At 32.1% G+C, this 72,089-nt stretch overlaps 3 protein-coding genes and 1 pseudogene across 3 annotated transcripts; 3 read left to right on the top strand and 1 right to left on the bottom strand.

Annotated features, from left to right (window-relative positions):
* The first annotated feature begins 16,062 nt into the window (after positions 1–16,062).
* On the top strand, positions 16,063–19,103 carry LOC139904301 (probable glycosyltransferase At5g03795; annotated as a pseudogene).
* Positions 19,104–21,304: 2,201 nt separating this feature from the next.
* On the top strand, positions 21,305–24,024 carry LOC139843156 (probable glycosyltransferase At3g07620). The gene is made up of 4 exons (XM_071833225.1): positions 21,305–21,904; positions 22,506–22,636; positions 22,732–23,080; positions 23,335–24,024. The coding sequence occupies exons 1-4, from the start codon at positions 21,305–21,307 to the stop codon at positions 24,001–24,003; spliced, it is 1,749 nt and encodes a 582-aa protein (XP_071689326.1). The 3' UTR covers positions 24,004–24,024.
* Positions 24,025–24,571: 547 nt separating this feature from the next.
* Positions 24,572–26,538, bottom strand: LOC139904302 (probable ribosome biogenesis protein RLP24). The gene is made up of 5 exons (XM_071886238.1): positions 26,478–26,538; positions 25,643–25,748; positions 25,451–25,564; positions 25,230–25,366; positions 24,572–24,943 (listed from the first exon to the last, which is right to left on the bottom strand). Exons 2-5 carry the CDS (start codon positions 25,721–25,723, stop codon positions 24,778–24,780), a joined length of 498 nt encoding a protein of 165 aa, XP_071742339.1. The 5' UTR covers positions 25,724–25,748; positions 26,478–26,538; the 3' UTR covers positions 24,572–24,777.
* Positions 26,539–39,762: 13,224 nt separating this feature from the next.
* Positions 39,763–41,031, top strand: LOC139904303 (ethylene-responsive transcription factor TINY-like). The gene has a single exon (XM_071886239.1). It carries the CDS (start codon positions 40,000–40,002, stop codon positions 40,837–40,839), a length of 840 nt encoding a protein of 279 aa, XP_071742340.1. The 5' UTR covers positions 39,763–39,999; the 3' UTR covers positions 40,840–41,031.
* Positions 41,032–72,089: the final 31,058 nt, after the last annotated feature.

Below are 72,089 nucleotides of genomic sequence, written 5' to 3' on the forward strand. Positions count from 1 at the left end.
GCCCTATAAAGACTAAGTATAAATTTGGTATTAACATAATAAGTAGTAACTATATATATGTATGACCGTACCACTATTTTTATGCAATATTTTGATCATTAACTGGAGATTAATAGCCAAACCTCCAAATATTATATGCATGTTTGACTTACTGAAATAATATCATCACCTTTCCTTAAATTCACCCCATAACAGTTTGATATACTCACAACCCACAAACAAATGATGGTATCACCTGAAAATGAAAAAAGAACAAATAAAGTAACATAGTTAATGGCATAAGAGATAAAACACTGACATCACTAACTACTACTATGATAGACTAAAAAGAAATGTATTTGTAGATATCTGGACCGCCATGTCTTCCAGCTATGAGCTATTGCTTTACTTGAAGTTAGTAGGTTTTCAACCTTGAATACTACATTTTCAAAGTACTGGTCCAAATTTCATTGTTCGTTTTTTACAAATTTATAACCCTGCAAATAACATTAAAAGTAAGTCTATGTATGTTAACAGTTTTATGAGCTCGTCCGTTGAACGAAAGTTTGAACAAAATGTTAAATAAATTAGAAAGTAATTACCCATATTTCAAATTCAAAAATCATAAAAGTTTTTTATATAAAAAAATGGTAGGAAATAATATTAATTTTAATACTACTTACAGTGACTTTCAACTCAGTGTCGTCATACATATTAAAAGAAATAATTAGTTGAACGCGACATTGGTGCCTGAATATTTCAGTTTGTGAAAGTATTAATACATAAAGAGAAAGTACATATCACTTGGTATTGCACTTCATCAATTTGTATTTGTATCATAACTATAGCTGAAATAAGACATTTCAGAGAAAGTCCATTATGGAATAAGCATATGGTCAACTCGTATTTTTCTTTTAACATTCAAGAACATACATTAATAGTCAAATAAGTCAATTAATAGTCAAAAAAGTATTTGTTTTATAGTCCATTTGTTTTATGTATTTTTCTTGTATTTGTATCAAAGAGAAAGTCCATTTGTTTAATAGGACGTTGTAGAAGTTGCTACTTGTACAGATGATAGTCAAATAAGTCAATTAATAGTCAAATAATTCGAGTAATAAGCATATGGTCAACTCGTATTTTTCTTTTTAACATTCAAGAACATACATTCTTATGTCACAACATTCTGGAATGTTTCATATAGATATTTATTCAACTTAGAGCCAAATGTAAATATAAACATTCCATCAAATTCTCTTATGTTCATTAAGCTACTATAACAACGATAATAACAATAACAATAACAATCATCACCATAAAAAATGGAAAATAGGTTATTTGTTTGCGCATAACTTTAGTGGTGACCCATTTGATGATAATTTAATAGTCACTAACCATTTCACAAACTCAATAATTCATAGCCAATTCAAGCAAGCAATGGCACAGTTGATGAGAAATTTAAGGATTGGGTGAATCGTAGCATCGTTACTACTTTGAGAACAAACCACTAACTAACTACCAAATTTTAACATAAAGATATATTATTATTATGATACTAAAAATACATAGTACCATAGTTACCTGTTTCGGTAAGTTCATCACCAACATTATTCAAATTATAACCCCTTCCACTTCTCCTTAAATACTATTAGCAATCAAACTAACCATCACTATCCAAGTTGATCAAGTCATCTTTTTTTATGAATCTACAGTATGAAGACAGTAATAAATGATTTGTTAATAATGACTCATTTTACTTATCAAGGTGCCAATTTCGATCATTAACATGGTCATTAACAAACTATAATTAATTTAATAAAATACTTGATTACACACCTGACTATATAAACAAATATTGGGTCATTAACATGGTTCATATACAAATTGCATACTCTAACATAATAGCATACACAAATTACTTACCTTAAGACATGTAAATTTTACTAATATTACGCTTTGATCATCAACACTTTCAGTTTGAGAATTTGGACACATGTATTAGCCTGCAAAACATTAATTATTATTATTAACACAACGTAATGAAATATTAAACACATACTAAAAAAAATTGAATACTAAATAATCCCTTAGATGAGAGCCCAATCTCACCACTAATAACATCAAAATCCATAACCCAAAAAGTAATATGATGAACCCAAAATCATCTACATTGACTTAACTATTAAATCAAACACCCAAAATAACCACTATACCCCATATAGCCATAACCACGACTTTTGTATATATACAGTTTAAATCAATTATTACTAACCAACAAATCAGACTCCAAAGCTTTTGACAACCGTATTTGCCCATCCAATTTATGACAAGCCTTTTACCATTGTCTTTATAACCATAGCAGGTTTGACCCATATCACACCATTATTGACCCAAATTAATTAAACAGTAGTAATGTTGACCTATAACCCATAAACAGTAGCATGTTTGACCCATATCATGATAAAGTAGCACCAGTAACTTTGACCCATTTCACAGAAACGATAACCCAGGTCACCCAAATCAGCTATACATAAGTGATTAAACACCATATTATCAATGTTATTCATGCAAAGGTAATGTTGACCCAAATTACTAAAGCAATATAAATTTTGAGCCAAATAGATTGACAAAACTATGAAAAATTTAATACAATTACAAAAAATTCATAAAATAAGGAACATGGTTGAATAAGTATGTTTGCATGTGAAATGGTTACATAAATATAATGCATGATCAACGCAAAAAAAAAGATTCCGTTAATGTGCAACACTGCAACTCATTTAGCAAGAAAGTGACACTATATCAACAATTATAATGTTTACATTCCATGACGCACACAAGTATAATCTTTAAATGACTCAAAATACGAAAGGATTCAAACCTTATAATCATAGCTGAAACATAATTCCCTTAATCGGAAATAAGGATCTTCAGTAAGTGTACCGCCTAGGCATAAATAGTTATCAGAGATTAAATTAGGACACTTTTACAATAATCATCACAAAATAAATACAAAGATCTTATAAAAAAATTTCAATTTTACAATCAGTTATATACAAAAATCGATACAAAATTAAATAACACATTGTTTGCTAACCTTAATGAATTACTGATATAGAGGTTGCCAGAAATTAACATAAATATTGTTCGATTCTTAACTCTTGTCCAGTCACTACATACACAACGTAAACAAAATACTACGCATTACATATACATCAAGTGATTGCGAATGCATTGCCGGTAAAAAAGTGGATTCGAGAATCCATAATCAACAAACGATTAACTATAGAATCATTATAACAACAATCCAACATGTTTTGACTGATTCAAAAAACAACCCAACTCATAGTAAGTTTGTAAACAGGTAACTACATGTGTCAAAATGGGTCAAAAACTGAGATAACATTGTCTCAATAATAATGGTTCCTATTCCCACTGGGTCAGTGTAATAGAGGATCAATTAAACTTAGAATTTGAACTGAAACCTGATAGGATAAGAGATGAGTTCAAACATACTTGCAAGTTTTATATTTCATTGAAGCATTTTATTATACACTTGGAGTGCAAAAAAGTTATAAAAAGCAAACATTAGATAATTGAACATCAAATTATCAAATTGCATAAACCATTAATATAATTAAAATATCAACAACGCAGATCCATCAAATTCTTTCTTTACATAATCCAGAGTAACCGGATAACAATCATAAATATATTAAAAATATCAAGTTGTATAAACCATAAATTGAAAAATCAGCTAAAGAAACAAAGTTATGAATAGAACTCGATACCTCTGTGAACTTATATCCAACAGTCCATCCGAAGTACTTATCAGCATTTAACTTAAAACTGGCTAGAAAGAATCCAAAATAAACATTGATTTGCTTACAACCTGTTCCTAGATAAAAACAAATAAAGAAACTGATCAAGAACGAAATTATTTAAAACCTAATTGAGTGATTATTAAATAATTAATTGCAAAAAAAAATTAATCTTGTTAATATTGGCAAAAAACACTGCGTTCCAAAACAAAATCAAGTGAGAACAATCATGAATCGAGATGATAAAATTGTAAAATAATAAGATTTTGGATCTGTGTTAACTTATTCAAACCATAATCGTTAAGAAACCTTAATTGGAAAAAAAAGAAAGTAACGAACCTGTATTGATTTCATCTGAAAACACACGATGATGATGCTGGTTTAACGGAACCCTACGATATACCGACGATTCAACCACACCAGGATGTAATCGCATATGATGGAAGGCGGCGTTGATGGCGATAAAACGGAAGCGCCGGCCGGAGATTGTGCGGCGATCGGCGTTGATGGCGATAAAACGACAAGCGGCTGGCCGGAGATTGTGCGGCGGTTTTTTTTAACAGCGTAATGTGTGTGTGTTTTTTAGCACTTGCGATGTTTTTTTTTGGATTCCATATGCGGACACGTGGAAAGTAGAAGGGATGGGACAGGTGTAATAACGTGACCAATAAAATTATAACATTTGGCTGGTTGGAGACAAAATCATTGGTATTGCTCCATGTGGCAATAAGCCACATGGTTTGTAAAAGGTAGAGATAGAAATAGAGCAGGTACTTGCTAATTAGAATTTAGAACCCGTAATTCTAAGGTTAGTAGCAATTATTAACAATATCAATATTGTTATAATTCAGTAGGCTTATAACTACCTTTAGTAAATAGTATTTAACTAAAGAATAATAGAAAGGAGAGAGAGAGAGAGAGAGAGAGAGAGAGAGAGAGAGAATGTATATGTGAAATATATTCAAGAGAGTGCATATTTTACAAACTACATCATCATGTATTTATAGTAAAAATAAACCACTGTGCAATTTGGTAGGTGAGTTGTAGCCACAAAATTGGCACACATTATTTGACTTTCATAACACTCCCCCTTGGATGACAATTTTTGTTTCATTAAGATCAATTACAAGCAACTAGTATTGCCTCGTTAAAAACCTTGCTAAAGAAAAATCCAGTGGGATAAAAACTTTAGCCAAGGAAAAAAGAGTGCAGCATAGAGTTGACTCCCCCTCAAGTAGACATCATTGAGGCATTAAATCCTTTTAACATGCCTCATGCCAATATTGTGAACATGCGTTCTGAAAATAGCAGTTGAAAGTGCTTTGGTGAAAAGATCGGCAGAATTTTTGCTGGATTGAACATATTTCATTTCAATCTGGTTGTCCTTAATGAGGTTTTGAGTGTATGAGAAGAATCTAGGAGGTATGTGTTTTGTTCGGTCACTTTTGATATACCCTTCTTTCATCTGTGCTATGCAAGCTGCATTATCTTCATAGATAGTTGTTGGACTTTTATCGTGTTCTAGTCCACAAGAATCAGTAATGAGTTGTCTCATTGATCTCAAACAAAAACATTCCCGAGTAGCTTCATGTAATGCAATCACTTCGGCATGATTTGATGATGTTGCAACAAGTGTTTGTTTTTGAGAATGCCATGATATTGCGCTACCTCCATTTAGGAATACATATCCATTTTGAAATTTAGCTTTATGTGGATTAGATAAATAACCTGCATCTGCATAACCAATCAAATCTTATTTTGATTCTTTAGAATAAAATAATCCTAAATCAGTAGCTCCTCGAAGGTATCGAAATATGTGTTTGATCCCATTCCAGTGTCTTTTGGTAGGAGCTGAGCTGAACTTTGCCAACAAATTAACTGCAAAAGAAATGTCAGGTCTTGTACAATTTGTAAGATACATAAGAGCTCCAATTGCGCTAAGATATGGTACTTCTGGTCCCAGGATATCTTCATAATCTTCACAGGGACGAAATGGATCAGTGTCAACATTAAGTGATCTAACAACCATAGAAGTACTTAATGGTTTTGCCTTGTCCATATTGAAACGTTTTAAAATCTTTTCCGTATAAGTTGTTTGATGTACAAGTAAACCATTAGGCATATGCTCAGTCTGCAAACCAAGGCAATACTTGGTTTTTCCGAGATCTTTCATTTCAAATTCTTTCTTTAGAAGTTGAATGGCTTCATGGATCTGTTTATTTGTACCTATGATCTTAAGATCATCGACATAAACAGCTATGATCACATATCCGGATGTTGTTTTCTTAATAAGAACACATGTTCAAATAAGATTATTTGTATACCTTTTTTCTTATTAAGTAATCATTTAATTAGTTATACTATTGTATCAACCCATATAAAAATCTTTGTAATTTAATTGAGTACATTTCTTTGTGTTTTGCATTTGATGCTTCTGATACCTTAAATCCTTTAGGTATCTTCATATATATATATATATATATATATATATATATATATATATATATATATATATATATATATATATATATATATATATATATATATATCACTATCAAGTGATCCATAAAGATCAGCAGTAATAACATCCATGAGATGCATTTCTAGATTTTTAGAAACTGACAAGCTGATTAAGTATCTAAAAGTAATTGTATCCATAACAGGGGAATAAGTTTCATCATAATCAATTCCCGGTCTTTGAGAAAAATCTTGAGTTACAAGTCTAGTTTTATACCTTGTAACTTCATTTTTCTCATTTCATTTTCGCATAAAAATTCATCTATACTCCACATGTTTCACATCTTTAGGTGTGAGAACGAGATCCGAAAACTTTTCTTTTATTGAGCGATTCAAATTCAGCTCGTATTGCTCTTTTCCAATGATCCCAATCATGTCTATTTTTCCATGAGAGATTTTGGTTCTAGATCATCATCATCATTCATGATGTCATATGCAACATTATATGAAAATATCTCATCAAGTTTTTTCATGTCATTTCGGTTTCATAATATTTTTTGAATATGCATAATTGATTGCAATTACGTATTGACATCATCAATCTCCTCTGCAGAAGGAGTAATAATTTGTGGTTCTTCTTGAACACTTTCTTTTACCTCATTATCAGCTGATTTTCTTTTTCGAGAATTTTTATCTTTGGAACTAATTGGTCTCCCACGTTTCTGGGGTGGCAAAGACTCATGAGTGACATTATTGCCAGCTTTTGGAATTTCAATTCTTGCTAGAGCATTTACTGCTGATATATATGATTTAGTCACTCTTTTTGCATATGTAAATGCATCGGTCAATTTATTCGCAAGTTCTTGCATATGCATTTTTTTTTTGAATTTTTGTTTCGCATTTTTTTGTGCGAGTATCAAGATACCTTAATTGATGTTCACATCATGAAACATCATTTTCTTTATTTTTTATTTCTCCCCCTAATCTAGGGAACAATGTTTCATTAAAGTGACAATCAGCAAAACGTGCTGTAAAAACATCACCCGTCATGGGTTCAATATATCTTATGATTGAAGATGTTTCATATCCAAAATATATTCCCATCCTTCTTTGAGGACCCATTTTAGTGCGTTGTGGTGGTACGATAGGAACATAAACCGCACAACCAAATGTTCTAAGGTGGAAAATATTTGACTGATTGCCAAAAGCAAGTTGCAATGGAGAATATGTATGACTTGCACTTGGTCTAATGCGAATTAATGATGCAGCATGTAAAATTGCATGACCCCATATAGATACTGGGAGTTTTGTTCTCATTATCAATGGTCTAGCTATTAACTGCAATCGTTTAATTAGTGATTCGGCTAAACTATTTTGTGTATGCACATGAGCAACATGATGTTCAACAACAATCCCATTAGACATACAAAAATCATTAAATGCTTGAGATGTAAACTCACCAGCATTATCCAATCTCACCCTTTTAATAGTATAATCAGGGAAATATGATCTCAATTTAATAATTTGAGCAAGAAATTTTGCAAATGCCATGTTTCGACTTGATAATAGACAAACATGAGACCATCTACTAGATGCGTCTATTAGGACCATGAAATATCTAAATGGTCCACATGGTGGATGAATTGGTCCACATATATCACCTTGAATTCTTTCAAAAAACATTGGTGATTCTTTCTCAATGTGCTTTTCATTAATCACCATATGTGCTTTTCATTAATCACCATATATGTTTTTTTATTAATCATCATATGCGCTTTTAATCATATGCGCTGCGCTTTTCATCATATGCGTTTTTCATCATATGCGCTTTTTATCATATGCGCTGCGCTTTTCATCATATGCACTTTTAATCATATGCGCTGCGCTTTTCATCATATGCGCTTTTCATCATATGCGCTTTTAATCATATGTGCTGCGCTTTTCATCATATGCACTTTTCATTATATGTGCTTTTAATTATATGTGATGCGCTTTTCATCATATGTGCTTTTCATCGTATGCTCTTTTAATTATATGCGCTGCGCTTTTCATCATATGCACTTTTCATTATATGTGCTTTTAATCAGATGCGCTGAGGTTTTCATCATATACGCTGCGCTTTTCGTCATATGCACTTTTCATTATATGTGCTTTTAATCATATGCGCTGCGCTTTTCATCATATGCGCTTTTTTATCATATGCGCTTTTAATCATATGCGCTGCGCTTTTCATCATATGCGCTTTTCGGTGCTACATAGATATTTCTCATTATCTGTTATCATTTACTGATAATCATATCTATTATGATATATATATCAGAGAAACTTAATCAATTTCTCTTTGATTTTGAGAAAACAAAGCATTGTTTATCAGAAAATTTGTACCATTTGGTAATATGAATTTTTTTTTTTTGCCTTTTCCGTTCCTTATATCAAGTTTGCAAGACCTTATATAGTATTTATAATTTCTTCATTTGATTTAAATCAATGAAATATTTCTTAGATTTGATCATAGTGTGTATGTTACCATTATCTACAATACATAGGTCTTTACCATTTAAATTGATGATGTATTTCAGCAAGATTCATACTAAAACTTCAAATAAGATAAGCAAATAATGAGTAATATTTCAGCCAGATAATCAAATTATATTACATGCAAACAAGTTACAATCCGAAGTACATAAAAGATAACACCTAATAAACATATATATATTATGGTCTAAAATCATTTACTTAGGAGTGATACATAACAAGCTAGACATTTTAGAAAATTCAGGTCATTTAAGTCTGAAGGTAGCTCATGGTTTACTTAATTAAGATTTTTCAACAGATTCACTCTCGTTTTCTTTTCTTTTGGGACTTATTTGTAGAGCTAAACAAGATGTTCATGTATTCAAGAAATACTAGACTGATGACCCACGTTACTAGATCATTAATAAGAATCTCGGGGATTCTTATAAGAGCGTCTACTAACATCTTCAATTTTATTCTTTCATGGATCACCGTTATTTCAAGATAATTAATATCGTATCTATCTTTGAGTATTTTCCATAATACACTTGGATCTTCGATCATATAATATGTAGATTCTAAGGACTCGTCAATATGTTTGCTAAGAAAAATACTTGCTATTGCTTTTTCTTGTTCGGAACAATTGTTATTTTCATTCAGGGTTTCTAAAATACCGATTGATTCGAGATGCTTTTCTACATTCATAACCCATGTTAAGTAGTTGTTCCCATTTGATTCTAAAGGAGCAAATTTAAGCCTTTTCAAATTCGACATTTTCTATTATCAAAAAGATGAACATAAATCATAATCATAATCAACTTCTATTCATAGACAAATAATAAAATGAAATTAAAATCATTTTAAATTCATAAGTAGCAAACAACAGAATAATGGTATGATTACAAATAATAAAATCACAAGGGCATGATAGAATATAGGTACACCCGGTGGTATATTAGCAACAATGATGATAGTTAATATGACCAATACAATAGGAAAAATCATCCTTGTGTGAATCATCTTTACAAAAACTTTTTGAGAATAGTAATCTGAGAAAATGAAGATTGATTTGTGAAAATGTGAAAACGGAGATTTTTATTTTATATTTGAAAAATATAGTCGTTGTAACGTCGTCAGTTGACGTTAATAACCGTTATGTATATATGACCCTTGTAACGTCGTTAGTTGACGTTAACGAATGTTATGTACTCGTTATATTAATAATCATTTTAATAAAAGAATTTTATTAGTATAAATATGATTACTATAAAATACATTTAGTATAAATACGTTTAGTATAAATATGAAGATTAAGAGAATAAACATATTATGCATAAATAATAAATTTAAGAATAAACATTAGTATGCATGAAATAAATAATGATTAATTGCATAAGTAATCATAAATGTTAGATAACATAAATATAAATGTTAGTGAAGTTAATAAGAGTTATATTACAGAAATATAATTCAGGCGGTATAACCGACCATATATAACATAAATATAAATGTTAGTGAAGTTAATAAGAGTTAGATTACAGAAATATAATTCAGGCGGTATAACCGACCACATATAATATAACATAAATATAAATGTTAGTGAAGTTAATAATAGTTAGATTACAGAAATATAATTCAGGCGGTATAACCGACCATATATAACATAAATATAAATGTTAGTGAAGTTAATAATAGTTAGATTACAGAAATATAATTCAGGCGGTATAACCGACCATATATAACTTAAATAACATAAATATAAATGTTAGTTATGATGATGATAATAATATTTACCTTACTAATAAATAATAGAAGATATCGTTAAAGAATTTTTTTTTTTATTATTATTACCTTGATTAGTAACTTGTGCTTGCTTAGATAAACTTTGATTATACGGAGCACTTCGTGCTGATAACGTGTTATAATTCAGTAGGCTTATAACTACCTTTAGTAAATAGTATCTAATTAAAGAATAATAGAAAGGAGAGAGAGAGAATGTATATGTGAAATATATTCAAGAGAGTGCATATTTTACAAACTACATCATCATGTATTTATAGTAAAAATAAACCACTGTGCAATTTGGTAGGTGAGTTGTAGCCACAAAATTGGCACACATTATTTGACTTTCATAACAAATATACATATATATATATATATATATATATATATATATATATATATATATATATACTAGATTTAAGAGCCCGTGCGTTGCACGACAGCTCTATAAAACAGTATTTGAAAACATTAGTATTTGTATGAATTAATTGTATAATACAATTACAATGACCTTATTACTGACAGTATTTGTATCGAAACCAAATTTATTGAAAATTTAGATTGTTAAAAAAGAATTGTTCGCAAGTAACATTTTCAATTTGTCAGCCTACATGATGACACCTATCACAAGGGCTCTGAGTTTTATATGATAATCAATATAACAAATAATAATGAGGTATTCAGCCGGTATAATCAAATAATACAAAACCAAATATCAGTATTATTCAAGGATATGATCGTAGAGAGTGATTTTACCCTGAAAGTTTGTTAAATAGTCAACCTGAAGGCTGGACACGCTCTCATAGGACCGTCATCACAAAAAGCTATTGTTAGTTAATATATACATTAAGATACAACGAAACAATTATCAATTCAACCCAGGTAATGACTTTCTTTTTTTCTTTTTTCTTTTTTTTTTTTTTTTTTTTGAAAAGCAAGCAAATTTTATATATGAACAAAGAGTACAACTGAGTTTAACTCTCCGGTCCGGAGTACCGTGAATAAATGGTATAAATGGTATACGAATAATGAGCCTGTAAGTAATGTAAATGCAATAAATGTAAATGCAATAAATGGTATACGAATTACGAATTATTGCATTTACATTACTTACAGGCTCATAATTCGTATACCATTTGATTAAAAAATGATCAATAGGTTCTTCAGACTCCTTCTACCACGAATCACATTATGTAAGTGTGCAAACTACAGTAGTCGACCAACTTGTGTGTAAGACAATCATAACTAATATGATCATTGGAAGATAGGTAAACAAAATCTAAAATATAAGTATTCACACATAGATACACACCTAATTTTACAGGGAAACGATGACAGTGCAGCACACATTAGAAGCATCAGCACCCTCCAAGACGTACAGAGAGCAATGGTCTCCAACACTGTTAGCAGATCGTAGAGAACACTTAGAAGCTTGCAATGACAACACACAACTAAACAGAAACATTACCATCAACCCAAGAAGCATTCTCAATTGAACAACCAACATAATCAACTGTTATTTATTTATTTATTTATTTTGCCTTTTTTACTTAACACAATGTTAATAAATAACACTATATTATATTATATAGCTAATAATTAAGAACACAAAATCATAAAAATAGAAAGTTCCATAAATGCAATTCATATAAATGCACATGCTATAAACAACCCAGTTAGTCACAATGCATAGAAAAATTAACTTAAAGAGCAAAATAATAAACAACAATTAAGATACCATGGACAGACCAGTGAGTTGTTAAAAAGCAACCCAAACGTACAGCTTAAATCAGCAAACAACAAAAAGAAAATGAATCGATTTACTTGAACATGTATTTTACCTTGCTTGTTTGCTCTAATAAATCCTTTTTTGTGTTGTGTAGAACAACCCCTTTCAGCCCTGCTCAGAAAACATGATAAACTGATGAAGCCCGAATGATTTTAATCTAATCTGATGGATTTTTAGATCCGAAGTTGATTTATTCAGCGATGAAAGAGCCGATCGATGTTGAGATTTGACAGAAGAAAGCTCAGAAAACAAAGGATTTTTTTAACGCTAGATTTTTATCTGCAATTGGTTTTTGTGAAGAGATTGTATAGGAATTGCATTTACAGATTTAGAGAATGAAAGGGTTTTTTTTTTTTTTTTTTAGGAAATGGTTGTGGTTTGTAATATATGAAACCCTGAAAAAATGGGTCGATTGTTTATAACAGGGACACTCTACTTTATAGAGTTTAATTTTAATTTTAATTATAAGTGAGATTAATTATCATAATTACAAGTCAGCAAATATTGAGAGAATTAAGGAGATGTTGACACATTGGATTAACTTTCACGATTATATATATCTATATCTATATATATATATATATATATATATATATATATATATATATATATATATATAGTCAAAAGTTCAAACGAGAACAAAAAAAAAGTGAGAACTGCGAGAACTTTTAATTTTACTTAGATTCTCACATGTGATTAGATTGAATCACCTATAAATGTTGATATAGAGTAAAAATGAACATAAAATAGTTTGAAAAAACCTATATTTTACATATATAATCAGATATATAGTTTCTTGTTCACATGTGCATATTTGTTTTGTAAACATGTGAACATTTCATATAATTAACAATTTAACATGTAATATACTAGGTTTTGAGCCCGTGCGTTGCACGGTTGCTCAAAAACCGTTTCAAATAAGTAAGTTATCTTACGACGCTTGATGTTCATTTTCAGAACCTATAGTTTGAAATGAAGTTGATTTTGGTAATAATATTAAATTAATAAATATTATTTAGCTCTTTAATTTTTGAATAATTATGAAAGATACATGTGGATTTTACACATGTCACAATTAGCTACAATTAAGGTGCTACTGACATGTCATATTTTTTAAACTCTCTTTTATATAAATATATAGATAGTAATGAACATATATTTGTTAATGATATGAACACTAATTAACATTTGCATGTAATTTGTTGCATATAAATGCATAAAAACTATGAAATTAAAGAGTTCTCGCAGTTCTCGCCTTTTTTGTGGTTCTCGTTTGAACCTACCCATATATATATATATATATATATATATATATATATATATATGGGGTAGGATCAATGTGAAAGTAACCAATTGGGGGAAACAAAAAAAAAATTCGTTTTTTTGAAGAAAAAAAAATTCAGGCATCAAGATCACACGAAACTATGAACATTTAAAAAACACACTTCGTGATGAATGTTATTATTTAGGCGGGAAAACGATCGACAAAAATAACATTCAAGATAATATTGATCATGAAGAATGTTAATCTTCGAACGTTTTTTTGCATGTTTTGTGAAATACTTTTTGTCAAAATTTAGCCCGATTTAGAGTTTAGGGTTTAGGGTTTAGTGTTTTGGATTTAGTCCCTAAACTCTAAACACTAAACTCTAAACTCTAAACCGTTCGTGTTAAAAAATCAATCTAAATCCTAAATTTAAACCCTAAATCTAAACCCTAAACCCTCAAAATACGCTCGAAAAACACGATAATTGTTATATATTATATCTTCGAGCGTTTTTCTGCCAAAATAAAAACATTTTTCACAAAGTGTCTTTTTTAAATGTTTATATTTTCATACAATCTATAATGTTCATGAACAAAGTTTTTTCAAAAAACGAAAAAAAAAAATTGCTTCCCCCCTCTTCCCCTAAATTGGTTACTTTCCCATTGATTATACCAATATATAAAAGGATCTAGAGGAAAGTGTCCATGTAGAGGGGAAGGGGACAAGTAATTTTTTTCGTTTTTTTAAATAACATTCATCACGATAAATGTTATTTTTTAGGTTAACATAATAACATTTATCACAAAATGTCTTTTTTAAATGTTCATATATACATATATTTGTTTATATATACATATTTGTATTAATAAAACTAAACAGTCAACATTCGAGGTCTTCCCGAGATCTTTTCGAGATGTCGAGATCTCCCCAAACATGTCCAAGCGAAATCTCTCTGAGACCCGGGTTCTCCAACCTTTATTTAGGGTGATAATGGATATATTCATGGATGATAAATTGTCATCCATATCTGATCCACAAAATATTTATATCATCCACGTCCATATTCATATCCATTATTCCTCCATTTAGATCAACCATATCCGTTATAAATAGATTGGATCGGATTGATATCATTGGATGGAACATCGATTGTCATCCCTAATAATGATCCCTAATAATGATTACAGTAATTCTTACGTATATTACATATTATGGGAAATATTCATTTGTATCATTTATTTTGCTTGAAAACTAGAAGATAAATTTCAGCCCTTAGATCAATATAATCAATGGTTATAATTAAAATGTGGGACAATCACATGTGATTGGATTTTACAATCACACGTGATTGTAATATCTAATCACATGTAATATCCAATCACATGTGATTGTACATATCTCAAGCAAAATCAAGGATTCAAATTAATATTTCTTTACATATTATTGTTAAAAATACTTTGATGGATTTCATAATAGAAATGTTTTTTAAAAACTTCCGTTAACCTGCTTAATTCAATAAATATGAATATAAATTAATGAATTAGATTTAAATGTATATAGATATGAATTTTAAATATTAAACTAGTGAAATGACTCGTGGAATTACGGGTTTGTTTAAACGAAACAGTTTAATGATGTGTTTTAGGTATTAAGTGAATGTAAATGTTAAAGTCATTTAGTTTAATGATCCGTGGAACGACGGATTCCGAGTAAGAAACTTGTCGTCATTTTTACAAACATATTGATGTATTTAACTTGGTTATAATAAATGAACTACATTTATTCTCTCACCATCTTCCAATTTTCATCACAATTACTGTTTTCCTTGTCATAAAAACCTACATTACAACCTTTTATTGTGACATGTAGGTCGAATACATATGTAAAGTAATTAATCCCGTAAAAAGAACCCATATTTGAATAATAATAATAATAATAATAATAATAATAATAATAATAATAATATTAATAGTAATATTAATAGTAATATAATAATAATAATAATAATAATAATAATAATAATAAATAATAAATAATAATAATAATAAAATTTGCTTAAAAATTGAGTATTTATATTTGTAATAATAATTATTAGTAATAACAAATGTTTCTTGAAATTTTTTTAAAACATAAAATACAATATGAAGTCGGTATTACAGTATTATATTTGTTTTTATTTTATATTTTTCTGAATTTTTAATTAAATAGAATTAATAGATAAAATAATAATGACATCTAATAACTAAAAAGTAATTAGTAAAATAATAACATCATCTTATATAAATATAGAAGATCAATATAAATATAAATATAAATATAAATATGAGATCGATCGATCGATGAATATTCGGTCCAAGCATCACTAGTTCACTACTCGCAAGTCACAAAAACAATTGATGGGCTTAACTGTAACTAATAACTAAAAGGTAATTTCCGATTAAACCCTTCCCCCAAACAAACGCACACAATACAGGGAACTGGAAATATTACAAAAACTGTTCTTGATCTGAATAAATTCGTCGATTTCACTGGGTAACTTCGGCTCCTTTTACTCATAGCTCAGCAAGAATTGATTTTTTTTTTCTTTCTTATTTATGCTATCAGTCTATCTGGGTGATCCCTGTTTGGCTGTTTGATGCATTTGTTGCTCCAGCTGCTCTATTTGTTTTGTGTTAATTATCATTTATTAGAACATTTTAGGAATATATTCCAGTTCGCTAGGTAGTTTACATATGTCTTTATGTATATACAGCATATTTTTCTTGTCTACATATATAGCAGTATATGATTTACAGGAAATTGAGTTGGAAATGCTGTATGAATATGTTGACTGTTGACCAAACAGTTGAGATTTGGCTTTAGGGCTAAACTTATATTTATGGCATTTATAGGCATGTTGAGATTTGGTTAAAAAAAAAAAACAGCAAGCTCTGTCTTAACAGCTTATTAGCTTGAAAGTTATGGCTTATTTAAGCCCATAAGCTCAAGTTATCAAGCTCATTAGCTGTTAAACTGTGTTTATAGGGCTTTTTAAGTTCTAATCAGCCTATAAGGTTATAAAGCTTATTCAAACTACCAAACACTTACTTGCATATCTTTGATCTATTCTCAGATGAATATGAATTGCTAAACAATTAACGCTATCGAAAATGACTATTACGGAGTATGATTTTACGCACCACAATACACTTTATTGATGATGATTATTCAACTGTCACATAACCTCTTTCTAGTTATGATGTTTTGTTTTCAACATTTATGTACTATAGGTGAAGCTTTTAAGTCAACATGATGGTATGCATGAGTAGATCCATCAAAACATGCTTATAGTAATTCGTTACATAAAACACTCATGGAAATTGTCCGACCATTGCAAAGATTTTGTCGAGTTCAAATCCAGAGACTGCTGGTATTGGTCATAGGTGTTGCAGTTGTTCTCATAGTTCTAGCTCAGTTAACTTCATTGTCTTACAATAGTTACTTGTTCGTTAAATTACCTGTCACCGAGGGTATTTTGGTTAATCAAGTGGCTATTTTTGACAACACCTCTACTGCAAATGAGGAAGCATTGAACGAGTCAAAAGTAGAAGAAGGGTGCAAAGTCTATGATTGTGAAATTTCTGGTCAAATGGGTCAAACTGATGCAGTGAAACAAAATGATTCTCACAAGACGGGTCAAACTGTTGCAGTGAAACAAAATTATTCTGCTCAAACAGGTCAAACTATTGCAGTGAAAAGCAATGATTCTCCTCCAAGGGCTCAAGCTGTCATAGTGAAACAAAATGATTCTGGTCAAACGGGTCAAACAGGTGTGGTTGCTTTAAAACCAACACGGCTTACTTACATGATTTCGGTTCTTAAAGAAACTCGTGCTGCTAGTTTCAGTGTAGGGACTCACTTGTTGTAATGATTTTCTAATTTTAGGAGAGATGAGTTTTGACTTAAATATCTACTTGTTATTTTAGAAACCTAAGTCAATATCTGCTCATGACCGACAACTTCAACTGGCAAAGGTGAAAATTGAGAACGCACCAATGTTAAGGAATACTGAAGGACTTGATGCTTCTCTTTATCACAATGTTTCCAAGTTCTTAAGGTGAAATTTCAGTTGTTATTCGTGTAAAAGTTGTATACGAATCATATATAAGTAAATCAATATATATATATATATATATATATATATATATATATATATATATATATATATATATATATATATATATATATATTTAACATTTCTATAGGAGTTACAAGTTGATGGAAAATACTCTAAAAGTTTATATCTACAAGGAAGGGAATAAACCAGTATTTCATGATGGAAAATTAAGGGGAATATATGCTTCGGAAGGATGGTTCATGAACCTGATGGAGAAAAATAGAAAGTTTGTCGTTAAAGATCCGAAAAAAGCACACCTGTTCTATCTACCATTTAGTTCTCTGAAGCTAAGAAATACGTCGCAGGAACAAAATCCTCGGACCCACAAGGAGTTAGAACAGCATCTGAAGGATTACATAACTACAATATCTGGAAAATATCCTTTTTGGAACAGAACTAATGGAACCGATCATTTTCTAGTTGCTTGCCACGATTGGGTATGTTTGCTTTTCACCTCATCATATATAGTCATAATCCTACATGAAATATTTGTGCCTAGAGTTGTCAAGATAAACGTGTCAGTCAGCATGGATCATGGGTCAAAATGGGCAAAGCCAGACTGACCCGTAACAATTTTTATCTGAAACAGGCAATGAAGCTGACAAGGAATCATATGGGAATTTGCATTCGATCTCTTTGCAACTCAAATCTTGCAGGCGGGTTCAAGATAGGCAAGGACACAACTCTTCCGGCTACATATATTCGAAGTGGTCAAGACCCGGTCAAAGATATTGGCGGAAACCCAGTTTCTGAAAGACCAATACTTGCATTCTTTTCAGGGGGTTTGCATGGAAATCTAAGACCGATCCTACTTAAACACTGGCTAGATAAAGAACCTGACATGAAAATAGTTGGGCCAATGGCCCGTGATATCGAAAGTAAAGCTAGATACCGAACATATATGAAGAGTAGCAAATATTGCATTTGTGCTCGCGGGTATGAAGTATACAGTCCTAGAATTGTGGAATCAATATACTATGAATGTGTTCCAGTGATCATATCAGACAACTATGTTCCACCATTTTTTGAGGTTTTGGATTGGGGGGCTTTTGCAGTGTTTGTTTTGGAGAAAGATGTGGTGAATTTGGGTGATATTCTGAGGTCGGTTTCGGAAGAAAAATATGTCGAAATGCAGAAGAGAGTGAAAATGGTGCAACAACATTTCATTTGGCATAAAATGCCTATAAAATATGACTTGTTTCACATGATTCTTCATTCAATTTGGAACAATAGACTGTTACAAGTTAGAGCTTAATAAATTGTTTAGGTACTGGTTGTAGTGTTGTACCTCTTCCTGTTTGCAAAAATGAAAAGTTTATGTGTATTGATTTTTGGATTGTATATATCTTGATGCATCTTTTATATTTATATTTGTATATTTGTATTTATAACATTATTCATTATCATTTATCATTAATCATTATCATAGTCGAGTCTATTCGGGTGGACTCGATGTCGTTGCCGGTGTGTGTTGACTTAGTTGACTTCGGAAAATTGATGTTTGTTGAAGTGTTTCTCCCGGGGTCCTTTTTTTCGCTCGAACGGGGATTTGATCTTACTCGACGGTCTTGTGGTTCTCTAGTTTAGGAGTTGTCACGTGGTTTTCGGGTACGAGAGGTTACTTTGATTTGCAAGCCCCGGGTTAGGTGCTACTGGAGTGCCCGGTGTTCTTGGTAGTTGAGCGGCTTTCGAGTTTAAGGCATTTGCAGCGTTAGATACGTGCCCGATTTTATATATTTTTAGATTTAGGTTTGGTGGATAATTAATTGTAATGTCTTTTACACTTTCAATATGCTTGCTCTCTTTCAATGTTATCGTCCAATTTGTAGGACGATCACCTTTCAATTATTATTGTTCGTATGTACCACCGGATCTTTACGATCTTTATATATATATATATATATATATATATATATATATATATATATATATATATATATATATATATATATATATTAATATTTTCGCCGTAAATAAAATTAATCATTATCATCACATATAGATCATGTGAACAAATACTAGGCTCAAGTAAATTTTAACGATTGATAATTTAAATTTAAATTATAAATAAATGATACGGTAATTTTTTTTTATTTTTTTATTTTTTTGACTAAATAACGAATGCATTAACAAAGGCAAGATCATCATAAGATGATCAAACCGAACAAAGATACAACGCTAAAACAGCTTGGCTCGAAACTTGAAATCGAAACAACCTATCCGCTATCTACTTGCGAGCCATACCGGGGTGATAACACAAGCACCAAAAACTAACCAAATTGACCATATTACAAGACCGATACAAGAAGTCAACCCAACTAACTTTTAACGAAAGAAACCCAACTAACTTTTAACGAAAGAAAACCGAAACAATACAAAAGATTAACGAAACAAACACGATCACACGGGAACCGAGACGAAACTTTCTAATCGATCCTTGCCCATCGCTTTTCCCACCTTACCATCAATCTTGTCCCACCGAACCCCTTTACCCGAACAATTCTCGATCCTAAAGTTAAAACGTTAGACGAGCCGGAACCAACCATAATAGCCGATGAAGGAGGAATTACACCCTCATTCACATATCACAACCCCTTCAAAAAAACCGGCACCATTCTTGTCTGGGTCGATCTTCTCCGGTAAATTTTCTTCCCGAACCGCGACACCATCAACAATCTCTTTATTCTTGTTTTTACCCAACTTTTTGTAGTTACCTGCACGACCCAACTTTTTTACCCAACTGTTTGACCCAACTGTTTATTTAATATACACTAAATAAATAAGAAGGAACTTGCGGGCATAGCCCAACGGTTCTTCCCATGTACTTTGTGTCATGTGATAGGGAGAGGTCATGGTTTCGATCCTTAGGGATAACATGATTTTCTTTAAACCAATTGAACACCAATAATGGTGGTATATATTTACCATATAGGTAGGTTTTACCGGATTCGTTCACGGACCCCTACCCGGAACCACTGTCCGAATGGATGTGTTCCCGGGTACCGTCGATCGGGTTCGGGTTTCCGCTCGCATATGTGTTATGTGTAAATAATGAGGGTCGTTGAAAGAAATGATGCCAAAAAAACGCGTTTTAAAAAAAAAGAAAAATAGGAAGAAAGAAAACTCTCTTATTATCTTTTGAAAACTGAAAACTGGTATTAAATTGAGACTAAGGACCCAATAATGATAGTGTTCTGTTCTAGAAAGATGATGGGACCCTTGTGATTAACCATATTTTCGTCTTTCCAAACACCCAACAATCATCATTCATGTCGGTGCTCAACACTTTCTAGGGTTCAACATTCCATTTTAGTTCTTGCTAGGTATACTCATCTTACTATTTATACGCATACATCAAACTATCATCATAATGCAGATGGGTATATGTAATATATCAATATATGTATTTTGATGAATTGTTTGACCCAATTTGAGTAAAAGTTTGTAACTTTAGCTTTCTAAGTTGTTCTTTTTGCTTTATTTGATTGATCAGAACATTCAGGCTCAGATGTTAAATTTCGTTGATGAATTTAGTGAAAATGAAGAAATATCCTATTCAATTTCAAGTTATTCATCAGATAATGAAAAGGAGATGGCTTTTAATAGTGGTTTTAGTGGCTACAATCCATTTGTTTTGTCAAACTTTAATGCTTCCTTATGGAACTGCTCTTCTATCTCTGTTACCTGATCATGATAACACTTTGTATTTCGCTCGGATATCGAAAAATTATACTTTAGATGATGATTTTCAAGAGGAGAGCACTGAATTTGTTGAGGATGTTAATTTAGGTGAAGCTTTTGTAGATGAAAGTAGTGAAATAACACATGAATTACTCTCTGTAGACATAAGTAACAAATTCGAAGATGGGATTTCTATAAATAGTACTATTATTACATCCAAAGCTGAGGTGAAACCAGAAGTTGTGACGGTTGATAATGTGAAGTCATTAACTGAGTCTGATGTTAATAAATCTGGTGATGGTTTACAATCTCAAAATTTTCCGATCAATGAGAAGTATGTCTTGTTCCGAAGTGACGGTAAAAAGCAACTGAGGTGTTTGATGCCACCAAAAAGTGTCATGTACAATGACCAAATGAACCGTTTGTTAGTTCGTCAGCGCACTTCCTCTCGAGCTATGGTATGAGTATCGATTTTTTGAATTTGCTCTAAAATTTTATATCTTTGCCATTGTGTAATATACTAGGAAATAAAACCGTTATCCTTTGTTAAAATGTAAAGAAATATATACCTTTTAGACAAGAAGTTTTAATATAAAAGTTTTGTGTATTCGTAATTCGTCTAATGCTCCAAGATTTCATTTTTTTTTTTTTCGAACTATAGTGCAAAACTGATCAAGTAGGCATGGTTCAAAATAAAAAGTTATATTTGCGTGTACGTATCATTTTGCCAGTGGCGATTCAAGGATTAGAATTCAATGGGGCCCGAAATTTTTTTCCAGTACTAATTATTTTTGAATACTTTCTTAGTGGTTGTTTACCTTAAAAAAAAAAAAAAAAAACTACAAATTCGAAAAATATGTGTGGTCCGAGTAGTTAAATTTAGTGGTGTCCTATACAATTCAAAAGATAAACTATAAATTCGAAAAATATATGGGGTCTTATAGTTAAATTTAGTGGTGTCCGATACAATTTAAAGAGTATTTTCTTCATAAAAGTTTTAAACTAGTGTGTCCCGTGACCCCACGGGCTATAACATAAATTCGCCCCTGCATTTTGCAGAGACCAAGAAGTTCTTCGGTAAGAGATCAAGAGATTGTTGCTTCAAAGGTACAAATAACTAATGCACCCTCTCGAATAGCTGATCAAGAACTTTATGCTCCGTTGTATCGTAACGTATCAATGTTTATAAGGTTAACGCCGATCTCTGTTTCTATTTCCTTAAAGAAGCTAGCTTTAATAATTTGTACTTTATAACCGTATGATGCATTGATGTGTTGTACTACAGGAGCTATGAACTCATGGAACGTACACTTAAAGTATACGTATATAAAGAGGGAGACAAGCCAATTTTTCATCAACCAATACTCAAAGGGTTATATGCATCTGAAGGATGGTTTATGAAGCTAATGGAGGGTAATAAGCGATTTGTTGTAAAGGACCCTAAAAAAGCTCATTTGTATTATATACCATTTAGTGCACGAATGCTGCAACATAAATTATATGTACGTAACTCTCACAATAGGACAAATTTACGAGACTTTTTGAAGGTTTATGCCGAGAAAATTGCTGCCAAGTATCCCTTTTGGAACCGAACTGGTGGAGCAGATCATTTTCTTGTTGCTTGCCATGACTGGGTAAATTTCTTCAACCGTGCATTGTTGAATGTTTGACTGTAGGTGTCAAAATGGGTGGGTCGTATAACGGCTGAAATGCAGTAACTTTTTATGCGGGCCAGGTAGAGTTGAGTTGACCTGCGCCATTTATTGCCAAAAAAATAAAAATGGAACTATTTATAACAGAAGTAGCACTATTAGAGTAATAGTTTTAGCATCACGTATATAATATACATATTGGGGGACTTTTGACCCGTTAACCTGTGCATACACAGGCAGCATACGAGACGAGACACCATATGGAACGTTGCATTAAAGCACTATGCAATGCGGATGTAACTGCCGGGTTCAAGATCGGAAGAGACGTCTCCCTGCCCGAATGCTACGTGCGATCTGCCCGAAACCCACTTCGAGATCTTGGGGGAAAACCCGCTTCAGAACGACATATTTTCGCCTTTTATGCCGGAAACATGCATGGATACTTACGCAAAATCTTGCTTGAATATTGGAACAATAAAGATGTCAATATGAAGATTTTAGGCCCAATGCCAGCTGGAGTAGCTAGCAAAATGAACTACATTGAACATATGAAAAGCAGCAAGTATTGCCTTTGCCCAAAAGGGTATGAGGTGAACAGCCCGCGGGTCGTGGAGGCTATCTTTTACGAGTGCGTGCCAGTGTTAATTTCGGACAATTTTGTCCCTCCGTTTTTTGAAGTGTTGAATTGGGATGCATTTTCAGTAATCGTAGCGGAAAAAGATGTACCTGATTTGAAGAATATACTGTCAGCGATTACAGATGAGAGGTACCGAGAATTAGAGTTTGGAGTGAAGAAAGTTCGAAGACATTTTCTATGGCATGTTAAACCTGTTAAGTATGATTTATTTCACATGACTTTGCACTCTATTTGGTACAACAGGGTATTCCAATTTAAGCCTAGATAATGTACTACTGTGAGATTGTTAATGTTGTAAATATTTCTTCTATAGTTTGAATTTTAAGTTATTCTAGATGAAGAACAATGGCATGCTTACAAACTTTCTTGTGCATTAATAGCATTATCAAGTTGTGAATGTTATATCTTGTTAGAGTGACATTTGTCTAGAATTGGTTCTTTGGCATAATAGCTTCTTATAGAAATTTAAGCATATATTTTTTATAAGCTTAAAGCGTAGTCGTTATATTGGTTAACAAAGAATTTGACAACTTAATGAAAAACAAGCAATTCAAAGAATACAACAAATAGGTTTGGCAAAAAAGGGTGTAAATTGGTCACACACATTAACACTATGTTGTCTGAATCCACCATGAGTACTAACATGTTGATAGCTTTAAATTCCTGACGTATAAGGGATCGAACCTGCATCCTTTTTGCAAAGGCTTCCAAACATGATCCCAACTTGTTGGGTGACAGGTACCACTCAACTTAACTCTTCAAATTTTAAATAAGGTTAAAGTTTGTGAGAGATTGGAATTACAAACACTTCTAACATAACTAGGCTCCTCAACTGAAAAAAAAAAACACTTACTGTTTAGATAGATATAGTTTTACGGTAATCAAATAAAATGACCATAAATAGTAATATATTTTGTCTAGTAGTATATCCATGTCAAATACATCAGGTCAACTTGAAAATAACTTGAAACATTTCAGTTACTAGGAATACAGGTTGTTTATAAGGCAACACGATCCAAGCTCCAAAAGCATTCAGAATGAATCATTCTTCCATTCTATTATCATCAGTAGATTCATGTTGAACCTTGACCTTAACCGCTTTAGCAGACGATTCTTTGGCCAATACACTTGGATCCTTAATCAAGTAGATTTGCTGGTCATGTTCCTTTTTAGCCTCACGCATTTCCTTTGCACGCTTACCTACCATCCTGCATCATCATCATCATCATCATCATCATAAAAACCATGTCAAATAACTAATGAGTGGGTTGGGTTTTCGAACTAAAATTTGTTCAAACTTCCTCCATTTTACATATAACTAGAGTGACACATGTGAATACAAAAAGAATTATTTTAACTAAATTTTCATTTTAAAGATTAACAAAAAGAAGCACAAATTGACCAATTAACACATCTAAATGAGTAAACAAAGAGCATGACATAACAATGTGAAATGAAGGCAATATTTAAAGAAAAGATATATCATATATATACCTGTTCTTGTGATGTTTCTCTTCACGGCGGGATCTGACCTTGTCGATCTTTTTGATTACCTCCAATGTGGTCTGAGTGAGATTTCTGTCATACCTCTCTGGCCTGTTACGCTTCCTCTCAAATTCAAAAGTGGCGTCCTTTGAAGTTCACATCATTTAGCAGTAAGCAATTAACCATCAAACGATAGAAAACATGCAATTAGTGATAGTAAATTTGTGTACCTGAGTCATGTCCTTTCCATGTAATCGCCTATAAGCTTTAGTCCATTTCACCTTACGTGGATTCCTCTTCATTTTGAAGTTCTTGTGGCATTTTGATCTACAAAATCTAAAGATCTGCAATTCAAAGATTTCAAATTTAGAAACAGCGAAAAGCCAAATATTATGAATATGCATAGCATAAAACAAATATACCTTTGCATCATTACGAACAAACTGGATACCGTGTCCGGGATATACCGTAGATGAACAGAACCAACACTTTTCCAACCTCATTGCAGAGTCTTACACCCAATATTTCCTGCAAGAAAGTAAACGCATAATAATGTAACAAAGTCTGAGAAAGTTTAAGCAAAAGCAAGTATGACTAGTTTGACCTAATGTTGACTACTTAACCTTTTTACTTAGTTTTGCCATACTTAAACCAACTCGGATGCAAGACGTTTACACCAATACAAGAATGTACTGAAATAAGGTTTTCAATTCATACGCTTACCATGTACATTGATGAAACAAAAAGAATTCGTATATCGTTTCTACAAATACTTTTACATTCTAAAATTTAACGATAAGAACTTTGGGTCAACCGTCAATGTGTATCTTATATGCATAGCATTGATAACAAAACAAAACAAAACGAGAACTGAAAACATCACATATAAACAAGAATATGCACTAGTGCACAAAGAAATAAGCTCACGAAAAGATAAAAGCATATAAGTTTCATGTATCAAAAAAAGCTGTTACATGAACATGAACAGGCACATAAAAGATTCAATTAATCTTCCAATTAACAAAAGCACAACATTAAGTTACTAACATTTACACGAATATGAAAATCCAACTCAATAATTTTGATTTGATTACTTAATATTATACGGAGTATCAATTTGAAGCTACATACACATTCAGATTCCTACTAGCAATCCTGTGATAATAGATACAATTGATGAATTGAATCAAACATATATTTACGGAAACATATTGAAATGAAAATCAGAAACCATGATGATGTAAAGAAATATTTTACCTTTTGGTTAGGGCTGGCGAAACAACAAAAACGAAGTGAGATTTGGGGGAGGGTTTTTGATATAAACCCTAACATAAACAAATACCTAGACTCGTTTTCTGGATACGGGTTTGGGCCAGAACCCCAACAAACTATAACATGTGCATTTGTAGTAGGTTGGTTGTTGGCCCATCTCTACTAGCCCAAATTTTTTTGTATTCCGTATTTTATTTTTCTGTATTTACTACTCCGTACTATTTAGTATTTAGTATGACATAATTACGCACATAGTCCCATATGGTTTTACTGAATTTGTGGAAATAGTCCCTAGATGTTTTTTTTGCACTGAAAGTTCCTATAGCTTTCATTCTTTTGCAAAAATAGTCCCACCATCAGTGGCCTGTCTAATATTTTCGTTAACTTGCGCCACATGCAAGACACGTGCAAGTATTTTTGTTTGTCATTTAACACATCTTTCCTTACAATAGGAAACTCTAAATCTTTCATATTAATCCTCTTCTTCATTTATCCAAAAATTATAATAAATCTAACAAAACGTAAATCGCTTGCAGACATAGCTTAATGGTTCTCTCATGTCCTTTGAGTCATGACATAGGGAGATGTCATAGGCTCGATCCTTATGGATGACATGATTTTCTTTAAACCAATTGATCACTAATAATTTGTAGTATATATTGACTCTATATGGAGGTTTATCGGATTCGTTCACGAACTTCCTGCCGGAACACTGCCCGAATGGAGTGGTCTCGAGTACCATCGATCGGGTTTGGGTTTTTGCCTGAACTTGTGTGTTACGTGCAAATAATGAGAGTCGTTGAAATAAAAGATCTACTGATGCCACAAAATCGACATTAAAAAAAAAAAAAAAAAAAAAAAAACCGTATATACTAAACAAACAAACCTACCTAAAAATAGTGAGTAAAGCTTATGGAATTTTCTTATCTCGAAAATCTTCACCCACCTACCTAAAATCTGTGAGTAAAGCTTATTTTTAGTTTGATTTGAAGGCCAATTAGTCTAACTCATATGATTTATTCAAGATTGTATATTATTCAGGATTGTCAAATGTCTAAATCTTACCTAGGATCATTATCGCATTTGTGAATAGGAATCGAAATATCTAACACCCACATAAAGCTCAAACTCGATCAAGTATGTTGGAGATAATCGGTTAAGAAAATATACAATAGTCCTACATCGAAAACTAATAAAAAAATATGCATATAAGTTTAGGGAAACCTCCCTATATCACTAATTTGTTTTAAAGTATGTGAAATTCATGAGCTTATATGTTATACATGTTAGTGGACCTGAAACAATCATACATGATAAACATGTAGCAAATAACATCTTGAAAGAAATAGCAAGTAGTAAAAGCAAGGATGATCACCGATGCTTGTCAAGCAGCATGGGTTAACCGATTAAGAGGGTGATTATTGGAGATCTAGCATCTCGAAAGAAATAGCAAGTTATAAAAGTAAGGATGATCACCGATGATTGTCAAGCAGCATGGGTTAACCGATTAAGAGGGTGATTATTGGAGATCTATTGGTCTCTCATGAACTTCACAATTATAGTACGGGGTAATATTAAGGTTGAAATTATAATGTAAATATAAAGGAAAATGCATATGTAATGGTAAATATATAAGCATGTATCTATATTTATGTATTTATATATGTATTTCGGCTGTTAATGAAAGTATCAATGGATGAAACTTTCTATTTATATTCATATCCATACCCATTTAGGTTCATCCATATCGATATTTATATTCATTTAGGTTCATCCATATCTTTCATGAAACGGATGAATCGGGTGATCATTGTCAAGGTATAAATGGTTGTTTACTTTTGTTTTTTTATTATGTATTGTTTCCATATGCTCTATTTGAAAAGTGGTATTTAATTCTAGGTCTCTTACAAATAGATTATTTTAAGGTTAATTGATGAGAAAACAACAATTTTAACTATTGAATTAAGTATTTAAGATTAATAAACGATTGAATAAAAAGTAAACAAACGTTTAGCCAAATTAATCAACGTTTTGTACACATGTAAAATCTTATTGTAGTGATTTTATTGTACACTACATGATTAAATGATGATACATGGCTAAGAATAATAATGTATGGGCCACCTACCTATTATAATTCGGTTATAATTTCTTCACTAAGAACTTAATTAATATCTAAAAAGTTTTATACTTACCAATTCAAATAATATGCAGTTATTTTACTTATATTATTTTAAGTGTTGTTTAAGAATAATTTTAAGAGTTATCCTTAAGAATTCTAGGCATACATTATTAAGATGTAATTTTCATATCCACCTTTCAAATTTTGATAACCACCTCACTCACTACATAGACGTAGCGTCACTTATGCAAGATTTAATTTCTTAAGAGCACTAGGTGTTGTGATGGTTAGCTTTCAGTGTCTTTTAATGTCTTCCTGATAACTAAGCGCTGACAATGAAAAACTGACAATGCTGAGAAACTGTGAAAGTCGTTCGGTGTCAGTATTCAGTGTTTTTGAGAGAGAAATATTTATTATTATTTTATTACTTTGTAATTAATTAAATAAATTATAAAAGAAAAATTAGACAAAATAAATAAAATAAAACTAGATTACTAGAAAAAAGTTACAATTCATAGTTAAAATAAAACTTCAAAGTAATAAAATTAAATATTCAACCAAAATTTAATAACTACTCGTCTACGCGTATAGCTCAAAGATGTTCTACCAAATACGATTGTATACCTTCATGCACCTTTGTATCGCGTAATTCCTTCATTCCTCTCTTATACGTGTCACACCTTTCAATCCAACTAGTCTCAGTGGCGGAAGATAGTGATACCCAAAGGGGGTATCTGCCCCACCTGAATTTAACGGGGGGAAATTTTTTACACTAAAAAATACTACCTCCGTCTCATTCCAATAGTCCAGTATTCCATTTTGGGCTGTCCCAAATTAATAGTCCACTTCCATAAATAGAAAGGAAAGAAGATATTTCATTGGTGGATCTGGAGAGAGAACATATTTCATTGGTGGAGAAATGAAGTTAGTGGAATTTCCTAAAACTGCGTGTTTTTTGTCTGTGGACTATTGGAATGAGACGGAGGTAGTAATTTTTTTACCGAAAAATAAGGTTTTTTAGTGTTGAACTCTGCTGACAATGAAAATTGATTAAAATTTTACACCCACCCCATCTGTATCCAAGTTCAAGTTCCACCACTGACTAGTCTGCATGTTCACAACCGGTTCATAAAGAGAAATGTTGTAGAAATGGTAGACGTACTGAAAGTGAGGATATATGGATGTATGGAAAAGGGGTTGGGTTGGGTTGGGTTGGGTTGAGACCCAAACGAGTTCAAGTCAAAGCAGGTCATGGGTCGAACAGATCTTATTTTTTAAATGGGTCGAATGAGTCAGATTGGCTCGAGACCCATTTTTTTATACAATTTTAGAATGATATATATTTTTTAATTTTATTGTTTTTATAGTCTTTTTTTAGTTTTCATTACTTAAAAAATAAACATGAAACGGAAATACAAAATTGAAACACAAAACGGAAAACTGAAACACGAAACTGGAACTGGAAACTAAAATGAAATGCGAAACTGGAACGCAAAACTAAAAATGAAACGCGAAACTGAAATGCAAAACCGAAAATTGAAACGCGAAACTGAAAAGGTAACGCAAAACTGAAACAAAAACTTGAATCTGAACACTAAAACTGAATCGCAAAACTGAAACGCAAAAGTGAAAACTAAACTGAAACGCGAAACTGAAATTAAAAACTGAAAACTGAAACTAAAACTGAAACGCGAAAGTGAAACTAAAACGCAAAAGGAAAACTGAAACGTGAAACTGAAAACTGAAACGAAAACACAAAAGTGAAAATTGAAACTGAAACGCAAGACCCGTTGGAACCATATATATAAACTTGGTGGACCCATTACCATTTATTAGATTTTGTGAATTTAGACACAATGGGCTCATTCTTTTTCTAAGACCCATATGGGTCTTGAACAAATCAATTAGACCCATTTTGAAAAGTTTGATTTTACTTTGTCGGGTATAATATATGGTTGTATTTATAATAGAAAAAAACAGCAAAAAAGATAAATCTGGTGACTAAAGGCTAGAAATTTAAAATTATGCCCCATCAATTAACGGCTACACCACCGTTGCTTCTCCGACTTTGTTCACCAAAACGATGGACTGACGCCGAGGCAGTGTCGCCCGACTATCGGTCACCGCCGACGCCAGAACTGAAGGACGTTACAACCATGGGTGAATCTAGTAACAAACCTGTAGGGTCGCGGGACACTATTTTTTTGAAATTTTTTAGTATAAAATATCATTTAAATCGTATAGGACAACTCTCAATTTAATTACTTTGATCTCATATATTTTTCGAATTTTAATTTTTTAAAAGTAAACTATCATCAAAATAACATTCAAATATAACTAGTATTAAAAAAAAATCGAAACTTCATTTAGTTATAATTTTAGAATCGCCACTAATTATAGCATGCTCCAAGGAATAAGGATAGCGGTGAGGGCTAGACTTACACACAAATCCCTCCGGTGGCGAAGCCAGAAAAATAAGTTAGTGGTGTCACATAATATATACCTTAATATAATAATATACTAATAATCTATATAAAAATCTATAATACATTTACAAAATGTATAATCATGTACAAATACTAAAAACAAAAGAATTTGCAAGTAATTTAGTAAAAACGTGATTTTTTTAAAAAATTTAAATTTGTTTTATCGATTACATAAGACCAAATGGGGTCACATGCAAAACTAAATGGGGTCATATGCAGAGTATTCCAGTGATTTTGGTGTAATACACATGATTTATAGTGTTAATATAACGTAAGTAGTAATAGTAACATTACTTTCCATTTTAGTGGAGTCACTTACTTTCCATTTTAGTGGGGTCACTTGCACCCACACGAGTTCAAGTGGCTCCGCCACTGAATCCCTCTATTTTATATACTCCGATATACTTGTAAAATACTCCAGTGTCCAATTACCACCAAAGTCAACCTTTTACATCTCCGTTGTTTGACTTACTGACTTAATTTGTTACCACGTCGTGATATTCTCACGAAAAGCGGGGTTTTCAAATACTAAAAAAAAAAAACTGACAAGGTTGCATTTGAAATAAAATATCTCGACCTGTGGACATTAAAATATACAAAATGAGAGGGCTCATTAATGAGAAACCTTGTAATAAATCGTTTTAATTTATGTTGCAATGTGAATATTGTCAGATATATAAATTACCTGAAAAATTCAATTTGTATATATCATATCAACTCCTTAAGTTGCAGATAAGTTTATATAATTCATGTTTGTGATTTAGATTATTAGTTACCAAGTTAAGGATTACATTTTCAAAAACTGATATAGTTAATGCATGTATTATATTTTGATATACTACGTAGATAAATAAATTAATAAAATGGAGTAATATCTACTATAAGGAAAATCATGGAGATTGGAGAGGCTTGTCATGAATATTCAACACAGGAATTGAAACATATAAAATTGTGTAGTCATATACTCATATGCAAGGACATATATATATAAATCGGTCATGTAATAATAATTAAATATGTTTGATGAACATAAGTCATAAATTTGGCACATATGTAGAGCAAAATTATATTATCTTTGGATGGTATTGATGAAGGTTCCATGGTTAGCTATGAAAAAGGGTGAGCCAACACCATTTATAGGACAGGCATGGTCCATATAAACCCTAATTTTTATTTAATGCCCCAAGCACCACCATTCATAATTATGCATTGAGATCCCAAATGATCACCATACTGTGAGGAACACAAAATTTTTGAAATTTTAAGAGGGAAATGAAAATTGTTTTGAATTCAATTAAACATGTTATGATTAAGTACATATATATTAAACCTTAGCTGACAATGCAGGTTTAGTTGTGTTTTACTTGATGAATGTAAACTAATATATCAGTTAACTAAGTGAGTTGGTATATATGATAGAGACTATTTGATACTCCGTATATGTTTTAGGATCATTCTCATTGATAATGTACATTTTTGTAATGAAAAAACAAAATATATCAAAAATCAAATGAAACTTTCATCAAAAGATGAAAATTACACAAAAACATACAAAGCACGGGCAGAGCAAAACGCAACAAAACGCAAACTAATAATGTACCTTCTAGTAATAACATTACACACACATACATACATACATACATACATACATACATACATACATACATACATACATACATACATACATACATACAATATATATATATACACACACATTGTATGTATGTATGTATGTATGTATGTATGTATGTATGTATGTATGTATGTATGTATGTATGTATGTATGCATGTATGTATGTGACAGACAAAAATCCGAGCTAGATATAATGTAATGACCCGAAATTTTCAATGATTATATATTATATGAGATTAATATTTACATGAATAAATATTTCCAACATGTTAAGCAATCAAACTTGTTAAGACTTGATTAATTGAAACGGATTTTGTGTTAACGTTTGACCACCCAGTTTGTCCGATGATTCACGAACGTTATAACTTGTATATGACATGATATTATATATATGAACACATATATATGTTTAACATGATGAAATGATAAGTAAGTATCTCATTATGTATATTAACAAATTAACTTTTTACATAAAACAAGACTACTAACTTAAGAAATTCAAAACGGTATCTATATGTAACGATTATCGTTGTAATAACGTCCTAATATTTATATATGGTATTAAGATATATTCATACACCATGTTATCATGTTAACATAACAATTTAACATCTCATTTAAGTATAATAACAATGGATTAATTACATTTAACGAGATCGTTAACTTAAAGGTTTCGAAACAACACTTACATGTAACGACTAACAATGACTTAACGACTCAGTTAAAATGTATATACATGTAATGTATTAAGATGTATTGATACACTTTTGAAAGACTTCATGACACATATCAAAGTACTTCTACTTAACAAAAATACTTACAATTACATTCTCATTCATTTTCCTCAACAATTCTACTCGTATGCACCCGTATTCGTACTCGTACAATACACAGCTCCTAGATGTATATACTATTGGTATATACACTTCAATGATCAGCTCTTAACAGCCCTCATTTAGTCAATAAACATGTGGAACCATCATTTGACAACTAGCATGAATTATTACACTAAAAATCAAACTACAACTTGCTTAAATGGACACCCCCATTCACGTTTTTGATCACCATTCCACACACTTTCATTTTGCAATTTTCTTTCATCCATTTGATCTCTCTCTTGTTCTATGATGATGTTCTAAGTGTTATTCATCATATTCAACAAAATCTACATCAATCTAGCTCATAAATCCAACCTTTGATCAACCTACAAGACAACTACTCAAGAACACTTCAATAACACTTTCAAGTTTACTAGTTTACTTTCAAGCTTTCTAATCCATTCCAAGTAATCATCCAAGATCAAGAAACCTTTGTTATTTACAGTAGGTTATATTTATAAATCAAGGTAATATTCATATTCAAACTTTGATTCGATTTCTATAACTATAACTATCTTAATTCAAGTAGAAATCTTACTTGAACTTGTTTTTGTGTCATGATTCTACTTCAAGAACTTTCAAGCCATCTAAGATCCTTTGAAGCTCTAGATCATTTCTTGTCATTTTCAGTAGGTTTACCTACTATACTTGAGGTAGTGATGATGTTCATAACATCATTCGATTCATATTTACAAAACTATCTTATTCGAAGATTTAAACTTGTAATCACTAGAACATAGTTTAGTTGATTCTAAACTTGTTCCCAAACAAAGTTAATCCTTCTAACTTAACTTTTAAAATCAACTAAACACATGTTTTATATCTATATGATATGCTAACTTAATGATATAAAACTTGGAAACGCGAAAAACATCGTAAAACCGGACATACGCCGTCGTAGTAAAACCGGGGGCTGTTTTGGGTTGGAAAAATAAAAACTATCTTAATCTTTGAATTTGAAGTTTGTTTTATGAAAAAATGATATTTCATATGAACATGTTACTATATCCAAAAATCATGGTTAAACACAAAGTTGAAGTATGTTTTCCAAAATGGTCATCAAAATGTCGTTTTTTCGACGGAAATGACTACCTCTTTCAAAAACGACTTGTAACCTGTATTTTCGACTATAAACTTATACTTTTTCTGTTTAGTTTCATAAATTTCAGTTCATTATGAAACCATAGCAACTTGATTCACTCAAAACGGATTTATAACGAAGAAATAATGGGTCAAACAAAATTGGTTAGATTTACTAGTTTAGCTACGAAAATTTTATAACAAATCTATACTAACCATAACTTAACTAACTTATATTGTATTATACGTGTAGTATAATATATATTATGTAATCTTGATAGACCATAGACACGTATACAATGTTTTGACATATCATATCGACGTCATCTATATATATTATTTGGAATAACCATAGACACTCTATATGCGGTAATGTTCGAGTTAGCTATACAGGGTTGAGGTTGATTCCAAAATAATATATATACTTTGAGTTGTGATCGAGTCTGAGACTTGTATACACTGGGTCGTGAATTGATTCGAGAAAATATATTTATTTATGTACTACTAACTGCGAACTACTAATTGTGGACTACTAACGATGGACTGCTAACTTAACAACTTAAAACGTCATAACGTAATAAAAATATTGTGAATATATTTCGATCATATGTTGATATATATGTATATATTTGTTATAGGTTCGTGAATCGACCCGTAGCCAAGTCTTATTCTCGACAAATTAAAAATATGTGAAAGTGAGTTATAGTCCCACTTTTAAAATCTAATATTTTTGGGATGAGAATACATGCAATTTTATAAATGTTTTACAAAATAGACACAAGTACGCGAAACTACATTCTATGGTTGAATTATTAAACCGAATATCGCCCCTTCAAGTCTGGTAACCTAAGAATTAGGGAAATGACCCCTAATTGACGTGAATCCTAAAGATAGATCTATGGGCCTAACAAACCCCATTCTGGAATTTGGAATGCTTTAGTACTTCGATTAAATGGTAATTGCGATTGCCAGTATATGACATACTTGCGAGTATGCGGGGGATATTCGATATGCATTAAAGTTAATGTCGGTTACCAGGTGTTCATCATACGAATGATTTTTATATGCTTGCGAGTGTATGATTATTTATTAAATGAAATCTTGTGGTCTATTATTACAATTTGATATATATATATATAGGTTAAACCTATAACTCACCAACATTTTTGTTGACGTTTTTAAGCATGTTTATTCTCAGTTGATTATTAAGAGCTTCCGCTGTTGCATGCTAATTAAGGACAAGATTTGGAGTCAGCATGCTTGTATAATATTGTTTGAAAACTGCATTCGGAAAATAAATTGTTGTAAAATATTATTGTGAACCATTATGTAATGGTCGTGTGTAAACGCTATATTTTTGATTATCATTACTTGATAATCTACGTAATGCTTTTTAAACCTTTATCGATAAAATAAAGGTTATGGTTTGTTTTAAAAATCGAATGCAGTCTTTGAAAAATGTCTCATATAGAGGTCAAAACCTCGCAACGAAACCAATTAATATGAAACGTTTATAATAAATTTGAACGGGACATTTCATATAAGATGACCTTTTTGCACTTAGGTTTATATATGTTTTTATTTTTAATTAAATGTTTTGTGATATTTGATTAGTGGTTGAGACTAGTTTACGACAATGGTCACAGAACAATTTGTTTGTTTAATTTGAACTCCGTTAGGGATGCCTAATGTGAAGTTTTAATTTACAGATAACTGTTAAATACCCGTATGTGATGGAGTATTGTTTTATTCCTTAGTATAAATGCTTGTGACCAGTTGATGATATTCCTTTTTACCATTTTTTACTCACTCAAAACCACTAACCGTACCTACCTTCAACCTCTTGAAACCGTACCCTGATTTAACTGGGTTTTTAGTGAGATTTTTACAAAAGTGAGTTTGATGTCAAAATTGTTGGAATTTGATGTTGTTTGTACTAAAATCTTGTGGGTTTGTGTCTTGTCATGATTTTATAAACAACATGTGTTGGGTTTTATGGTCAAAATTGAGTTCAAGATCGAGATTTGGTGATTTTGGGGCAAAACCGTAACTTTGTTGCTGGTGCAACTCAAGAACACAGTGGTCCGACTGTCTTTGGACAGTCGGTAGTTTGTCTCTGGACAGTCGGTAGTTTGTCTCGGCAGTCGGCAGTTTGTCTCGACAGTCGGCAGTTTGTCTCGACAGTCGGCAGTTTCTCTCTGGACAGTCGGTAGTTTGTCTAGATATTTGAGTGACTGTCGATGACAGACTACCGAAATGGGCAGTTTGGGGAAAGTTTATGAAAAGTGTCAGTTCTTAGCCGTATGGTGCCCGTGTGTCTAATTTTGATTAAGTCACTATACTAACGTGGTTTATATTGTTCTCAGACGAGAAGAACAATGAAGAAGCTAAGAAGTTAGATAACTGAGATATAGCTTGTAATCGGTGAATGGGTTTATCTTCGGATAGAGTTTAAGTAGCATGTGCATGCTACTGTGGTTTACTCTATTACCATGCTTAATTTTAATATTATTTCCATGTTTAGATAATGGTTGTCATGCTAGTTGGATATTGCATGCTTATTGTTGTTAGATGATCTTATGTGCACACTGTGTTTGACACCGGCCAATCGTGCCTAGAAATTACAAATTTACCAAAATTCCAGCAATCAGTTGACTACTAGTTTAAGCAATATGTAGGGTCAAGTAAACAGTAAAAGAAAAAACAAAAAGAATAATAAAATAAACCTAAAGACAATTGTGCTTGATCAAGTATTCGTCAGTCTCAAAAGGACTGAGTCAAGAGTTGGGAACAATGTAGCCCCCGTCTACAAATCAAACAGTTAGAACAGTTTATATTTGAAAAGAAGAGATAGAAGTAACCAGATCTGCACAACGAAAATAAGAGAAGTAGTTTCAACAACAATGAAACTTGAAGAAAAGATATACGAACCGAGAAGTTAAACCCCATTTTGAGAAATTAGGGTTTTGAAGAAATCACAACAAATTAATGAAAGATTAATGAAATATGTAACACGACATTCCGTCTTCGAACCACAAAAGCAATAATCACCCTTTAACGATGAGTGAAGAATCGGAATACTAAGAGCACAGGGTGTCCCCCGTCCCCATGCTCGCCGTCCAGCCAAGATCGACGGTGAGGTCACCGTCGCCGACACCGAGTCGGCGTCGCCGGGGTTGATTCCCGGCGTCAATCTTCAGTTTCGGGACAAGGACGCTGCAATTTTTGAACGTTTGACATTGGGAATCGAATATACCCGTTAAAATTTGAACGTTGCGTTTTTTCCCCCTATATATTCCTCACATTATTCTTTCATTTTTTCACACCATTTTCTACAAATATTTCATTAATCTTCTCCAACTACACATTCTCAAACTACAAAAATCATGTCTTCCACCAAAGTTTCTCTCGACGTACAAAAATCATTTTCAGTGTCCATTTTGAACACTGAGATGTCGTACGTTGACAATGAAAAAAAATCGTTTGAAGATGTCGAACTTTCTGAGGTTGAAGATTGGACAAAGTTGACCAAGTTTCTTCAAAAAGAAATACCGTATGTGTTTACGCAAATTGTGTTTTTTTCCGAAGAGGCGCAAGAGTTGAAGTTTCTGTTTACGGATGAGCAATGAGATGCGCAAAAAGAAAGAGCCCGGACACGACCGTGTCGAATTGAGTTGTATCTTGTAAACATGGGCGTTTCTTCGGTTAACCCGGAGTACTCTGATTCGAGTAGCCTTGAATCAGGTTACGTGAGTCTGGATTCGATTTATTAGGCCTTTTTATTTAAATGTAATCGTATCGTATCCGTTTTATCTATGTGTAACTGTACTATTATTAATTTTAATTTTCTGTTAGGACTTTTTTATTAATTTTAATTTTTTTATTTAAAAAAAAAAAAAAATTGGACACTGAAATGGACACTGTGAACACCAGCACCCAACAGCCAGTCAGTCAATCTCAGTGTCCAAAATGGACACTGAAAATGAACACTGAAGAGGACCACTGGCATTCGTGCTCTAAGAATCAACAAAAATCATAAATATTTAGGGTATTCTTAATCGAAGGAATTTGAGAGAATCTAATCAAATATCAACCAGTAGCCAAGATTAATCAAGACTGAAATCAAAAGTGTGAACAATCACACAAGAACCAAGATTATAAAACTTTCATAGATTAAAGATAATCACTCACGATAGCTAAACACTTAATAACTAAGAGGGATATATAAAATTGCAGATGAAAAGCTTCGAACTGCACCATAATAAGATGAATCCAAATTGCAGATGAAAAGTTGAGAGAGAAAAATATGCCGGGTGGTATAAACGGCACCATAATAAGATAATGAAAACCCTAAAATTAAGAGGGATATATAAAATTGCATTTGACCATTAAAGGTCCCTCAAGTCTTCATGAAAAGCTTCGAACGCCTACATTCATTGCCTTTGGACCTCAATCTAACCTTGAATATCTTTATAGCTTACATTTAGGTCCTTTATCTTTAATTAAGAGTCAATTAAGTCCCTTAAGCTCCATATTAACTAAAAACACCACAAGTAAAATATAAAATAAAATTAAAATACTCATATGAAATTGCAAGTTAAATTTGTTTAAATCATATACTTTTAAAACTTTGACTTTATTACAATTATATGTAGATGTGTATGCATATGTATGTATAGTTGTAAACTTGCAATGTGCTTTTGACCTACTTGGTCAAAACATTGCGCATAGATGTACCCTTAAATGGTACTCGGTATAGTTTAAGTTTATTGTTACACACCTGTGTATTTAAATGCCTTCTACATACATTATTTTAAGTAGGTAGTATTTCCCTTTTCACATGCCCTCTATTTTTGTGCTACCGCACCTCCTTTATTATTTTATGGGTTCCCTTCCCCTCTCCTCGGTCGGTTTCTGATTACCACAATTATCTCTCTATATCTATTATTCTATATACACACATTATGTTATGCATATACAGTACATAATATATTACATACATCCATCTACCCACCCACTATATATAAACTTCTCTCACAACCACTCTTGTATAACTTAAATTCATAACCACGAACCTCCCTTCTTCATCCCAAAATACACATCTCAATATTACTACACAATCCGGGTCGGGTTGGGTTAAGTATACATCTCACACACCAAACACTTTAAAAACTTGAGTCCGCGTTTATATTTCGCATACATCCAAAGCCTCCCTTTTCCCTAAAAACGTACATCTCCAACTACTAAACATTCCGGGTCGGATCGGATCGGGCCAGACAATCTTAATATTTCTTGATTACTGGTGATAATGGCGGATGCCGGAATGGAAACTGAACCCGCATCCACTACATTATCTGACCCTTTTGTCAAACAAACCGGGTTGATCGAACCAAACCCTAAAAGACTGAAAAGGGTCCATGAAAACCTGGATGATGATGATGATGATGATGATGGAAATGATACCGGCTGTTGTGATAATAATACTAATACTAATACTAATAATAACAATAATAATATTAGTAACAGCAAAACAAACAACAATAATAGTAAGCATCTAGTTTATAGAGGTGTTCGGATGCGGGCATGGGGAAAATGGGTATCCGAGATCCGAGAACCAAAGAAAAAATCTCGGATCTGGTTGGGTACCTTTTCCAACCCGGAAATGGCCGCACGTGCACATGATGTAGCAGCACTTTCTATCAAAGGTAAGTCGGCGATCCTTAATTTCCCCGAACTCGTGGATCTTTTGCCCCGACCCGAATCATGTTCACCACGTGACATCCAAGCTGCCGCTACTAAAGCTGCTTCCATGGACCACCTTATTCCAACGCCGTCAACACCTTCCACGACATCTTCTTCGTCGTCCACGTTGACATCCTCGTCATCTTCCACGTCATTGGTTACATCGGATGAAGTGTCAACGACACCAGCTGAGGAGTTGAGTGAGATAGTTGAGTTGCCAAGTTTAGGAGGGAGTTATGACTCAGCTGAGTCGAGGGATGATTTTGTATTTGTTGACTCGGTTTGGGATCACTACGCATCGCCATCGTGGACAGAGGAGTATGACGTGGCATGTTTTGCTGGAGAGACACCTTTTTATGGATCTTCTAGTGGTTTTTTCTTTGATGCGTTATTATGGCAACATTAAAAAAGTTTAAAATAATAATAAAAAAAACTCACAAGAAATATATTGTTTGTGTGGTTTTTTCATTTTGTTTAGCCCCCTAATTGGGGTTTTGTTTGGCCTTTTATTTTGTTTTGTTTTAGTCTATTACGTGTATTTAATCCCAATGTCTTGATGCTTCAAGATATCTTCTACTACTTTTTTCTTAATTTTGCTACAAATAATAAATGAGTGATGATTGTTGCATAAGATATTTTTGTAACCTTTTTTTTGGTTGCTTATTGTATTAGCGATGAAGCCACTTAATACGTATTCATAATGCATATACTTATTCGGTAGTCCGTACTATTTTATTCCAAGGTAAGATTTTATGCTTCATTGGGATTTTGCCTTTTCTTTTGGTCCATATGAGGCCCCTATTCCTAAAAATTAATCTCTAACCTTTGTTTTATTCTTCTGTTTTTTGATTTATTTTTTTATTATAAGAAACTCGATGTATGTCTTTTTGGAAGCATCTTACATAAAGATAGTATTTTGTTTCCTTTCATAAAAAAGGAAACTATCAAAGCCTTTCTTGGCACATCGCTAAAGACACCAAATGTTTTTCAACCTCATCTGTACTTGGTCAACTAGTTGAAGGTAACCTTTAAAGGTAAAATTTAATATGGTTGATGAGTTTCTTGAAAAGATGTACTGAGTAATTCGTATAGTTTTAGCATTTTACGTCAGGTTTGGTGAGTCAAGCAATCAATAATGACTTTTGGTCTAAACAAATCAACTTTCAAATAGGTTAAATGGGTTGGTGTCGAGACTAGGATCTGAGTCTAACTGGGTCAAGACAAAATTTTCATCCTATTACAGGTAGTGTCGGGTTTGGGTTGAGACCGATTTTCAGTAGTTTCATTTCTTAAACCCGTGTTTTAGTTTTTACATACTTGTTTGGGTTTTCAAATTCGCGGTCAACTTTAATTTTCGTGTTTTATTTTTCAAATTCGAGTATCAGTTTTCTTATTTCAATTTTCAGGTTTCAGTTTCGCATTTAAATTTTTACGGTTTTCACGACTCACAAAATTGAAAACTAAATTGAAAAACTGAAAATAGAATCGTGAAACTGAAAACCCAACGCAAATCTAAAAACTGAAATGTGAAAAGAAAAGCTGCAACACGAAACTAAAAACTGAAAATTAAAACGCAAAACAGAAACCGAAACGCAAAGTGAGAACTGAAACACAAACCGAAAACTAAAACTTGAAATTAAAACATAAACGAAAAATGAACCAAGTTTTTGCTAGTAGGTAGGGGCTCCAATGTGATTCGAATTATATCATATTTTTTTTCTAGTTTTTAATATATATAAAATAAAATCATTAGTAAACAGTGTCGACTTAAGAAATCAAATTCAACGGGAAATTGATTTTTTGTCGGTACTAGTTATATTTGAATATTATTTTAAGGATTGTTTATCTTTAAAAATAGAAATTCAAAATACATATGGAGTCCGACTAGTTAAATTTAGTGGTTTCTTATACAATTAAAAGTAAATGCTATAGATTCTGAAATATACGGGTCTTGTAGTTAATTTTAATGATGTCCTATACATTTTAAAGCGTATTATCTACACAAAATTTTCAAAATAGTGCTGTCCAATCCACGGGTCAAAACTTAGAGTCCACTTGTTAGTAAGTATCACTTGTTAGGTGACGCTCACAATTTTGATGGTTACATTTTAATCTAACCTTATACGGAGTATATTCCAACAATATTACTCTATTAATCAATTAAGTAGTACATGAAGGCATGAATTCTCTGCTTATCGTTACATTATATTACATTTTCACTTACTATTTTGGTTATGATGACAAGTAAGAGTAACCATACAAGTCATTATCTATCCGAGGCTAGGGACTCTCATTCCTTTTCAAAAGATGCATCATAGCAACTTTTACAAAAAGTCGATGCAAATTGCATCATAATTTTCAATATCACTTTTTAGAAGAATATCCTCTTTTTTTTTTCTTCCCGTTTTATATATATATATATATATATATATATATACATACTAGCTTAGTGTCCGCGAATTCGCGGGGTTACTTTATGAGACTAAGCAAGTATTTGTTGGTAAGGACTTAATGTGAAACCTTATATTATTTATGTGGTTTATAGTAATGCCGACATTCATATAATATTGCTATATGGTTATTCACCAAACGATAGTATGTAGATCTTTGCAAACCTATGTAATCGAGAGAGCTGTAAGATATCTACTAATATCATTGCATGAGTATCCCATCCTTGAAGATCTTTAATAATCACAAACTTGACCTTGTTTGCGGGCATCCTGAAGTAGATATTCAAAATATTAGTCATAGATAATCATCTTAATTGAATCCCCACTATTCATTTATAAATACTGAATATTTAATCAGCTTTAACTAATTGAGTCGAAAACAATTTAAGGTCGAAAACCATTTGTGCATAACTAATCAACGAGAACCAAAAGTTCGATTTTTAATCTATATACAAACATAAGTTGGACCTTCAGAGTCTACATGACCAATCTAAATTCTACATTTCGTATAGTATTTGTTGTAATCTCAACGTCAACATTATGTTTCTCAAAATGTGTTGTAGAAACCATCTAAATATCAAAATGTCACAATGTAAACCATGTAATCAATACTAATTAGTTACTAAAAGACACCAAAACTGACCCAATAAGTCATTTGTAAATACAAAAACTGACCCAAATTGACTCAGAAGAGGATTCAATCCCTAATATTCATAGAATCTCTAGTGAACAATATGCAACAACATAGTGAGTCATACATTGTTTATGTAACAACCCTGCTTTTTCCGTCACTTCCGTTAACTTTCTGTTAATTAATTTAACGGCGATTACTTGACTTTTATGCGTTTATGTGTAATAAATACATACTTGATCCTTAGAGGGTTACATTAATTAATATGGGTTGATATTAATGCGAATAAACATTTCAGATAAAGAAATACGATAAAAACGATACGATTTTGATAACTGCTTTTCGAGCAACGAAACGCTCGGGTTTATTTTAATAATTAATTTATTAATTATTAACTTTTTAAAAATATTTAATTTATTGAGTTTTTAATAAATTAAACGTTTGATTGCGTTTTAACGATCGGTTTAGCATTCCGGGCCTTCGGTACGACTAAACGGCACTTGAAACGGACCACGAGTACAAGCTTTTACACAAAACGAGCCCGAGACCCGAGCCCGAGGCCACATGGCCGTGACCTCATACATCATCATCCTTGATCCCATGATTAGCCCATGCATGTTGACTATTAGTTTTAGGCCCATGTTTGTTGACTTTTGGTTTTTAAACACTAAATATCTAACTAGATAATTCTCTAAACAATTATTACACCCTCATTCTATCCTACATCCACAAAAGTGCAGTTCATTCCTCCTTCCTCTCTTCTTCTTCACGTCAAACACACACACACACACAAATCAACCATCAAACTTGCTTGTTTGCTCTTACTCGTTTGATCAATCTGGCTCCGATCGTCGTTCTCTACGCGCCAGTATACACAAATTGTGTTTTGAGGTATAATTACACTAACCCCAATTCAATTAAATCTAATTTTATTCAATTACATAGTGTAATCAAGTCTAGTGCTCAATTGATTGTGTTATTACTCGTTGTTAGTCGTTAATTTGACCAATTGATATTGTTTACATGAAAAATGAATTGTATTCTCAAGGATCTGATGAGAGTTGACTTTTTATCTGATCATGTAACATGTTTAGATGTTTAGCTTTCGAAAAACTATTAACTTTAGGCTTTGATTTCACTTGATTTCGTTACCGTATGCTTAAGATATGCTAAATCGAAGTTTTGGCTAGTTTATAATTGAAATCCGAATTCTCTGAGATATGTGTTTATTAAATTAGCTAATGAAAAGTGTACTAATGTAATTTTTGTGAAAAATCATGCATTTTTGACTTAAGAATTGCATCAAAAGCCTTTGTAATGCTACCGATATGTTTAAACGAAGATTCATACGTTAAAGTGTACCGAAACTGTTTTAATGCTAGAAATAATTACCTAGAGTGAACTAAAAATTGATCGAGGCTTTGATATTCTGGATTATGTTATTTCATATGTTCCTTGACATATTTCATTTGCATGTTAACATCTGAAAACGTTAATTGCCATGAGTTATAAGCTTGATAAATTGACATGTCTAGTTGCTGTCCAAAACTGATAGATCAGTAAAGATCGGTTAGTCTGTACAAATTGGCTAAACAAAAATTGCTCGATTTTTAATATGTGTTAGTTTAACTTGTACTTGAACCATATCCACTGGTCTTGTATCAATTGCATGTCCCTAGCTCCGGTTATAGCCAAAACGAAATCAGTGCGCGGTCAGAAACTGACTTGGCAAACCATAAATGTATCCCTTCTGATTCCTGAATTTTAATTATCGTATGAGACCCTGGATGGACTTTTTGGAATCTATTTTGAGTATAATTATGATCTGGAGTTTTCCATGTTTGGATGAATTTTTTACTATGAGATAATATGCTAAGTTTGCTACATGTACATGAACTTTGTGCACAACGATAAACTGAAATAGTGAAATTGACCATGTATGACCTAAAACGTGTTGTTTGACTTAGGTTTGACATGTTGACCAACATTTGACATGAACCTACTGATGTTGACCTTAGTTGACTACTTTGACCAAGTTTGACTTTTGGTTTGACTTTGGTTGACTTTGTTTGACTTGCATGATCTAGTTAACTATATGTTGACTTTTACATTGAAACGCGTCGAGTCGAGCAATAAGACAACTTATACTATGAAACCACATTTGTTTAAGACATATTTATTGACCAACCTAAATGCGTATACTTAGGTTGCATTACTCGGCTATAATCCGTACAAGTTTTTTGTCTGTCATCCGAGCTTTATTCAAAGGTGAGTCTACAGTCCCGCTTTTTATACGTTTTCAGGGATGAGAATACACGCTGTTATACTTACATTTTCAAATGATTTTTGTATTGACACGAGTACTATATATGCATATTGAGTTTGTTCAAAAAGCCTCTAGCTTGAATACTTTTAATACCATCGGTGTAAACACAATTTAGATGGACGGATCTGTTAGGTTGACAACCTCACCCTACAATATTAACTGTGGTGCATTTACTTTGAATATTAGATACACTTGAACAAGTGTATAACATTTTATGAGGTAAAGGCGGGTATAGTGGATTCTATACTCGGGTCATTGCTAGTATTCAGGTGCTCATAGATTATGCAAACGTTTCGCAACTTGGAGTTATACTTTTGAAATCTCGTGGTCAATGAACTTGAACTTATTTCAGATAACTGTTTTTCAGATACAATACAATGTTATTTAAAACTGTGGTTTACGAACAAATGAGATAAAACTAGACATGGTATTGTCTACAGCTATTTAAAACTTGACATGGTAGTGTCAACAAGCTTTTGAAACGGGACACGGTGTTGCCTACAAACTTTTAACATTGAACCTTGGTGGTCTTCCACTAATAAACATTTTCAAAATATTGTTTCTTAAACGTACTGTATTGTTTACTCAAAACCTGTAGATTCACTCAACATTATTGTTGATCCTGTTTTGCGTGTTTTATTCTCAGGTATTAATTGCTTCCGCTGTAAAATATTGCTGTTACGTAGAAGTCAAGCCAAGCACTGAGACCAGAGTTAACATTCCGTTAAAGGGATTTTTAATGGGGTGTTACAGATGGTATCAGAGCTTTGGCTATAGGGAACTAGGATACATTAGTGTGTCTAACCGTAGGGCGCATTAGTGATGTCTAGTCTATAGCTGTGTGTCTTGGACGACTTTTATGCACCATACTCGCACTGTATGTGTCACTATGCTACATGTAGGGCTATACATTACATCACGTACATATACGCCGTATACCCATACAATATGGACTTAGACTAAATATTGTATCACGAATCACATACGTACACACGACGCGATATTTAACAAAATTAAGTTGACAACGCCATCTTGAACTTATGGAGTGATGTCGAATGGAAATGTGAGATAGCGTAATGTAATTGTGATGCCCCGACCAAATCCATATGGACGAGAACATTACATTTGATTACATCGCGAGGTATTGACCTCTATATGATACATTTTTACAAACATTGCATTCGTTTTTAAAAGGCAATCTTTCATTTCATCGAAAGTTGACAGGTATGCATACCATTTCATAATATCCAACTATAAATGACCTAATCCGTCATTTACTTAATAATCTCTAATGAACTTCAATGACTCGAATGCAACGTCTTTTGAAATATGTCATGAATGACTCCAAGTAATATCCTTAAAATGAGCTAATGCACAGCGGAAGATTTCTTTCAAACCTGAGAATAAACATGCTTTCAAGTGTTAACCAAAAGGTTGGTGAGTTCATTAGTTTATAGTAATCATTTTATTTTCATCATTTTAATAGACCACAAGATTTTAAATATTATAAAACGTGCAGAAGTCCCATTCCAACTGCACAAAAATATCTTTCATATGAAGAACACCTGGTGAGGATTCAAAATATAATAGTAACCATCTGTGCCGGTATTTCACCCCACGGCTGAATACATGTGCCTTCAAAATATAGAACCTCGGTGCTGGTCTTTACACCCCACGGCTGAACACATGTTTATAAAATATAGGACAACCGGTGCCAAAATGTCGTAAATAATAAACCATCCACCTGGCTCGGGAGCTCATACGCTCTAACGGAAACCGGGGGCTAATGCATGTCATAATAATCAACCCCAATCCCAGATAATTCTAACATAGAATGCAGTTAAGGTACTTGTGTCTATTGCATCAAACATTTATAAATGCGCATGTATTCTCAGTCCCCAAAAATGTAAAGAGTAAAAAGGGAATCAAATGAAACTCACGCATATAAATATTGTAAAACAGTTAATAAAGAATTTGCATGTATTCTCAGCCCAAAAACTTAAAGAGTAAAAGGGAGCAAATGAAACTCACGATACTGTATTTTGTAGTAAAAATACACATGACTGTGTTGAACAATGCAGGGTTGGCCTCGGATTCACGAACCTATATCATTTGTATATACATTAAAACGTATCCTTGTAATCAGACAAATATATACATTATTATTAGTAATATAATTTTTATATTAATAATTTATATATCTTATTAAGTATATTCATTTTATATATTTTTTATAAATAAGATATTAATATAGTTTTATGATGTGTATTAAGTATATTGTTATATAAATATCATTTGCTAGTTAACTCTATGAAAATATCAAGTAAAGGTAATAATACTATTAGATTTGATAATAATAATAATTAGGAAAATTTTATATAAAATGTTAATTTTTAATGATACTTATAATGTTAATAATAATGATACCTTTTAATAATAATAATAATAATAATAATAATAATAATAATAATAATAATAATAATAATAATAATAATAATAATAATAATACTAATAATTACGAAAGTGATACTAATACTAATATCAACGAGATTAATGATAACTAGTAATATTTTCATAATACTAATAATCCTAATCAAACTCATAATAATAATAATAACAAATGATCTATATGATAAAGGTTTTTAATAATAACAATACTTATAAGAATATTACTAATGATATTATTAATGATTATACTTATGTTAATAATAATAGTAGTCATAATCATAATGATAGTATTAATACATGTATTAGTAATAGTAATAATGATAAAATTCATAATACTTAATTAATGATACTTCTAATAATAATGATAATAATCATAATAATAATTAATGATAATAAAAATAACAATAATAATAATAATAATAATAATAAAAGTATTAATAATGATAAAGGCTACCTTAAAAGCTTTTAAAAAAAAAAATAAACTGCTCGTCCCCGGGTTCGAACCCACGACCTCATGTAAACCTGCTAACACCTCAGACCACCCTGCTGTTACTACATTTCTGATTTACTTCGCCTTTTAATTGTATTTAACCTGTATACATTATCTGTTTTAATATCCTACTTCTTTAATTAATTGTCACCCGTCTACTTCTACCTTATTTGCTAAAATCCAGCGACTAGAATCCCATATACAAGTTTACTAGAAAACCTTAATAGCCCAATAAAAGTTTGATCCATCAACGTTTTAAATGGCTCAAGAAAACTAGCCCATGTATACTCTTAAATGGCCTGAGTGAAAATTGGATAAAAGTGATAGATAACAAACAAAATTCAGTGCTGCTACCCAGCTAGATCCCATCGACCAGCAGCCATCCTTTTTTATACGCAATCAATAACAACACTTTATGTTTTCATCATTCTCTTTATTTTATTATATCTCGGTATGTTCATAATCCTCATCTCCTCTTTCATAATCGATCATATCATTGTGACACCATCACCGTCGTGGCTTAACAGATCATATACGAGCACGTATAGTAGCAGTTTTATAATAACCTTTGGTGCTTTCGCCCGAACAGAAAACTCAACAGCAACCGTAGTATGAACAGCAAAATATTAGAAGTGGGTGGCGGTTATAACAGAAAATAAAGTGGGTTTTGTTAGTTATAAATGGGTGTTTGGATTCTAAAGTTAGAAACGCTTAAGAGTGGTCTCAATCTGAATGCATTAGAGCTTCGTGGTTTCTTGTTCATTCATAACCGTAAACAAGGAGATTTTAGTTTGTTGTTTCGAATAAAAAAAATATATGGTAATAGCAGTAATGGATTGCAGCTTGGGGTCTTCGATGGTGATGATCGTGTTTCTAATTAATGGAGATCAAAGGTGGTGACCTTGTATGGTGGGTTGTCGTTGATGGTGAGGTGAAGAAGAAAGAGATGGGTGGTTATGGGTTCATGATCCAAAGGAGAAAGAAAGAGAAAAAAATGATAAAGATGATAAGGGTTGCGGTTGTGGAGTTAGTTATCGTTGATAGTGTTGACAGAATGTCGAGTGATTTTATTCAAAACGTTGTACAATTCGATTTGTCTGATAGCAATAGGCGTCGACAGGATTTATTCCAAGGACAGAAGGAAAAAAATAAAAAAAATAAAAGGGTGACTGTGATTGCTAACAGATTTTGTAAATTGCTGTATAAATTGTATATGATTGTACTAATGATAGAGATGGTTAACCAATTGCAGATAAAAATCAAAAGCTTAAAGGGAATGGATGGAAGCGTAAACTGGTTCCACTAAATTATCTGATTCCTAATCTGTAACTATTCTATATTCAGTATTATCTTAAATATAATTTGTTTATTAATAATAAAAATATTATTAATAATAATAATTAATAACAATATTATTAATTACGGTTTTTATCAAAATATATTACATTTGATATAATTAATGATATAAATGATAAATTTAATTATTTTTTTATGATAATATTAATATTAATAATGATAATTATAAAAGTAATATTAATATTAATCCTTAATAACTAATAACATTACAACTAAATAATAATGTTAATCGTCCTTATAGTAAATTTTTATATTTTAAGTATTTACTATAATAATCACGAATCTTAAATTTATTGAAATTTTAATATTTAATATTTATTAATATTGATATTAAGATTAATAATAATGATGGTAGTAGTAGTACTATTGATCATAACCATTATACTTTTAAACTTATAATTACACTTAATTTATTAATCATATTATATATGATATAATTATACCTATTGTATATTTAATATTTATATATATAATATATTTTACAATATAATAGTCATAAATAGAATTTCTATTTATCTATACATATATGGAGTTATATCATATATACATTTATGTTTTTATTCTAATGTAACTTAATTATTCTAGTTATTACTTTTACATTTTAATTCTAGTGATTCATTTATATTTTATTATTTTCTATACTCTCATTTATATTTATTTAGATATGTATACATTTATATATTTACACACTTGTTCGTGAATCGTCGGGAATAGTCAAGGTCAAATGCATACATGAACAGAGTTCAAAATTTTAAGACTCAATATTACAGATTTTGCTTATCGTGTCGGAAACATATAAAGATTTAAGTTTAAATTTGATCGGAAATTTCCGGGTCATCACAGTACAAAAGAAATTTCGTTCCGAAATTTGAGTGAGGTCGTCATGTGATGTCAAAGCTAAGGGGTATAAAATACTATTAAATTTTTGCAGGAAACACTATTAAATACGATACAATTTTACACAAGATATTTATTTATTTATAGAATGGATATACTTAAACCTTGCTACAACACTTATAGGCAGTGTACCTAATCGTACAGTAGTGTAGTTTTTAGTAAGTCCGGTTCGTTCCACAGGGAAATCTTTAAACAAAGCTCAACGCTATATTAGTTTACTTTTATAAAAATACAAACATATATATAAGTAATATTATTATTATAAAGGGGGGTTTTTACCGTTTAATGACCGGTTTGTCGATTTTAAGATTTTAGTCGCAGTTAAAACCTAATGTAAAATATAAAATAAATACAAAACTTAAATTAAAGCGTAAAGTAAATAACGATAATGAAATTGCGAATAATAAAAATGCGATAAAATAAAATTGCGATAATTAAAAAGTACGATAATTAAAAGTGCGATTAAATAACAATAAATAAAAGTGCGATAATTAGAAGTGCAATTAAATATAAAATAAAGGAAATTAAATATGAAATAAAAGAATTATGCTTATTTAAACTTCCGTAATCATGATGTTTGACGTGTTGATTTTAGTTTTATGCCCATGGGTTAATTGTCCTTTGTCCTGGATTATTCAATATGTCCATCTGGTTTTTGTCCATAACAGTCCATCAGTCATAAATATAAAATGCAAGTGTCCTCGTCAAATTATTATTATACCCGAAGTTAAATATTCCAACTAATTGGGGATTCGAATTGTAACAAGGTTTTAATACTTTGTTTAATGAATACACCAGGTTATCGACTGCGTGTAAACCAAGGTTTTACTACTTTGTTAACAATTACACCAATTACCCTTGAATGTAATTTCACCCCTGTTTTAATTATTCTAGTGGCTATTAATCCATTCCCGTGTCCGGTTAAATGAACGATTATTCGTACATATAAATACCCCGCCCATCGTGTCCGATCGAGTGTATATGGTAATTTATAGGGACGCCCAATTGTAAATCTTTATATTAACATTAACAAACTTTCATTTAGTTAAACAAATATAAAGCCCATTAATAGCCCATAGTCTAATTTCCACAAGTGTCGTTCTTTTGTCCAAACCCCAATTATGGTACAAAGCCCAATTACCCAATTTTAGTAATTAGCCCAACATCATGATTACTTCGTTTTAAATAAGCATAATAATAACTTAGCTACGAGACATTAATGTAAAAAGGTTGAACATAACTTACAATGATTAAAAATAGCGTAGCGTTACACGGACAGAATTTCGACTTACACCCTTACAACATTCGCTAACATACCCTTATTATTAGGATTTAAAATTAAAATTAAAATTAAAATATAAATTATATATATATATATCGTATATATTGAGAGAGATAGAGAAATAAGATATGAAATTTGATCAGAATTCGGTTTGCTTTATAGCCAGACTTGATTTTTGGGGCTCCGCGACTCGCGGCAAAAGCCTCTTCAAACTCCGCGAGTCGCGGAGATAGAAATTACAGCTCAGTCCTTGGAGTTTTCTCTGCCGACGGTTTTTATTATATATATATATAATATATATATAATTAATATAATTAATTATATATTATATTATATTTATATACATAGTTAACTTGTAATTTTTAGTCCGTTGCGTCGAGCGTTAAGAGTTGACTCTAGTCCCGGTTCCGGATTTTCGAACGTCCTTGCGTACAATTTTATATTTTGTACTTTGCGTTTTGAATCTTGTACTCTTGTGATTTCGAGACGTTTCTTATCAATAATTGGAACCTTTTTGATTGTCTTTTGTACTTTTGAGCTTTTTGGTCGTTTGCGTCTTCAATTCGTCGAATCTGTCTTTTGTCTTCACCTTTTATTATTTAAACGAATATCACTTGTAAATAGAACAATTGCAACTAAAAGTTTGTCTTTCTTGAGGAATAATGCTATGAAATATATGTTCGTTTTTAGCATTATCAAATATTCCCACACTTGAGCGTTGCTTGTCCTCAAGCAATATTGTCTTGAAATACTAGAATCACTTCTTTATTCTTCACACTTTGTACATCAGTGATTTCTATACGGCGGTATAAACAATGGTAGTAACGATATGGTTTACAGTCCCACATGACTATAAAAATTTAGATCCATCAAGGAAATTGGATCTTTATGAAAACATTTGATCTTTTGAAAATCTAGTTTTTACCCTAGATAAGTTTTCCGGGATAACCCTTTACCGGTGTTTGCAAAATATTTTTGTGGGTTTGGTGGGTTTTAGATTTGAAAATTTTAGCTCAAAACTTGCGGTTTTGTGTCACCCACTTGCTAACCTTGTATTTGGAAAGCAACACGTCCAGTTTACTTGTCCCGTATATTACCTTTCGGCAAACTACCGTCCGGTTGTAAAGGAAAGCGTTGAACAAGCAACTGTTAAGGCAATGTCCCGTGACATGCTTTTGATTATGGTTTATAACGTGTCGGACGCAATTACTATCCTTGGTAGGAGCAATAGTAAAGCTCACCCTTATAATTTTTCGGTATGGCACAAGGTCCTATCTTTGACCACTATGCAACCACCGTTCTTACGGTTGACACCCGATTTAGTTCAGGTGACCTAATGAATTCCAGGTGAATTCCTAGGATTTTACGTTCAATGGTAATGAACGCATTGAAAATAGGGTTTTCAGAAAACAAATCGGTTTGTAATTTTGATCAAAATATTTTCTCGTTCAAGCTCGAGTTTAGATATCATCGAATTCCATGAGTTTGTAATTCTCAATCTTTAAGGTCAATCTCTAGGATTGAGTAATATCAGTCTTAAAAGCTGATTTTTAATCTTTAAGGAGATTATCCTTTCTGGGGATCTGATTCATTAGTCTTATCAAGCTAATTTGCACGGTGCCCCCCCATTATGCGAGATAAATCCTTCTCATGGTTAGGATAAATCTGACCACTTGGCGACCCCGTTTTATGCTGAGGTCCGTGGATTTCCTGCTGATTTTAGTGATGACTTTTCTAGATTTTTCGTCAACCTACAGCTGGTCTGGACGACAACTTCATGACCTAAATCAAGAAGTGCGTTTCTTTTTCGGAAGACTTTACTTCCTTTTAATGATGGAATTGATTCATCGTGTAGATCCATCTCTTCTTTTCTTTCATTGGGTAAAACAGTTTAGTTTAGTCCAAAGCAAAAGTATTTTCAGTTATTTGTTACAGATATATGTGACATATGTTTAAAATAACTTGGTAAATTTTCCCACACTTGGCTTTTATTTTCCTTTTTATCGTCCTCTATTCCATTTTAAATGAATTTTAACATTTTAGTTTGTTTCTCAATTTATGTCCTTTCCGAGGTAACAATAATTTCGGTGTTAAAACCTAGTTTTATCGTTCATAAATATGTATAAACATGATTTTGAATTCATTTAATTGAAAATTTTGAAAAATTTTACTAGAATTGGGTAGTCAGTATATAAGACTAGGGCTGTTCTTTTTTATCAGAGAGCACTAGATTCTAATACAACTACTGCTTTACTAGTATTTTTAATGGTAACCAAGTGTTTAATATAAAAATTTTAAAATCCGAAAGAATTTAACCCCTTCCCACACTTAAGATCTTGCAATGCCCTCATTTGCAAGAAATCAGTAACAATTTAAATTATTGAGGGTGATTTGTGTGAAAATGATTAAATTTTTACCAAAGTTTCCAAATATATTGGCGTTTGTTTGCTGAATGATAAATGGTGCACATCATTTGTTCATTCCGTCTTGTTGTTATTTCACATATATTTTGCATCTTGTCGTCAAAATTAGTTGCTTTTGCTGAACTTAATGCCAGTCTTTGAAAATGCGTTGTTTTACCCTGTTGTGTACATAAGATAAACTACAAACATATATTCATATTTTTGAAGTTTGGTATATTACCCCACATTCAAAAATTATTAAAATCTAAGAATAAAAGTTAGATAATTATAAAAATGATTACAATATTTACAAAAATATTAAATGTATCAATAATTACAAATTACAAAAAAAAATAAAAAGTAAACTAAGGATGATATTGGTACCAATAGGGGTTCCAGGCATAACCATAAGTGCTATAGAATGCTTCGGCAGGGTCATACGTAGGATATGGTGGCTGCATCTCTATCGACCAAGGAGGGAAGACGGGTTTCGGTGTAGGAATATAGTTTCTACCTATATGTTGGCAATGCGCTATGATCTGGTTCTGATGAACTTGCCAATCTTCAAATGCTCTCTGTCTAGCATTTTCGTATTCCTGAGAAGCTATAAACCTATGCATTTCTTGCATCTCATTCCCCCCTCCTACATTACCTTGTTCCTGGTTTCTCTCCACCTGTGGATGTCTACCATGGTATCGTACTGCGGCGTTATTTCGCCGTTTCAAAACTTTCGCACCATGGTATACATTTAAACCTATAGTATCGCGGGGTTCCGGCTCTTCTAGTAATAATCCCCCCCGACTTATATCCACACCGAGATATTCACCAATCAAAGTAATAAAAATACCACCTCCTATTATGCTATGTGGACGCATCCCCCGAACCATAGCTGATAAATAATAACCCACACAATATGGTATACTTACAGCGCTCTGTGGGTCTCGAATACACATATGGTAAAACAAATCTTGTTCATTTACTTTTTCTTTGTTCTTACCCCTCTGTGTAATCGAATTAGCTAAAAACCTATGTATTACTCTTAATTCGGCTCTATCTATATCCAAATAAGAGTAGTTTCCCCCTTTGAAACGGTGATGGCTTGTCATTTGACTCCACACACCGTGTGTATCAAAATTCTCATCTATCTTTCTACCGTTTAGTATCAATCCTTTACAATCGGCAGACGCTAATTCCTCAGGCGTATATATACGTAAAGCCTGAGCCATGTCCAGTAAAGACATGTGGCGCATCGAACCGCCTAACAAAAATCTAATAAAAGAACGATCGGTTAAACTAGCTACCCGATCATTCAACTCTATACTACATAACAACTCTTCACACCATACTTTATATACAGGTCTGCGTATGGTGAATAAACATATCCAGTCATTAAAAGAAGAATTACCATACCTCTGTACAAGTAATTCCCTAATTGGCCCGGCCAATTCTACAGCTTCTAAGGGTCCCCATTCTATGACCCTCGGTACCTCAACAACCTTGGAATGAAGAGTATGCAAACCCAGTTGATATCTTGGATAATCTATCCAAAGTCTGTCAAATCTCAGGTTCGGGTGCAACTGTTCCAAGTGCATATCTGAAAAGGTCATGACTGGATGAGGTACATCCTGCTTGTAGTAGTTATCTACCTCCTGTTGTTCCAAATTCTCAGCAGGAGCATTGCGGGCTTGGGATGAAGATTCACCCCTTTCATTCTGCAAAACACATCAAACACAAATTTTGTGCATCCAAATATGCATTAGTGTCAGCAAAATCATCAATCAAAATAATTACAATGACATTATCAATTTATATCAAACTTAAGCTTATTTTCACATTTTTATCAAATCTACACTTTTTCAAATAAGCATATACGAAAATTTTCGCCAAGTTCATAACATTTAACTCAAATAACATGTCAAAATAATCATTACTAGCAATCAAACAAGTCTCAAATGGCATTATCTTTCAAAAATCAAGTTCATGAATTTTAGACTTGAAAAAGTCCACTTTAATTCTCAAAATCATGTTTAGTCTCAAAGTTTGGATCATTTAACTACCTAGACATGTTACACTACTCATCTTAGCAACAATTCATGACAAAAATCGGCCATAACCTGTTTATATCAAAAAGCCCCAAATTGCTCAAGAACACAAACCCTAGATTATTCAAAATTTGAAGTTTAAGGCTTCTAATCATGTTAAACAGCATCAATCTAGGTTATACAAGCATAATACATAAACAATTTAAGTCTAATTACACTAAAAAGCATCAAAATCAAATTGGGGAAAAAATAGCTCAAGAACACCAAAATTCGGATTAAATGGTGTTTAGGTGTAGAAATTTACCGTTTTTCTTGAGTAATTCTTAGATAGCATCCTTCTCAACATGATTTTAGCAAAAAATTTGGTGATTAACGGTTAAAAATTGGGATTTTTGGGGGTGTTTTTCGGGTTTTTTCGTGGGTTTTCGCTGTTATTTTGCAGTGTTTTTGAGTGTGGGAGAAGTGAACTGATCGTGCAGCTCGTTTTATTTTTTTTCTGATTTTTGGTCCCTCCGCGACTCGCGGAGGTTTTGTACTTCAAACTCCGCGAGTCGCGGAGTTTGCTTTTTTTTTTTTTTTTTTTTTTTTTTTTTATAATCATTAACTTATTAAAACAATTAAGTAATTAATTTTAAAATTTTGTTTCCCTTGTTATTTAGGACGAGGTCGTTTCGGATCGATGTCCTAGTCCGTCCCTCGACAAAATTTTAAAATTTGTCTTTTAGTAGCGATTGTTTTAAAAGCTAAGATTTTTGGGTTTTTTAATTTTTTTGGCATACTTTAAATCAATAAGATTAAAAATAATGATAATAAAAGTTCTCGTCCCTCCCTCGGGTAAAGCAATTTCGGTTCAAAGACCTAGTCTTCAACTTACGACGAATTTTAAAAATCATATTCTTAACTTAATGAGATAAAGTAAATTTTTGTTTTTAAATTCACACAACTTAAATATAAAATTCAAAATTAATAAAAAAAAATCACACCAAACTTAAAATTTGAAATGCATAAAATTAAAAATTCATATTTTTAAAAATTAAAAATTCACACCAAACTTAATTTAAAAATTCATATTATAAATTCATACCAAACTTATATTAATTTTTCAAATATTTACAATTTTAAATATATTGTTTTTACAAAATTTACAATATTAATTTAAGATTTAAATATTAATTTTAAAAACATGATAAAAATAAAATTAAAAATCTTTTTGTCTTTTTATCCCACTTTAATCAATCAAATATTATCAAAAATATGCGCCCCTCTTTTCGGTAAAGTAATTTCGGTTCCAAGACCTAATTTAACCCATGACGAATTTTTGAAATATTTTGGGTTGATTGATTAAAGATATTTATACCTTAAGAATAAACGTTAAATTTCGCAGTGATGTAATAAATTTTTGAATGATATCAATAATTTCGGCCGCCAAACCTAATTTTATTTAATACCAATTTAATACTTTTTAGCGAACAAATTAGCGTTTATTATCAAAAGGTTAAAAATAAATAAAAATAAAAACTGTACAGACATACCTGTGAAATAGATTTCTTAGTTATATGATCTATTATATTCATAAGATAGTCGGTTTAATTGGTTTTCCATGGCTGCATAGGCGTAACCTCGAGCATTCATTGTCTTTTCTTCTAAACATATGAACGGTCCGTCTCTGCATAAAGTAACAAATTCGGTATTTGAATAGGTTTGATTATTTGAACATTTACCTCCATGTGACCATTTTCCGCATTTGTGACATCGTTCTAGGTGTCGTGCTCTTCTTTTCGCTGCGGATTTTGATTTTCCTTTACCAAATTGTAACTTATTATCTTCGCATCTGGATCCTTTTCTAACTCCGTCCATTCTTTCTCTGATTACTGATACTAATTCACTCGGTAGTATGTCGTTATTACGTTTAGTGATCAAAGTGTGTAGCATTAGACCATGGTTTAGTTCACAGGCAGTCTTCATTTCGTAAAAACCTAAAAAAAATAAAAATTCAGAATGGGGGGAGAAGACTAGTTCTTTAGGGTCTGCTAGGGAAAGACCATTCGGGTTCCATTTTCGAGAACTACACGAAAACAGACAATCTAACTCTAACAGAAATACATATTATCCTTTAAAGACTTGATTCTCCCCACACTTAGTTAGCTGTGGTGTCGAAATTGTGATTAACTTCGTTGTCGACTTCCATCGGACCATGTATGTAATGTTTAACTCTGTGACCATTAACTTTAAATTCAATCCCATTTGAATTTATTAATTCTATCCTTCCGTATGGGAAAACTCTTTTGACTATGAATGGTCCAGACCATCTTGATTTCAATTTTCCAGGAAATAGCTTGAATCGTGAAATGAAAAGAAGAACTCTGTCTCCTTCTTTGAATTCTTTTGAACTTCTGATTCTTTTATCATGCCATTTCTTCGTTCTTTCTTTATAGATTAACGAATTTTCGTATGCTTCATGTCTTAATTCTTCTAATTCGTTTAGTTGACTTAATCGTAGACGTCTGGCTTCATGTAAATCGAGATTACATGTCTTCAAAGCCCAAAATGCTTTGTGTTCGATTTCTACTGGAAGATGACATGCTTTTCCATAAACAAGTCTAAAAGGTGTGGTTCCAATTGGAGTTTTGTAGGCTGTTCTAAAAGCCCAGAGTGCATCCTCCAATTTAATGGACCATTCCTTTGGATTTGATCCTACGGTTTTCTCTAGAATACGTTTTAAAGCTCGGTTGGTATTTTCAACTTGTCCACTTGTTTGTGGATGATATGCGGTGGAGATTTTATGAGTTACTCCATATCTTTTAAGAACTTTCTCAAGTTGATTATTACAGAAATGAGTACCCCGATCACTTATTAAAGCTTTCGGTGTTCCAAACCTTGCAAAAAGACGTTTTAAAAAGTTGACTACAACTCGTGCATCGTTAGTTGGGAGAGCTTGTGCTTCCGCCCATTTAGATACATAATCAATGGCTACGAGTATATATAGATTATTATGAGATTTTGGAAATGGACCCATAAAGTCAATACCCCAAATGTCAAATACTTCACATACTTGGATGACATTTTGTGGCATTTCATCACGTTGACTTATTTTACCGGCCCTTTGACATGCATCACAAGATTTGCAAAGAAGGTGTGCGTCTTTGTAAATTGTAGGCCAATAGAATCCAGCTTCATAAACTTTTCTTGCTGTTAGTTGAGGCCCATAATGCCCTCCTGTTGGTCCTGTGTGACAATGGTTTAAAATTTTACTAGCTTCATTTCCAAATACACATCGGCGTATTATTCCATCGGGACAACTTTTAAACAGATGTGGATCTTCCCAAAAATAGTGTTTTATATCACTGAAGAATTTCTTTCGTCTTTGGTACGATAATCCTTTTTCAAGGAATCCACAAACTAAGTAGTTTGCATAGTCTGCAAACCATGGGATTTCTTTATAATCTATCTTCAATAGATATTCATCAGGAAAGTTGTCTTGTATGGCCGATTCATTCAGAACTTCTAATTCGGGATTTTCAAGACGAGAAAGATGATCAGCGGCGAGATTTTCTGCTCCTCTTTTATCTCGGATTTCAATATCAAACTCTTGTAAGAATAAGATCCAACGGATTAATCTTGGTTTAGCATCTTGTTTTGAAAATAGGTATCTAAGAGCAGAATGGTCGGTATAGACCACCGTTTTTGCTAGAACGAGATATGATCGAAATTTGTCAAAAGCAAAGACAATAGCAAGGAGTTCTTTTTCAGTAGTTGTATAGTTCGTTTGTGCTCCTTGTAACGTCTTACTAGCATAATATATAGGTTGAAATCTTTTTTCAATCCTTTGTCCTAAAACGGCTCCCATTGCAAAATCACTTGCATCGCACATTAGTTCAAATGGTAGATTCCAATTTGGTGTTATCATGATTGGCGCATTAGTGAGTTTTTCTTTAAGAATATTAAAAGATTTGATACATTCATCTGAAAAGATGAATGGAGCATCCTTTTCTAGGAGTTTATTCATAGGAGTGGCAATTTTAGAAAAATCTTTTATGAAACGTCGGTAAAAACCGGCATGCCCTAGAAAACTCCTAACTCCTCTAACATTTGTGGGATGTGGAAGTTTAGCAATTACATCTACTTTAGCTCTATCCACTTCAATTCCTTCTTTTGAAATTTTATGTCCAAGAACGATGCCTTCTTTAACCATGAAATGGCATTTCTCCCAATTAAGTACTAGATTTGATTTTTCGCATCTAATTAGCATTCGTTCCAGATTAACTAGACATGATTTAAATGTATCACCGAAGACTGAAAAGTCATCCATGAATACTTCCATGCATTCTTCTATCATGTCGTGAAAAATTGCCATCATACACCTTTGAAAGGTTGCAGGGGCGTTGCAAAGTCCAAATGGCATTCTTTTGTAAGCAAAAGTACCATAAGGGCACGTGAATGTGGTTTTCTCTTGATCTTCGGGTGCTATTGGAATTTGAAAATATCCGGAAAATCCATCTAGAAAACAATAGTAACTATTTCCGGCTAATCTTTCCAACATTTGATCTATGAAAGGTAAGGGAAAGTGATCTTTTCTGGTGGCGTCATTTAATTTTCTATAATCAATACATACACGCCATCCTGTTACAGTCCTAGTAGGAATAAGCTCATTTTTCTCATTTGTAATGACAGTCATGCCACCCTTCTTAGGCACGCATTGAACTGGGCTTACCCATGGACTATCAGAAATTGGATATATTAAACCTGCATCTAGCAGTTTAATAATTTCCTTTTTAACAACATCTTGCATATTAGGATTTAGTCTTCGTTGGCGTTGCACATACGTTTTATGACCTTCTTCCATAAGGATTTTATGTATGCAATACGAAGGACTTATTCCTTTAATATCATGAATCTTCCATGCAATGGCTGGTTTATGAGCTTTCAACACAGAAATGAGTTGTGATTTCTCATTTTCAGTAAGAGAAGACGATATTATTACAGGTAATTCAGATTCACCATGTAAATAAGCGTATTCCAAATGGTTTGGAAGTGGCTTTAACTCTAATTTCGGAGGTTCTTCTATCGATGATTTATATCGATATCTGTCTTCTTCTTTTAGCATTTGAATTTCTTCTGTTGTTGGTTCATATCCATTAGCTATAAGTGTAGCTAACATTTCAGCTTCATCAATTGGTTCATTACCTTCTCCTAAAGAACATTCTCCTGTTCCTTGTAATTCTGGAAATTCTTCTAATAATTCTGCATGTGCATCTATAGTTTGAATATAATAACATGTATCATCTGCAGATTGTGGTTGTTGCATGGCTCTATCCACTGAAAAGGTAACACTCTCATCCTCTATACTTAGGGTCAGTTTCTTACCGAACACGTCTATCATTGCTTTAGCCGTGTTTAAGAATGGTCTTCCTAATATGAGAGGAACTTGAGAATCTTCTTCCATGTCCAAAACAACAAAATCTACTGGAAATACTAAATTACCAACTTTAACTAGCATGTTCTCCATTATCCCTCTAGGATATTTTATTGATCTATCGGCTAGTTGTATGCTTATTCTGGTTGGTTTCAATTCTCCAAGGTCTAGTTTAGCGTATAGTGAATACGGCATTAGATTTATACTAGCACCTAAGTCTGCCAATGCTTCTATTGAACTAAGACTACCCAGAAAACATGGAATTGTGAAACTTCCTGGATCAGATAGTTTTTCTGGTATCTTATTCAACAGCACTGCTGAACAATTTGCATTCATAGTAACAGCCAAGAGTTCTTCCATTTTCTTTCTATTTGAGATTAGATCTTTCAAGAATTTAGCATATCTTGGCATTCCTGAAATCACATCAATGAAAGGAAGATTTACATTTATCTGTTTAAACATATCCAAGAATTTGGATTGCTCGGCTTCAAGTTTTTCTTTCTTCATTTTACTCGGATAAGGAAGTGGTGGTTGGTATGGTTTAACATAAGGTTTATCCTTAACTGTGTTATCTTCATTAACCTTTTCAACTACCGGTTCTTTTTCCTTATCTTGATCAGGTTGTGGTTCTTGTGGAGTAGGAATAGTTTCATCAGAAGTTACAGGTATTTCAGGTGGTTTAAGTGTTGTACCACTTCTTGTGGTAATAGATTTAGCTGTTTCATTCCGGGGGTTAGCATTTGTATCACTCGGTAGACTTCCCGGTTTTCTTTCACCTATTAACCTTGCTAGGTTACTTACTTCTTGTTCCAGATTTTGAATAGAAGCTTGTTGATTTCTAAATGCTTGAGCATTTTGTTCATTTGTTTGTTTTTGAGATGTGAAAAACTGTGTTTGAGTTTCAACTAGCTTCGTCATCATATCTTCTAAATTCGGCTTTTTATCATCGGTTTGTTGTGATGGTTTGTTTTGAAAATTCGGTCTTTGCTGATTATAAGTATTATTGGATACTTGTTGATTGCTAGGACCTTGTTGGTTGTTGTATGGAATATTTCGGTTATAATTCTGGTTTTGATTGTAAATCGGTCTTGGCGGTTGATAATTATTCTGATAATTATTTCCAGGCCTTTGGTTTATGTATGAAATATTCTCTCTTTGTTCCATTGTTAATTCAATACTGAGACAATCTTTTGTCAAATGTGGTCCTCCACACTGCTCACAACTAATTCGTATAGCATGAATATCTTTAGTCATCTTTTCCATTCGTCTCTCGAAAGCATCTATCTTTGCGGAAATGGAATCTAAGTCATGGCTAGAATCGGCTCTAGCTGCTTTAGATGATCTAATGATATCTTTTTCTTGGTGCCACTCATGTGAGTGGGAAGCAGTATTATCAATAATTTTGTAAGCATCAGTTTCGGTTTTCTTCATAATAGAACCACCAGCTGCTATATCTATGTCTTTTCTTGTAGTGATGTCGCATCCTCGGTAGAATATTTGTACTATTTGACAGGTGTCTAAACCCTGTTGCGGACATCCTCTTAATAACTTTCCATATCTTGTCCACGCCTCATATAGAGTTTCATTTGGCTTCTGTGTGAACGTAACAATTTCTGCTTGAAGTCTTACGGCTTTAGATGCAGGAAAGAATTGTTTAAGAAATTTGTCAATTAAAACATCCCATGTATCGATCGCCCCTTCAGGTAACGATTCCAACCAATCTTTGGCTTCTCCCTTTAAAGTCCAGGGAAATAACATGAGATATATCTGTTCATCCTCCACTTCTCGGATTTTAAATAGTGTGCAGATCCTATTAAAGGTACGTAGATGTTCATTTGGATCTTCCTTCGGTGCACCACTAAATTGGCATTGATTAGTCACCATGTGTAGAATTTGTCCTTTGATTTCATAAGCTGGCGCATTAATGTCTGGATGAGTAATTGCGTGACCTTGGCCAGTGCGTTTAGCTCTCATTCGGTCTTCCATACTTAAAGGTTCCAGATTCTCCATAATTGAATTTGTTGAATCGGTATCAATAGATGATTCTGATTTAATGGTTCGTTCCTCAACAATCTCTGTTTGAATGATTGGTGGTTCCGGAGGAAAGTTTAGTGGTTCAGGATCTACGAACCGTTCCTGAATATTCTCTGGATTCTCAATTGTGAGGTTGGGTTCAAAAAATGGATTATCGGAAATTTGAACTGAAGTACTTGGTCGACTGGATGACGATTCTAAAGAAAAATCAACGGCGGTTATATTCGTTAAACGATGTCTTGATCGAGTTACAGGTGGTGAACGTACAAAAGGTGATGAACGTCTTGCTCGGTGCATTCACTGAATATCCTATTAGTTTTTAAAAGGAAAGAAAAATTATAATAAGTTATCCAATTAATAGACTTTTATGATTTTGCCCACGTTTCGAATAGCCAAAAGATGCAGCAGAGGGGCAGGATTCGTTTGGTCTCAATATAATTGAGGACTGTTTGGCTCCAATAACCCGGTCCACGTACAAATCCAACTATTACTACGAACCAGAAAATTTTGATGTCTATCAATTTAACCACTTAAAATAAATTTTCGTAATTTTAAGAAATTTAGATAAGAAGTAGAAAAAAATTCTAAGTCCTAAAAACTAGAATGGCGAGAAATAAGAGAGAAAAAGAGTTCGTCGCAAAAGGTAGAAAAAAAAAAAAATAGTTGAAAAATAAAAGGTGACGGAAAAATAAAAGAAACTTATAAAAAAAAATACTTTACTAACCTAACCTTATTACTACAACTAACTTAAAATTATAATCGCAAATTGAAATTACTAATTGGAATGATAATTGGTACATAGTAAAAGGTGTCTAAAAATATTAAAGCTTACAAGAAAAAACTAAATCCCAAATGGACATATCTTAAAAAGAAACTAAAACTTAAAAAGGCGTCGCAAAATTCTAAAGCACCTAAATCTTAGTCTAAAGAAAAAGCACTTAAGGAATTCTACGGCAAAGCCTAAAAATCTAGGAGTAAAAATAACTATAGCAAAAACTAAGTTTAAAATTAAATATGAGCTAAAAAATACAAATATTACGCTACAACGATTAAAAAGGTACAAAATATAAAAATATACAAAAAGTTGTAAAAAGTACAATTTTTATAAAAATATTATTTTTATATTATTTATTTAATAAAACTACTAATTTTACAATTTAATAAAACTAAATTTTACTAAATACATAAATTAAATAAAAAGTAAAAATAAAACTAAAACTAATAATAATAATAATAATAATAATTAGGTTTAAATAATAATTATAATTAATAATTATAACCCGTAATTAATGCAGTTTTAGGGTTTCTGTTCGCGTGTCAGATGGTCTCCGCGAGTTGCGGTGATTAATGAGGAAAACCCCGCGAGTCGCGGGGTTCAGGAATTCTGTTGACAGCTTTCAATTTTTACGCGTTTTTCTTTATTATTTTTTTTTTTATTTTATGTTTTCTGTTTTTTAAATAAATAAAAGATTTTAAAATAAAACTTATATTTTTATAAACTAAAATAGAAATAAAGAAACTTATAAAACTTAAATATTTAACAAAATCTTAAAAATACTTATATTTTTTTTGTTTTTCTTTTTATATTTTTGAATATTTAAAACGTATTTTTACAAAAACGACTTTTAATAAAAGTAACTAAAAATCTTTTTTTTTTATATTAGCGTTGCGCTTCCGGCTTTTAAGATATTCCCCGGCAGCGGCGCCAAAAATACTTGATGTCAAAGCTAAGGGGTATAAAATACTATTAAATTTTTGCAGGAAACACTATTAAATACGATACAATTTTGCACAAGATATTTATTTATTTATAGAATGGATATACTTAAACCTTGCTACAACACTTATAGGCAGTGTACCTAATCGTACAGTAGTGTAGTTTTTAGTAAGTCCGGTTCGTTCCACAGGGAAATCTTTAAACAAAGCTCAACGCTATATTAGTTTACTTTTATAAAAATACAAACATATATATAAGTAATATTATTATTATAAAGGGGGGTTTTTACCGTTTAATGACCGGTTTGTCGATTTTAAGATTTTAGTCGCAGTTAAAACCTAATGTAAAATATAAAATAAATACAAAACTTAAATTAAAGCGTAAAGTAAATAACGATAATGAAATTGCGAATAATAAAAATGCGATAAAATAAAATTGCGATAATTAAAAAGTAAGATAATTAAAAGTGCGATTAAATAACAATAAATAAAAGTGCGATAATTAGAAGTGCAATTAAATATAAAATAAAGGAAATTAAATATGAAATAAAAGAATTATGCTTATTTAAACTTCCGTAATCATGATGTTTGACGTGTTGATTTTAGTTTTATGCCCATGGGTTAATTGTCCTTTGTCCTGGATTATTCAATATGTCCATCTGGTTTTTGTCCATAACAGTCCATCAGTCATAAATATAAAATGCAAGTGTCCTCGTCAAATTATTATTATACCCGAAGTTAAATATTCCAACTAATTGGGGATTCGAATTGTAACAAGGTTTTAATACTTTGTTTAATGAATACACCAGGTTATCGACTGCGTGTAAACCAAGGTTTTACTACTTTGTTAACAATTACACCAATTACCCTTGAATGTAATTTCACCCCTGTTTTAATTATTCTAGTGGCTATTAATCCATTCCCGTGTCCGGTTAAATGAACGATTATTCGTACATATAAATACCCCGCCCATCGTGTCCGATCGAGTGTATATGGTAATTTATAGGGACGCCCAATTGTAAATCTTTATATTAACATTAACAAACTTTCATTTAGTTAAACAAATATAAAGCCCATTAATAGCCCATAGTCTAATTTCCACAAGTGTCGTTCTTTTGTCCAAACCCCAATTATGGTACAAAGCCCAATTACCCAATTTTAGTAATTAGCCCAACATCATGATTACTTCGTTTTAAATAAGCATAATAATAACTTAGCTACGAGACATTAATGTAAAAAGGTTGAACATAACTTACAATGATTAAAAATAGCGTAGCGTTACACGGACAGAATTTCGACTTACACCCTTACAACATTCGCTAACATACCCTTATTATTAGGATTTAAAATTAAAATTAAAATTAAAATATAAATTATATATATATATATCGTATATATTGAGAGAGATAGAGAAATAAGATATGAAATTTGATCAGAATTCGGTTTGCTTTATAGCCAGACTTGATTTTTGGGGCTCCGCGACTCGCGGCAAAAGCCTCTTCAAACTCCGCGAGTCGCGGAGATAGAAATTACAGCTCAGTCCTTGGAGTTTTCTCTGCCGACGGTTTTTATTATATATATATAATATATATATAATTAATATAATTAATTATATATTATATTATATTTATATACATAGTTAACTTGTAATTTTTAGTCCGTTGCGTCGAGCGTTAAGAGTTGACTCTAGTCCCGGTTCCGGATTTTCGAACGTCCTTGCGTACAATTTTATATTTTGTACTTTGCGTTTTGAATCTTGTACTCTTGTGATTTCGAGACGTTTCTTATCAATAATTGGAACCTTTTTGATTGTCTTTTGTACTTTTGAGCTTTTTGGTCGTTTGCGTCTTCAATTCGTCGAATCTGTCTTTTGTCTTCACCTTTTATTATTTAAACGAATATCACTTGTAAATAGAACAATTGCAACTAAAAGTTTGTCTTTCTTGAGGAATAATGCTATGAAATATATGTTCGTTTTTAGCATTATCATCATGGCTAATAATAAAATTGTTTTCATGACGAATATGAGTTGATAATTAGAGTTTTATTATTATTGATTAATACAGATAAAGCAAATCGATTACACGAATAGTATAAGTGAAGCTATCACCAAAAAAATGAAATGAGAAAATAATGTTTCGTCATATCCTTTGACGTAGATATGGTTGATTTTCGAAGTTCAAGGGATTTGGAGAAAATCTTCGTGATAAGATTTGATTCTTCGGTAATTAAGGAAATTAGGATCCGCTTTAAATGCGATCATCTGTTTTGATTGCTCTGTCGGATATTTTACTATAAATCCACCCCCTTCGTTTCTTTAAAACTCACACCTTCTATTCTTCCTCCCTCAACTCATACTTTAAAGTATTCATCAATATGCTCCATCCCGTTTTGATCCTTGATATACTTCTATCCTTCATATCTGTCATTCTTCTCTTTCATTTACCACCGGAGAATTTTATTTACTTCTACTATTACCTTGGGGTTATAGTGTTTTTCATTCTCCCGTGTCTTTATTTTGCTATACGCATTGATATACACGGTTTGTAATTTATGTGTAGTTGTCGAGCTTTATATTTTCTGTTATATTCAAGAGTTCCATACTTTTGTCTCCTCTTCCCGACTTCAAGTCAAGCGAATAATGGTCCAGAATTTGTAGATATGAAGTTTGAAATGAACATAATTAATGTTCTTAGAAAGAAATCGTAATAGCACGATCTTGATTTGGTAAATTATCAGAATATCCGGAAAGATAGAACTATCAAGAAAATATGTTCTTAATATGTTTAGAGATTGGGTAGAATGTAAGAGTCGTGTAAATGGCACATGATGACGGTATGTTCTGTGAATCATCACATTCCATTAGAAACTCAGCATAAATTACTGTAATATAATCACGTTGATCAAGTGTCATTATATTATACTAACTCATGCATCAGTTCCCAACACTACTTCAAAAACATTCATAATTTAAATTCAAAGATTTACCGAATATAGAAACCAAAACAGTTTCCTTTTATGAGATAACACAGATAGCGCAGAGAGATAATTAATATCGAACGAGAATATTTATGAAGATATCTTCAGAAATATTGAGGATATTAATAAATAAAGGTACGATGATATCTTAGGATTTCAGAATTAAATTGTGATGAAGAAATTTATTCACGATGATTTGGAGCGATTAAGGAGCAGGGTATTCGTTAAAGATTTCATCAGAAACAGAATCATCAGGATTCTTTAAATACAGGGTTTGGTCCTTGTATTTGTCCTTGGTCTCCTTCATGTTTGCTTGATTCATTTTTCGGAGATCTGATTCGTAAACTAGAGTGCTTTTCAGAATTTCAGAATGAAAGTTCATAATTCTATGAGATAAATGTTATATGTGTACATATAACTGTTGATGTAGAAACGCTGCGAGATTCGAAATACTGATTGCTAATTCTCGGTAATTGATATGACAACTCTCGTTATGAGATGCGGATAAGTATATGATAGGGTTTTAATGAACGGATATAATGGTTCCTGAGAGAGACTTAAGTCGATGAGTAATGAAGTTGCGGGTAAGTTTACTGCTAATGTGGTGGAATACAAACAGTTCCTCGGTAATGATAAAAGAGCACGCATATATATCAAGGTTATAATAGGGTTGTTTCGAATGAAACGTCGAAGTTGACTTGCTGAAGCTGTGACAAAATTGGCTAATTTGAAAAGGAATTGTAAAGTTATTTTCGGTAATAACAACGCTAAAGAAATTAGCACAGCTACGTGTTGAATGTTTACTCAGGTTTCGAGTATTTTCAGGTGCATAACTATATGCATCAATCTTTTCTTCCATAGATGCAGTGCGGTTGGTTCATCCTCTCGATTGAGGTGTTTTCAAGAATCATGAAAAGTTTGAACGCAAATTATAATTGTCAAAATACAAATGAGATTTAAGATGAAATCATGTGGCAAACTTGAAGAATTGTTTAGTTTCATATGTTATAATCAATATTTTAATTCATTTTAATTGTTCACTGTTGGTAGTCCTCAGTTGATTAGTCCACAGTTAGCTAGGAACAGTTAGCGTGGATTCTTAACAAAAATTTTCTCATAGTTAATTTGTTTGTTTCTAACAATTTTATTCCGTCAAATGTTTTCTTCATTATGCCACTTGTTGGTTTCTGATAGGTCAAAATCCAAATATAAAATTGAACTTGGATGAAAATAGTTGTTCTTTGGTGAACGAATACGTATATGTGTGAATTTGAGCAGTGTTGTTAATGACTGCTGAATCTGAATTGAAGAATGTATAGTGTAACCTATTAATGTGAAATATAAATATTCCTCGGGTATTACCTACCCGTTAAAATATTTTCAACATTAACAGTTTGTACGAAAGAATTTTTAATCACAATCTTTATGAAAACATATATGCATATATATTTTCTTCGGATGTAATCGTGGATTTAATGAGTTAATATGATATTAAACTCATATGATTTTTGGTTTGAGCTAGAATAAGTAATCTCTAAAACTATTAGGAACCACATATTCTTCGCAGAATATTAATGAGGTTATGGATCAATACTTCATCGTTCATTGCCGTTGGTACTCCTTGGTATCTATGATGCGTATGATGTTGATGTTCGAGGTATAGATTGTAATGTTGAGGTGTGGGATGCGGATGTTGTTGTTGGCGATGGTGGTACTGTTGACGTTGTTGAAGATGGTACATTTTGCACCATATTTTTCAAAGCTACAACTCGGGTGCGAAGCTCGTTGACTTATTACTCCGGGATGATTGTCGGTCGGAACGAGCGGATGTATAAGGTTTTGAATTTGAGATAGTATATAATCGTGGCGAGGTATTCGGGAAATGAGTATGAAAATGGTATTTCTAATAGGTTCACCGGTAAGTGCTTCAGGTTCTTCGACAAGAGGTGAATTTGGTTGGTGGAAAGGATCGCCTTCTTCTTGTCTCCAATGATTGAGTAGACTACGAACTCATCAGATGAATTGGGGATGGATGATTTATTGATTCATTCTGGTGACGCTACTTTCGGAGCTGGAGTGGGACTCCATGTCGGAATTCGAGGGACTTGAACTAGTTGTGAGTTCCATTGCCTACGATTGAATACAGGATTTTTCGATATGAAATGATTTTCGGATATCGGATGATATTCTAATTACATAGAATACCTATACACGGTACAGAAGATCCCGTAGGTTACGAAGGGAATTAAGGAAACATGTCAGATAAAGTCTACAGTGACAGATACGCTAAGATATGAATTAGCAGATACGCTAAGATATGAATTTTGTCAATACACTATTCATGCAGTCAATGCAGTAAGATGTGTTTAGACTTAAGATGATAAGCAGGTAATTTTCGACAAAAATGATAAGCAAAACTTTTGACATGCAGACCAGGTTCAAGTCCAGACTTATTAATATAACCTAACAACTTCTAGGTCGAAGTTCAGACTTCACTAATGTATCCTAACAACTAACTGTTAGACACAGTAATGCAGACTCACTAATGCATCCTAACAACTACCTGTTAGACACACTAATGCAGACTCACTAATGCATCCTAACAACTACCTGTTAGACACACTAATGTAGACCTGGTTCGCTAAGACCACCGCTCTGATACCACCTGTGATGCCCCGACCAAATCCATATGGATGAGAACATTACATTTGATTACATCGCGAGGTATTGACCTCTATATGATACACTTTTACAAACATTGTATTCGTTTTTAAAAGGCAATCTTTCATTTCATCGAAAGTTTACAGGTATGCATACCATTTCATAATATCCAACTATAAATGACCTAATCCGTCATTTACTTAATAATCTCTAATGAACTTCAATGACTCGAATGCAACGTCTTTTGAAATATGTCATGAATGACTCCAAGTAATATCCTTAAAATGAGCTAATGCACAGCGGAAGATTTCTTTCAAATCTGAGAATAAACATGCTTTCAAGTGTCAACCAAAAGGTTGGTGAGTTCATTAGTTTATAATAATTATTTCATTTTCATCATTTTAATAGACCACAAGATTTTAAATATTATAAAACGTGCAGAAGTCCCATTCCAACTGCACAAAAATATCTTTCATATGAAGAACACCTGGTGAGGATTCAAAATATAATAGTAACCATCTGTGCCGGT

This window comes from Rutidosis leptorrhynchoides, chromosome 4, assembly GCF_046630445.1.
Source record: "Rutidosis leptorrhynchoides isolate AG116_Rl617_1_P2 chromosome 4, CSIRO_AGI_Rlap_v1, whole genome shotgun sequence".
NCBI classification, from domain to species: Eukaryota; Viridiplantae; Streptophyta; class Magnoliopsida; order Asterales; family Asteraceae; genus Rutidosis; species Rutidosis leptorrhynchoides.

Coding starts and splice junctions, on each gene's coding strand:
- LOC139843156 (XM_071833225.1), top strand. CDS start 21,305: ATGAAGAAATATCCTATTCAATTTCAAGTTATTCATCAGATAATGAAA. Junction 21,905..22,505: donor GCACTTCCTCTCGAGCTATG/GTATGAGTATCG, acceptor TGCATTTTGCAG/AGACCAAGAAGTTCTTCGGT. Junction 22,637..22,731: donor AACGTATCAATGTTTATAAG/GTTAACGCCGAT, acceptor GTTGTACTACAG/GAGCTATGAACTCATGGAAC.
- LOC139904302 (XM_071886238.1), bottom strand. CDS start 25,723: ATGAGGTTGGAAAAGTGTTGGTTCTGTTCATCTACGGTATATCCCGGA. Junction 25,565..25,642: donor TTGTTCGTAATGATGCAAAG/GTATATTTGTTT, acceptor TTTGAATTGCAG/ATCTTTAGATTTTGTAGATC. Junction 24,944..25,229: donor GAGAAACATCACAAGAACAG/GTATATATATGA, acceptor ATGATGATGCAG/GATGGTAGGTAAGCGTGCAA.
- LOC139904303 (XM_071886239.1), top strand. CDS start 40,000: ATGGCGGATGCCGGAATGGAAACTGAACCCGCATCCACTACATTATCT.